The 72,089-nt window shown below is 37.0% G+C and overlaps 1 protein-coding gene across 1 annotated transcript; it reads left to right on the top strand.

Annotated features, from left to right (window-relative positions):
* Nucleotides 1-18,650: 18,650 nt before the first annotated feature.
* Nucleotides 18,651-58,920, top strand: TET2 (tet methylcytosine dioxygenase 2). The gene is made up of 9 exons (XM_052642158.1): nt 18,651-22,056; nt 23,673-23,763; nt 25,161-25,254; nt 25,880-26,088; nt 38,465-38,615; nt 40,473-40,562; nt 51,813-51,950; nt 54,664-55,018; nt 57,018-58,920. The coding sequence occupies exons 1-9, from the start codon at nt 18,651-18,653 to the stop codon at nt 58,511-58,513; spliced, it is 6,030 nt and encodes a 2,009-aa protein (XP_052498118.1). The 3' UTR covers nt 58,514-58,920.
* Nucleotides 58,921-72,089: the final 13,169 nt, after the last annotated feature.

Genomic DNA, 72,089 nt, shown 5'->3' with positions numbered 1-72,089 from the left:
AACTCTGTGATGCACCTCTAAGTTAGGTATAAGTTTCCTGAGAGCACTATGACAGTCATCGTTGTGATTCTCATGGTATCTAGCATCGTACTCAGCTCACATGCTTAATAAATGGTAAACTGAACTACAGATTTGAAAGTGTATGTCAGAAAATATACCATGAAAGTTTATCATGTATAATAATATAGATATAATGCTTGCTTTTACAGAAAATGCCACATGAGACTTTTTAATAAAAATCAAATATTCTTCAAGTAAGTAGCATTTAAACTGAAAAGAATGGGTTATTTCAGTTTCTTTCTGTAGTAACACCTTATGATCACTTAGCAGATCATGAAATATATGTTCAAGAAAATTAATGAAAAGAGCTTTTTAAACCTTGTGAGTCTTGACTTATATTTATTACCCAGAAGCTGAATTATTATTCTGCATATTATAATTTCAATTATTTAAAGCTTAAATTAGCTTGGAGGTATTTAAAATCTTTGATTGGTAACTCTGTGGCAGTCTTCCAAAGTTGGAAATGTCAGAGTGGGTTCTGAGGAAAGATTTAGAGTTTTGAAAGTATTATGAATGAAAAAGCAGAAAGGAATACAGCATTTCCCCAGTATTGCTTCAATAATGCCATTTTAAGCATCATCTCAAAGCATTAATGATAGTTAAGATGAGATCAGTCAGTTTTCTTTTTTTTTCTTGGCTGCAATGATTTCACCATCTCTTCAAGCTGCCTCTTGCCACAAAGAGAACATTTAAACGTGGGAATTTGCCTTGAATTGTAAGAAACTGAAAGGGGACCAGAATGCCAACTCAGTTCTGGGATTATACCCCATAACCTCTTTCAGCAGTTGTAGAATTTTTATGCAGTACCATAAATGGGTGGCCTGAGGAACATTTTAACTGTAAGTCAGTACCTTTGAATAGAAAAGTTTGACAATTTAGAGTTCTGTTTTCTCCATGTGTGACTAAAGAAATTTTCCCATTAGGAGACATACCATAGTTTCCTTCTACCTGTTGTTTTCCCCTCAAATAAAATTAATTTTGCTTCAGAGTATTTTATGATCTGTCCATAGGGTCACAAAAGAGTTGGACACAACTCAGCAACTAAAACAAAAAACAAAATTTTATGATCTTATTGCTCACCATGGGTTTAGAAGACTGTGTAAAACATTTCCACACTTTGAATACTGGAGTTAGTGGGCTTGGAGTTTGGTTAGAATTTCTTGGGGAGATGAAAGAGGACAAGTAGAGTAGAAATAAATATTTTTAAAGCCAAAGACTAATAATGCAAATGAGTGTTTGTTTCCAATATGTTTATTTCTCTATAATTCTTTGCAACAGGTAAGGGAAAGGAAAGTTGAAAGGAAATACTGTTTTGAATTTTAATAAAGTTTTTTCGTGGAAATGTTGGTACTTCTGCTTCCTACATTTCTGTAACCTTTATAAATTAATCTGGGATGTTCTTTTTCTTCATCTTAATTCAGTGACGGTACCATTTTATAAGATGACAGTTAAAGTCTGAGTGTGTATACCCACTGAGAGATGGAAAGAAAGGGGTGCAAGGGAAAGCTACAACTTTTAGAGAGCTGGTGATATTTTAAATGTACATTATTTCAGATTTATGTTGCATATAAGTGCATGCTATGTCCATCTCTTTGCAACCCTATGGATAGTAGCCTGCCAAGCTCCTCAGTCCACAGGATTCTCCATGAAAGAATACTGGAGAAGGTTGCCATGTGGATTCTTTACCACTAGTGCCAAAGGAAGCCATATGTTGCATATACCATATTCAAATATAACTGAAGTGTAAATATGACAATTTGATAAAAGACAGAAAAATGTATGACATTGTCTATTGTATTTTTTTCTCTAGAAAATTCTGTTTTCTATGAAAATGCCATGAACTTGTGTTATTCACTGATTTATTAATTTGAAATGATTTTCAAACAAAAGCTGATTCATTTTTAGTGAGTTTAGTTATAGTCATGATAACAGATGTAGCTATGTTTGTTGTGCAAATCACTAGCCAAATCAACCTCTAACGCATCCTTTGGTGTGACCTGTGAATCTGTCAGTTCAGTTCAGCTCAGTTCAGTTCAGTCACTCAGTAGTGTCCAGCTCTTTGCGACTCCATGAACCGCAGCACACCAGGCCTCCCTGTCCATCACCAACTCCTGGAGTCCACCCAGACCCATGTCCATTGAGTCGGTGATGCCATCCAGCCATCGCATCCTCTGTCGTCCCCTTCTCCTCCTGCCCTCAGTCCTTCCCAGCTATCCCCCAAATAATGCTGTCGTTGTATGGAAATTACTTTGTAGGTAATTAAGTCTTATTATGAATATTCAGATGATATTAATATTCAGATGATATTTTTAACACAGACATAGTCAAAGTATATTTTTAGTTTTTCTCAGTATTTAGATTTAGTGAGTTTATAATCCTTTTTTTTCCTTTTTCTTATCCTTTCCACATATGCTCTGAAGATTTACATTAGCGCAATGCTACATTAAAAGAACAGTCACCCAGATTACACCCTGAGAGCCGCCTTTCTCTTAATTTTAATGGCATAATTTAAATGGTCTATTTAGCTCACACACAGAAAATTAGCGATTTCTGAGTACTAGAGCAAAGTAAGATAGTTTCACGAGTTAAATTGCTGCTGGGAATCTGAATTTCCTGTTTGTCTTCATTTATTTTTAAAATTATGCTTCAGGGTTGTTTTATATTCAATATTATTGCTAAAGACTGTACTCTAATATATGGTAGGTTTAAAAGCATTTAGAGAGAAAAAGAGTTTTGTGGTTATGTTATCAAAAGTTTAATTGTTCACTTCAAGGTTGAAGAAATTTCTGATAGGAGAATTTTTTTTCCCTAAATATACAAGTATATTGGCACTTTCGATGTTTAGAAAATATTCATAAAAAGCTAGATTTTCTATTCCTGTTCTATTCAACATTATCCTTAATTGGATTCCTTATATTACTGTAGTTCCTCAGCCATAATCTGATTTTATTTCTATTATTTATACTTAGTGCATAAAAAGTTACTTTGTGTGAGTTCTTGTGCTTCCATTACATTTTTATGTGATCTGGTCTTGGACAATTAGGAGTGGCTTTCTTGATGTGGCAGGTGGTAACACAGACATCACAAAGACTATAAGATTTCATCTTAAAACCAAGTATTCATTTGTCTCTTTAAATATCTATATATAATGTAAATCAGTTTTTACATTAATTAAATGACTCTACTCTTAAAATTACCAAGAAAGATTTGGTACCGTTAATTGAAGAATTTTGAATCACTGTTTCAAAACATTTTGGTTTGAGATTTTGTAGCCATTTCTAAATATTTTCATCAGGGCAGAAGAGATTTTGAGCTAAAGGCAAAAGCCTTTTCTAAGGAAGAGTTTAAGTATTAGAACGGTAATGTAACTGGAAATTAGGGAGAATAGTTTTTACATGTTTAATTTGAAGTTAAAGCAAGGCACATGTGATGTCTTTGGCTCTCAAAGATGAACTCAGAGCTCTTTACACCTAAGTTATGGATATGAATTTATATTTTCCTAGACCACAAGTTCAAGATCCATGTACATATTTAAAACTGCATAAAGTCATCATGTACATCTGAATTAGGATTTTTTAGTGTGTGCTATTTCGTGGGATGTTGGTTTTGCAGGGTATTCTGTAAACTATGATTCTGCACTGAAGCTGTGTCTAGGAAATGCCACGTATGCATGGACTTTTTTGGGATCCCACCATCATATTAAAGGCTTTGAGGACTTTCATTAAAGGAAGATTTAAATTTATTCATAACCCAGTTTTCCTTATTATCTCTCAGCCTCGTCCTTCCTTTTAAAAAACGTGTATTAATAACCAATAGAACTAGTACTTTATAGATCACATGATGTGACCTTGTTCCTATAGTGTGGCTGTCTATTTGTGTTCTTGCAACTTACATACAGACTAATCTCCAGTGTATTTAGCAATGCACTTAAAAAGAGACTTGCTAGAGATGTCAAGAATGTATCATTTGGGGATGGACACCATTGCCCAGAATCTGCTCCTTAATTTGAAAATCCAGAAACCCAATTTTATCTTTCTCTCAGAGTTGATTGGATTGAAAGTGATTTGTTTTAATCAAATGCACATGAAGTTGGTGTTTAAATAAACATATATTTCTCAATTCATAATCAGAAATTCACACTTCTAAATATGATATACGTATGTGCCTTGTCCAGAGTACTTGCATTCAGGGTGCCCGGTGTTTCTTGGATCTGGAGAACCTAAGGAATATTTTCTTATCTAGATCTCAGTGAAGAAAGCACTCTTCCTCACCTGTAGGAAAATTTGCTCACCTAGTGACTGTACTCATACTGGCCAATCCAGAGTTTCTCTTCCCAGGACAGTATATGGAGTGCTTATATAACCATAAGGAGCACCAAACCTGCTTCTCTGCCGGGAACTGACCACCTCCATCTAGCCACATTTTGGCTCAGAGGTTGACAGGTCTATGTTTCATATCTATATCTGCCCTGTATCAGCTATGCCAAGCTTCTTTACTCTTTTAGCTTCTATTTACTTATTATTAAATGAAGTGAAAAGTATACTTTCCAGGCTGAGAGTAGTCTTTGTGATGACTTATTTCACTGAGACCCCAGTAGTTGTTGCTGCTAAGTCGCTTCAGTCGTGTCCGACTCTGTGCGACCCCCTAGACGGCAGCCCACCAGGCTCCTCTGTCCCTGGGATTCTCCAGGCAAGAACTCTGGAGTGGGTTGCCATTTCCTCTCCAGTCCATGAAAGTGAAAAGTGAAAGTGAAGTCGCTCAGTCGTGTCCGACTCTGAGCGACCCCATGGACTGCAGCCTACCAGGCTCCTCTGTCCATGGGATTTTCCAGGCAAGAATACTGGAGTGGGGTGCCATTGCCTTCTCCACAGTAGTTGTTAATCGTAGCCAATTTTAAAGAATCATATCATTTTAGCACTCAGAAAGATCTTAGACATAATCCTGTTCATTTCCCTCTGATTATGATTGAGGTTTTTTGTTTTTGTTTTCAATTGTGACGTGTAGATGTTATGACTTGCTCAAAAATCTATATCCGGGACTAGATCTGAAGAGCTGGTCTTGTATATATATGTCTTATCCCACCAATTTTGTAATTAAAAATTTTTAATGATAGATATTTAATGCTTCTTCTGGATCCCTTAAGATTGTATATCCAGAGTAAGAGCCTTTCTGAGGGAAAAAAATGTATAGCCATTTTATTTCTATTTTGATACTAGTTAAAATAAACACTATCATTTGGGGCAATATGAAGTATTTATCAGATCTTATGACAGAACGCAGAAGATCAAAAAAGATGAGAGTAACCTTCATAACTTATGGGAACATGTTTCTGATGAACACATGGTTATATACTCTTGTCAAGTAAAATCAAATAGTTGACGTTTCCCATTTTCTTAATGCTTTGTCCACTAGAAAATCTCTTTTACTTCCTTTCTTCTGGAAGGACAAAATTTATTTTATATTATGAAATAGTATTAGTTTGAATATGAATATATCATTCTATTTTTTCATTTTTATGCCTCTGAATGATTAACCCTGTCAGAAATTATATAGAGTTCTTTTATTTTACCAGAAACTGTTTTGTTAGATTTATGTGACAGTTTTATTGGAAACATACTCCAGGATATAAAAATAAAAGCATTTTCCCCTATAGTTTACCTGCAAACATACCATGATATTGTCCCGCTATCCCCCACCCCACTGTCCCTATGGTGTCTTCTTTGCTAGACTCTATACTTTTGACAGCATCCTATCTTGGTCTTTGAAAGTCAGCCCTATTCATCTTAAAACTCCCAAGTCAAGCCTAATTCAGTACTCTTCCTCTCCCAGCAGAGTCTTTATCTGTGGCTCCAACACGTGGAGAGTCTGACTCTGGAATATCTCTGCCCCCACCTCCTCTATTTTAAACACCAGCAGGAGGAAGTTAGGCAAGGCTAAGGAAGGACGGAGAAAACTTAGGGTCCCTTATTCGCCTGCAGGACAGGCTGCAGGACTTTGAATGGTGCTCTTTTGGTGGTGGACATTGACTAACTACTGGGTGTCCTCTGTGGGGCGGGCGTTCAAGCACTGGCTCTCTGGGCACCCATGGCTCTTGAGAGGGGCCCACAGGGGCTCTTCCTACGCGGCTCCCCGACCAGGAAGCCTGTCCTCTGTCCCTTCTGTCACTACATCCAGTTCAGCTTTGCCTACAGCAAGTCCACGCTACACCCTCTCTGTGCCAGGGTGCTTGTCCACGGGACAGATCTTCAGATAGTGTGTCAGTGAGGTCAAGCCCAAAGAACGACGGTTTTTGTAATACATTTTTTTTTTAATTGAAAATGTCAGACATTGGATAGAGAGTATTCCAATAAGTGTATCCCAGTGTCCTAGTGAAAATAAGCCACTCACAATTAGCTGTTCTAATGATGAAAATGGACTGAAGCTGAAAAATCTAACTTTTATCATTTATGAGAAACGATGCTTGTGACACATGGCATTTGTAATTATGTTTGATCATCTTTTCCCCCAACACATATTAATTTGGTGAGAGTGAGAGACCAGGAATAAGTCCAAATTCAAGAAACAATCCCAGGATTAACACATATGTGGATAATTGAAAACTGACAAAAGAGCATGCCCATCTCACCGGCTGGGAAACCAGTTGACTCGAGTTGTAAACTGTAAGCAGATTTGTTTCTAAACTGTCAGGTGTCTGCACATTTTACATGCAGACTTCTGTCTCCAGGCCTCTTCTCCAATCTTCATTGACATTTCTCCTCTCTCCGCCCTCAAATCGTCTGTTATTCAATTGTTGTCTATACTGTTATTTTTAAGATAAGAAACACATTTTAAAACTTGCAATATTGAAATTATATAGTTTCTACTGAGGATTATGAAAACCGGGACAAGTCCTCTCTATAAGCATGGGTAACACACCACAGGAGCAAAGCAAAGTGCTTGTTGTGTGCGTAGCTACTTGTATCATTAATACACTTCTGGAAATGTAGGCATTTTCTCTGAGATTCTGACACATTTGTGTGTTTGCTGGGTTTTTTCCCCCAAAATTATGGGAAGTATATCTTAAGATATTTCTTAATATTAAAATTGAAAGTTCTTATTAGATGAGACATTGAAAAGTCAGTTTTGAAGTAAAAATATTCATTCACTTTATAGTCTCCATATTTAATGCATATATAAGGCATTATGTTCCAAGCTTAACATGTGATTTGGAGACACAGTCTGCTGTTGAAAGTAGGTTTTGCATAGATTGACTGTTTTTCTTAAAAATTTTAGCTTCAATATTAAATTAATGAAAAATAACTTTTAATTTCTTAAGTTATGCCCTATAAAATCACTCTGCTTACTTCCAGAATGGGACTTAGCAATACTAATATTATATAGTAAGAAAATAAGTCAACCTGAGTGGAGAGAATTTGATAGATGCAGAAGATAAGGATGGAAATCTGTCAGGATTTTAGAGCACTACCCATGGGGACCTTCAGTAGACCAAACCGAGGCCCATTGTCCTGCATGCATCTTGAAATAAATATGTCGACTCAAGTTATCTCCCATTTTGGTGGGAAGAATCTAAAATAGTTTTGGAGAATAGTGGCATCTTCACAGGAAGGGTAGTGAAATATATCATCTTTACTCAATGTTTTCCATGTTAGGAACTAATTAATTCCTAACACCTGAATTACAATAGGGGCTGAGCCTGTCAAGGAGGCAATAGAGACACACAGTAATCTCCTAAGGCTGATGCTGAGACACGGGTACTTGAATAGCTACAGTGCTTGAAAGTAACTAGTCTTAAGAATTTACTCCCTGCAATGTGCCTGTGTCAGTAAATAGGACTCATATGACGACGGCAGAGTATTTTACATACTTTCAATATTAGAACGTGAAGTCAAACATTTTTTATAGAAAAAAAGTATTGCCTTATCATATGGTAGCTATACATATCTATAAATTGACTTTTTTTGTCTCCTTGGAAAAAGCTGACATGAGATTTAAATGACTTTTTTTTCCCTTCTTTTCTTTTAGAGCAGTTAAAGCCACACCAACAAAATCAATAAACCAAAAAGTAAAAGCAAAAACAGAAAGCCCTCTTCACAAATTTTGAGCATCATCTACAGCTTTATGTGGTAAGAGATGCAGCTACCATTCTTGAATGATTCAGAGAGAGTCAAATGGTGCTGAGCTAAATTACAAGCCTAAATGCATACTGGTGAAATGAGATGCTGATCCATTTGCACACTAATGTGCTATTTTTAAGTCATGCATCATAGCATCTTCAAAGAGGCCTGTCATAATTATGATGGATTAGACTGCAGAGTCAGTCCTAGATGCAGTAATTGTTTCACAGATGCTGCCAATGTGACTTGAATTCATAATAAATTATTGTCAGAGAGGTGGGAGAAGGAGCAAAATCAAATACTAGAGGAAAGCCGCTGTTTTTGGTCTTAGGAAACCAAAAATGTTAGCTACTAGTCAAAAGGCTAGTATTTTCAACTGAGATAAACGGGCTTCATTAATGTGTACCTCTAACACTGACGATGAAGGTTGACATACTTGGAATTTTTACTTAAAGTTCTCAGTATCTTTCTCTTCCTCTCCCTTATAGCTTACAAAAAATTATCCTGGAGCATTAGCTGAAATCATGAAGTGGCCATAACATATTCTTGTACGTTTCTATTATCTGGTTATAACTTGATCTTAAGAATTTCCAAAATATTGGCTGTATTTATAACAGACAAAACTGTTCTTTTTGGTTCTTTAGAAGACCATACTTCATGGTGAACATTAGACTGTTACAATGGAGAAACATAAATAATATGACTGCTACTGCTGCTACTGCTACTACTGCTACTGCTATTGCTAAGTCCCTTCAGTTGTGTCCGACTCTGTGCGACCCCATAGACGGCAGCCCACCAGGCTCCCCCATCTCTGGGATTCTCTAGGCAAGAACACTGGAGTGGGTTGACATTTCCTTCTCCAATGCATGAAAGTGAAAAGTCAAAGTGAAGTCGCTCAGTCGTGTCTGACTCTTAGCAACCCCATGGACCACAGCCTACCAGGCTCCTCTGTCCATGGGATTTTCCAGGCAAGAGTACTGGAGTGGGGTGCCATTGCCTTCTCTAAATAATATGACTAGTAAAATCTAAATTATGACATTTTAAGCTATGATTTAATTAACACCCATTATGTAGGTAATTTCTGAAACTGCTTCTTTAGGCTTTGAATAAATTGCCAAAGCTGGTAGTGTGTGTACACAGTTTAAGCAATGAGTTACTTATTACATTTGTGCATGCTCAGTCATGTCTGACTCTTTGCGACCCCATGGACTGTAGCCCGCCAGGCTCCTCTGTCCATGGAATTCTCCAGGCAAGAATACTGGAATGGGTTGCCATGTCCTCCTCCAGGGGATCTTCCCGACCTAGGGAGCAACCCATGTTTCTTGCATCTCCTGCATTGTAAGCTGGATTCTTTACCACTGAGCCACCTGGGAAATTCATTATTACATTTTGATTAGCAAAGATAACTGTTAGAGCAGTTAAAGTAGATGAATATATGCCATGTCCTTTCCTAAGTTAAAGATTCAATAGCCAGAAGAGGTTCCATGTTATTTATTGAATATTGCTTTTTTTTTTAAGGCACTGAGTTTTTTTTTTACATAGTCCCTTCTGTATCTGATAACTACTGATGTATATTCTACTTAGAACACTAGTTCTTCTGCCTCAGTGATTTTGGTAGATCTGTTTGGTAAACATTCGTTGTCATCCTTTTAAAACTAACTTTGACTTAGTGGCACATGTATTTCTCTCTTATGGCAAGAGGGAATGGAGTTAAATTCATGAGAGAAATTGGGATTGATGGCATGCAGACCTTGACAGGTCAAAGTGTTTTCCCCTCTCCTGTACTCCTGTGGCAATTGAATACTCATATTGTGTTACCAAAACCACAGTCCAGGGCCGTACAGAACCTATGTCTCCATGGTGCTGCCAGTTTAGCCCCTGTGGGAGCAATTATTTTGATGCCTAACTTGAGCAAACTGCTCAATTTTTACATCTGTAAAATGACAGAGTGGAACTAGATTTTTTCTTATGCTCGGAAATGTTTTATACATTGTCATGACGGTCATCATCACATTTATCACTCATTTTGAATAATTAAAATTTTCTTAGCCTTGCAAAAGTTTAACATACTGTTCAGTAAGTCTATAGGCAAGAGTGCTTTGTCCATTGCTCTTCTGGAAATAAGGAAGACTACTGCAAATGAGGAAGACTACTTCTTTGGAAGGACTGATGCTAAAGCTGCAACTCCAATACTTTGGCCACCTGCTGCGAAGAGTTGACTCACTGGAAAAGACTCTGATGCTGGGAGGGATTGGGGACAGGAGGAGAAGGGGACGACAGAGGATGAGATGGCTGGATGGCATCACGGACTCGACGGACGTGAGTTTGAGTGAACTCCGGGAGTTGGTGATGGACAGGGAGGCCTGGCGTGCTGCGATTCACGGGGTCGCAAAGAGTCAGACACGACTGAGCGACTGAACTGAACTGCAAATACAATGGCACGTATTTGTTCTCAGGGAACTTTCATTCTATTTCCAAAACAAAGAAAGAAACAAACATGATTTGTTAATCTTTCAGTAGCTTTCGCAGCAGTGTGCCTAGAACCACCTCTTAACACTTTGCAAGGGCAGATTGTGAAATTTTCAGGAATTTTGTGAGCTGGCGGTTGATAGCTTGAAATTAGCCGTCATCTGTCAGAACATCTCTTGAGGAATATGTTAAAAGCTCACTATTCATTTTAAAATTGTGACTAAATGCTATAACATTAAGTGTTGACACCATGAAAAAAAATAACTGGGTAAGCTTAGCCAGTCTTCCTTTCTAGGTCTGCCAAAGGCTCTTCTGCCCATGTCCCTGCCGACAAACTTCCTAACAGTTTTAAGAAAAAATTAGTGCTTTAGTTTTGATTGGCCAATGTCCCTGTAGATGAGTCATTGTTGTTATTGTAGAAATTGAATCTTATTCTAAAACGAAAATTTTCTCTTCTGATTTTTATAGGTATACTTTTATTTGGCATTAACTATTTGACAATTGTATTTGGTATAAATTGTCATATACAAACATCCAAGAGCTGGTATTACTTTAAAAACATTTTAATATTGCTTCACAATGGATTAGTACTATACATCATATTAATTATATGCTCTCTAACATAGGATAAATGAAGGATATTCCATTTCAATCTCAATTATAAGGATTCAAAAATGTTTCGGCTATCAGTCATGTAGAAGAACAGATATGAATGAATAAAAACTCTATTTCTGTTTTTAGTCTCTGTGAGGCAAAAGGAATGCCACACAAAAATATCTCTCTAATACAAATTTACATTCATTTAAAAAAAAAATCCACTTAGTTTAATTGTGAAAAAAATTTCCCTTTCCCCTTGAATTGTAAAAATATTAACTCTATTTTCACAGCTTAGCAGATAAAAATTATCTTGGAAGTTTTTTTGTCTTACATACAAATTATTGACTTCTGTAAGCTTGAAAAAATTTTTTATATTTATATACACTGTAAAAATTACAGCAGGAAAGTTTTTATACAGGAGAGCTTTTATAAGCAGGAAAGTATTATACAATGATCAAAATGAACAGGTCTCATTTCTTTCTTCTCTCGTTACAAGATAAATAATATTCCAAAGTCAGTATAAAAGCACTCGGTGATTTTTAAGAGTGCTGTTGCAAGTAGGCTCCTGGATTGTGTAATATTCTGGGGTATATATGCAAAAAGTGTGGTCTAGGACAAAGTGAAGTCAAAGAAAATATTTCTTTTCTCCCTCTAAAATGGTACTTTTTTGGTTTAAATTGTCTGAATTAGATTCATAGACCAGTAACAAATAATTCTCAAATAAAAGTTATCCCTATCCAAAAATGAAAAGATAATATATAATTTTTCTGTCCTCCCTGAAAGAGTTAACCATGTAACTTTCTACATCTGATGGTTGTACTCAGTAAAGGAATTGCTGTCATAGACCGAATAGAATTCTAATACTAGGATTAAATTAGTGTTTAAAACTGGCTATTGTGTTTAAAACTCCATATTGAAATAAATTTCAAGTCACCTTCATTTCTTCTTAGAAGCTATTATTATGCTCATAAAAGATTTGCAAACTCCATCCATTGTAATTCTGTTCTTGACACTTTAAAGAATGTCCAAATTATGTGGTATGGATTGTAATAATGTATTACTTTATATATAAATATCTTTTTTTTTTTGGTCACAGCAAAAGACTTGTGGGATTTTTATTTCCCAACCAGGGATTGAATCCATGTCCTCTGCATTACAGAGAAGTCCCCACTTAATATATAAATATTTTTTATCTAAAAAGTAAGTAGGACAATATGTATTCAGAGACTGCAAATTTCATATAATATATAACAATATAATGTACGTGTAAATATATATGTAAATACATTTTGTTTGGTGTATGTGTTAATCGATTTTACAGTTGCCAGAAAAACACATTTTTTCCTAAAGTATTTGGAAAAATAATTGACCTAATTCTATAAAGAATTATCTAGCTTATATCTGTGCTTCTTAATTTCTTTTAACTGAAGTATAGTTATTTTACAGTGTTTTGTTAGTATCAAGTGTACAGCAAAGTGATTCAGTCATATGCATACACATGCTGGCCCACACACATATATTATTTTTTGGATACTTTTCCATTATAGGTTATTATAGGCTAATGAGTAGAGTTCCTTGTACTATACTTTAGGTCCTTATCATTTACCTATTTTATATATAGTAGTACACATATCCAAATCTCCTAATTTATCTCCCCCACTGTATCCTTCCACTGCTACCCCCTACTATTGCCTTTGGTAACCATAAGTTTATTTTCTATGTCTGTGAGCCTATTTCTTTTTTTGTGAACAAGTTGATTTGTATCAGTTTTTAGATTCCACATGTAAGTAATATTAATATGATATTTGTCTCTGTCTGACTTACTTAGCATGATAATCTCTAGGCCCATCCATGTTGCTGCAGATGGTATTCTTTCATTCTTTTTAATGGCTGAGTACTATCCCATTATATATTCAATACATACACCTCTTCTTTTATTTATTTTTGGCCCTGCTGGGTCTTCATTGCTACACGTGGGCTTTTCTCAAGTTGCAGTGAGTAGGGGCCACTCTTCACAGATTTCTCATTGTGGTAGCGTCTCCTCTTGTGGAGCACCAGCTCTAAGATAGGCTCAATAGTTGTGTCTCCCAGGCTCTAGAGCACAAGCTGAATGGTTTTGGCTCACAGGCTTCGTTGCTCTGTGGCCTGTGGGATCTTCCTGGAGCAGGGATCAAGCCCATGTCTCCTGCACTGGCAGACAGATTCCTTACCACTGAGCCACCAGGGAAGCTCGTCCCATATCTTCCTTATCCATTTATCTGTTGATGGACATTTAGGTCACTCCCACATCTTGCCTATTGTAAATAGTGCTGCTGTGAAAACTGGTATGCATATATATATACAGTTTTAAATTAGAGTTTTCTCTAATATATGCCCAGGAGTGGGCTTGCTGGATCATATGGTAGCTCTATTTTTAGCTTTTTAAGGAAACTCCACAGCAGCTGTGCCAGTTTATAGTCCCACCAACAGTGTATGAGGGTTCCCTTTTCTCCATACCCTCTCTAGCATTTGTTATTAGTAGACTTTCTGATGATGGCCCTTCTGACTGGTGTGAGGTGATAATTCATTGTAGTTTTAATTCTTATTTCTCTAATAATTAAGAATATTGGGAATCTTTTCATGTATCTGTTGGCCATCTGTATGTCTTCTTTGGAGAAATATCTATTTAGGTCTTCTGCCCATCTTTTGATTGGATTGTTTGGGTTTTGTTTTTTTTTTAATATAAAGGTGTATGAGCTGTGTGTACATTTTTAAAATTAAGCCCTTATTGGTAGCATTATCTGCAAATTTTTTCCCCATCATTCTCAGGCTGTGGACTGAGGAAGTCTTTAGGCAGCCTTTCTGCTGATGGGTGGGGCTGCGTTCCCATCCAGTTTGTTATTTGGCCTGAGGCACCCCGCCACTGGAGCCCAAGGCTATTGAATGGGGCGAGGTCTTGGTGCCAAAACATCAGCCTCCTGGAAAGCTCACACAGATGAATGTTCCCCAGTATATTCACCACCATTCCCCAGGAGGTCCTGCAAGACCAGCAGGTAGGTCTGGCCCAGGCTTCTGTCGAATTGCTGCTTTGGCCCTGGGTTCTGGTGCGCATGAGATTTTGTGTGTGCTCTTTAAGAGCCTCTGTTTCCCCCAATCCTGGGGAGCTCCTACAGTCAAGCCCTACTGACCTTCAAAATCAAATGCTCTGGAGGGCTCCTCTTCCTGGTGCTGGATGGAACTCTCACTTCTGTGGGAGAACCTCTGTGATATGATTATTCTCCAGTTTGTGGGTTGTTCACTTGAGGGGTATGGGATTTGATTATATTGGGAGTTCACCACTAGGCTGGTTGTGGTTCCGTCTGTATGTCTTTAACTGTAGGAAGTGTTTTCTGGTAGGTTTGTCTTTTTCAAGGATGGTTGCTCTGTAGATTGTTGTGATTTTGGTGTGCTCATTAAGCTCCTTCTAATTTGCCATCTTGGCTGCTCTCATATGCTTCTTAATTTTTGAAAAATGGTAATGCCCTCATTTTGGAGAAACCTCCAAAGACTACAAATCAATATTAATGATTCTGAAAGCTAAAGGTTATTTTTTATTAAAGATTATATCAATGATTACAAGTATCAGTTTAGCTCAGAGCTACCCAATAGAAATGAAACCTAAGCCACATTTGAAATTGAAAATTTTCTAGTACTCACAGTAAAACAAGTAAAAAGAAACAAATGAAATTCAGTGATCTGTTTTTACTTATTATATCCAATATAGCATTGTTTCAGCATGAAATAAGAATTGACTTATTTTATATTTTTTTGGCCCACACGAAGTTCTTTGAAATACAATGTGTATTTATACTTACAGAACTACTCAACTTGGACTAAACAGGTTTCAAAGGCCCAATGGCCGTTTGTGACTAGTGACTATGCACACCTAGGCCATCTCTTAATATTTGAAAGGAAGTAGGTCCAGCAGAAATCAAGATATCACTTTGTTCTGTTGTTTTACTTTGTCCATTGTGAATTATGACCTTTTAAGTTTTATTTATTTATATGCATGCCTAAATGTTATAAAATGACACATTTAAAGGCAATCTCCCTCTCAGTGCTGTTTTCCAGCCTCTCCGTTCCTTTTCCTGGAAGCAAAGTATTTAAACCAGAGCTCATTTTATTTTTATCCTTGTAAATGTACAGGTTGTGGCATTCTTATACATACTGTCCTGCAGCTTTCTTTATTTCATTCAATTACTTGGAAATACTTTATCGAAAATGTAGGTTGTTTCCAAACTTTTGCTCGTGCAAAAAGTTGTGCATACATCATTTAACACATATATATGAGTATATTTGTTAGAAAAGGTTTTAAAACTGAAGAATCAAAGGAAGTTTTTACAGAATTCTGTAGCTATTGCTAAATCCCCTCTATGTTATTTGTACTAGTTTTGACTCATTTTTTCTGTTTGATGGTTGATTTGTTTTCCTCTGTCAATTTGTATGAGTCTTACATGTCAAGAAAAGTATTATGTGACTTTTGACTTTGCTTAGGGGCTTATGTTTGCATGCATACACTTTACTGAACTTCCTCATCTTTCATGGCTTTAGATTTTGTATCACAAAGAACTTTTCCAGTCATTAGATGATGCTTTTAAGTTTTGTAAGACTGTTGTTAAATTTTTCAGTGATTTGTTTTCCATATTCAGATGTTAAATCTATCTAGAATGCATTTTGGTATAAGAGATAAGGAATCAATCCAACTTCATAATTTTTTCAGAATACTATCCTATCGACCTAATATTACCTCATACAATATTTCTATGCATGTTTGAATCTATTTCTTTATATTCTATTCCATTGGTCTTATAAACACTCTGTTATCTATTGATGTGCAAGTACAAGCTGTTCTAAGTAGAGCTTTTGTTGCTCTTTAATATCTTTCAATTTGGCCACTGCCCTGCTCAGGCTGCATCACAGTTCTCTTTCACATTATCCCTGGATATCCAATTTGTTTATTTTTCCACATTAACTGTAGAGTCTGGCTTCTTAATTCCTCAAAACATTCTGCTAGTATTTTTATGAAAATATATTAAATGAATTGGTTGATTTGACCACTGTGTAAGAAGATATATTACCTTTCTACTTGTTTTGTGTTTGTGTTTGTAGATCCCTCAGTCTTGTTTTAACGTTTTATTCAGATAGGTCTTTCACATCTCTTTTTAAGTGTATTCTTAGTGTTTAAAAAAAGCTTACAGTTTTTTATTTCACCAAAGCTTCTGACTAGTTGTTGCTATTAGGTACCAATGTGGTTGATTTTTTTTTTTTTTTTTTATCCTTTGTAACAGTTTTTCAGTTAATTCTCTTGGTTGGCCAGTGTACAATCTTATTCTCTGCAAATGGTAACTTTAGTGTTGCTTTCCAATATTTATTTCTTCCTCTGTTTCATTTGTCCTGGTTAGTAAGCAGTGGCTATTTTAATAGACCTTTTTTATAGCCCAAAGGGAAAATAGTCTTGATTTCTTTTTCTGCTTACATCCTTAAAATAAATTTAATGAGAAAAACTGTGGGAAAATAAAGCATGACTCCATAATAAATGGGGCAGCATTCACTTTATATAATGGATTATTTTTTATTTTTAGTGCCCATTTCATCCTGCTTTCCCTACTATTTGGACTTTGAAATGTCCATCAATATTGGTCTCAAAAATGTTTGAATGAATGACTGAATAAAAAAATGAACTCAAGGTGAATAAAGTTATATCAGTCTAAGTGAAACTGATTAGATGTTTACTCTATAGTAAGCACAAAAATAAACAGAGCAGGATATTTTTAAAGAATTCACAGTCCATTAATAGAGACCAAGCAAGATACAATTGCATGTGATGTATTCAGCAGTAGACTATTTATAAGGTAAAGAAGAAGAATAGAAATGGGAGTGATTAATTTTTCTGGAAAATCAGGAGGGAATCCCTAGAGAAGGTGATCTGATACAGTTTTAGCTGGATACAGAAGTCACTGGGCATGATAAGAGGACTAGGAAGGCATTCTAGGAGATAAAACAACAGTGTGGAGGTCTGAAACAGCTTACAGTGTTTGGGTATTTATAAGCTGTTGTTATGGTTGGAGTATAATCTGTGGGAGCAAGTAGGAGGACAGAAGAATGGAAACTTGCATATGAAAAACAATGTCTATTAGGCAGGAATTCGCAGAAGAAGGAAGCAGCCGGATCCTATAGAGGAAAATACAGAATCACTTAGAATGGGCATATAAATTTACTTTCACCCCTATACGCCATCCCCTGGAATGTTAACACTGCAGGGACCGTGCCTTGTCTTCCAGGTGTGTTTGGGTAAAGAGTTTGAGAACTGCTGATGCATGCAATAAGAGTTAGTAAAGTGTGCGGGCTTCCCTGATAGCTCAGTTGGTAAAGAATCTCCCTGTAATACAGGAGACCCAGGTTCGATCCCTGGGTTGGGAAGATCTCCTGAAGAAGGAAATGGTAACCCACTCCATTATTCTTGCCTGGGCAATCCCATGGACAGAGGAGCCTGGCGGGCTATAGTCCATGGGGTTGCAGGACTCGGACACAACTTAGAAACCAAACCACCACCAAAGTGTGTGAAGAACGGTATGACACCAGATTTGCATTTTAGAACATTCCCTCTGATAGCAGTTTGAAGGATCCTTGCAAGACTGGGAAGAGGACAGCTGGGTTCAGGAGAAAAATCTTTAAAAAAACTACTGCAGTAGATAGTGAAGCAATCTAGTCATGTCCGACTCTGCGACCCCATGGACTGTAGCCCACCAGGCTCCTCCCTCCATGGGATTCTCCAGGCAAGAGTACTGGAGTGGGTTGCCATTTCCTTCTCCAGGGGATCTTCCTGACCCGGGGATCAAACCCAGGTCTCCCACATTCCAGGTAGACACTTTAACCTCTGAGCCACCAGGGAAGCCCCATAAGATAATGTAGATCTGGCCACTAAATGCCAGTGAAGATAATTCAAGGAATACGCAGGAAATGGAGTTGACAGAACTTGGCAAGCGATTGGATATCTAAGGTGCTAGAGGAGAAAGAAAAGAGGTAGTCTTCCTCTGTTTTGGACAAGAAAAATTATTAGGGAAGGAAGTTGATAATATTTACTAATATAGTATGAACTTCTCACATTAGCTGGTGATTCTGATCTTTGTTTTTGGTGAACATAAATATTTGAGGGTTGCTGGGAAGACAAGAATAAGCATATCCTGAGTAGCTCTTGACTGTCACTCTGAGACATGAAAAGGAATATCACAGTTTGCTATGTCTAGGAATAGCAATATTATTAAGGCCACAGTTTTTCTGTAAGGTGTACTGTTAGTGTTAGATATATTTTAATGTACTTTAATTTTTGTTTCTGTGCTCTTTAGAATTCATTCAGAGGGCAGCCTTTTGGATGGCCCCGAAGCAAGCCTGATGGAACAGGACAGAACCCACCATGTTGAGGGCAACAGACTAAGTCCATTCCTGATACCATCTCCGTCTCCCATTTGCCAGACAGAACCTCTGGCAAGAAAGCTCCAGAATGGAAGCCCATTAACCGAGAGACCTTATCTGGAAGTGAATGGAGACAGCAAGTGGCAGTCTTTCAAAAGTTATTATGGAATACCCCACATGAAAGGAAGCCAGAAGAGTCGCGTGAGTCCGGATTTCATACAGGAAGGTAGAGGGTATTCCAGATGTCTGCAGAATGGCGGGATAAAACGCACAGTTAGTGAACCTTCTCTTTCTGGGCTCCATCAGAACAAGAAACTGAAACCAGACCAAAAGGCTAATGGAGAAAGAAAGAGCTTCGGGGAAAGCCAAGAAGGAAATCCAGACAAACGCAGCAGTCAACCAAATGTCTCCCATGTGAGTGGTAGGAGGGAATCTGTGAGCTCTGCGGCCCAAGAAGATGAAGTGAAAGATTTCACCAGTTTTCCAACACACAATGGCGGTGGGTCTGAAAACCCAGAGCTTCAGATTCTGAATGAACAGGAGGGGAAAAGTGCTAACTACCACGACAAGAACATTGTATTACTTCTCAAGAACAAGGCCGTGCTCATGCCTAATGGTGCTACAGTTTCTGCCTCTTCCATGGAAAACACACACGGTGAACTCCTGGAAAAAACACTGTCTCAATATTATCCAGATTGTGTTTCCATCGCGGTGCAGAAAACCACATCTCACATACATGCCATTAACAGTCAGGCTACTAATGAGTTGTCCTGTGAGGTCACTCACCCAGCGCATACCTCAGGGCAGATCAGTTTCCCACAGACCTCGAACTCTGAGCTGCCTCCAGAGCCAGCCGCAGCGGCGACTGAGAGCTGTGAGGCAGATGGTGCCAGTAAACCAGCTGCAACGCTCGGGGCCTGCCCCTTTCAGAAACCAGAACAGCAGAAGCCCGCTTTTGAGATATGCCCATCTCCAGCAGAAAGCAGTAACATCCAAGGAACTGCAAAGCTAGGCTCTGGTGAAGAATTCTGCTTGGGTCCCAGTGGCAATTTGCAGTCTCCCGGCGGCAGCTCTGAACGGTATTTAAAGCAAAACGAAATGAATGGTGCTTGCTTCAAGCAAAGCTCAGTGTTCACTAAGGATTCCTTTTCTGCCACTACCACGCCACCACCATCACAATTGCTTCTTTCTCCCCCTCCTCCTCTTCCACAGGTTCCTCAGCTTCCTTCTCTAGGAAACAGCACTCTGAATGATGGGGTTTTGAAAGAACTCCATCACTACCCCAACCAAAGTGACCCAACTCTTTTAAGGGAAGTTAAAATAGAGGGTCAACGTGAGGCACCACCACCCCAGAGTCCCACTCCCTCCGCCCATGTATCCAACCCCTCTCTGATGCTTCCAGTAAGGCCTCAGAATAATTGTGTTAACAAGAATGACAGTCGGACTCCGGGGACAATGACTATTCCATTGGGTTCAGAGAAAACCAGACAACTTTCAGAACATCTCAAGCCTAACCCACCGACTCTTCGTAGCGGTGGAGATCCACAGGATCACTGCCAGCATTTGATGGGGCACAAACAGCAAGAGATTCTCAAGAGTCAAGACAAGGAACAAACACGTGACCGCATGCTCCCAACACAGCGCTATCTGAAACCAGGATGGATTGAATTGAAGGCCCCTCACTATCATCCAGCAGAATCCCATCTAAAATGTAATGAGACAACCCTGCGGTCAATTCTTCAGTATCAGCCCAACCCCTCCCATCAAATGACCTCCAAACAATACACTGGAAATTCCAACATGCCTGGGGGGCTCCCAGGGCAGGCTTATATCCAGAAAATAATGCAGCCGGAGCAGGGGCCACCAAGGTACCAAGTTGAGATGAATCAAGTGCAGTCTCAAGGTACAGTGGACCAGCATCTCCAGCTCCAAAATCCCTCACTCCAGGCACACTTCTCCAAAGTGGAGCCTTCACCGGACACTCACAGGCAGTCACTGTGTGCCCCGAGATGTCATTTCCAACAGAGACCAGATCCCCAAACTGAGAAGCTCATGCCCCCAACAATAAGACAGCACTTGAATCAACAGACTTCAGAGACTGAACCCTTCTCAAATTCACACCTTTTACAGCATAAGGCTCATAAGCAGGCAGCACAAACACAACTACCCCAGAATTCACATCTCTCTCAAAACCACCAACAGCAGCAAAAATTACAGCTGAAGAATAAAGAACAAATGCCCCAGACCTTTTCTTATCTCCAGGGCAACAGTGATGAGCCAAGAGAAGGAACATTCTTTAGCCAGGTTAAAGTAGAAGAATGCTTTCCTGGTGAAGATCAATATTCAAAATCAAGTGAGTTCCAGACTCATAATCCCAAAATGGGACTGGAGCAAGTACAGAATATAAACAGTATAAATTCCCCCTATGGTCAGATCTTGAAGTCAAATGCAAGCAAAGTACAGATTTCTGGTTCAAACCATATACAACTGGTTCCAGACAATAAAGAACAGACTGTAAATTCTGAACTGTTGGCAGGAAACAAGACCCCAAATGTGCATCACATGCAATATTTTCCAAATAATGTGACCCCTAAGCAAGATATTCTTCACAGGTGCTTTCAACAACAGGAACAAAAGCCTCAACAGGCTTCAGTTCTGCAGGGATATAAAAGTAGGAACCAAGATGTGTCTGGTCAACAAGCTGCACAACTCGCTCAGCAAAGGTACTTGATGCAAAACCAAGCAAATGCGTTCCCTGTACCCGATCAGACAGGAACTCACGTTCAGACCCCACCTCAGAAGGACATTCAAAAGCACGCTGCTCTGAGGTGGCACCTCTTACAGAAGCAAGAACAGCAGCAAACAAAACTCCAAGCCGAGTCTTGCCGCAGTCAGATGCAAAGGCCGATTAAGGTCGAGCCTGGATCCAAACCCCATGCCTGTATGCGCCCCCTGTCAGCACAGCCAGAAAATAAAATGTGGAAAAAGATACCCAAGCAAGAGATTCCACCTCCCAGCTGTGACAGTGCGCAGCCGCGAAGCATCCTTGAGACCATGGAGCAGCATCTGAATCAATTTCAGGTCAAATCATTATTTGACCATAAGGCTCTTAATCTCAAATCACAGAAGCAAGTAAAAGTTGAAATGTCAGGGCCAGTCACGGTTTTAACTAGACAAACCACTGCTGCAGAACTTGAGAGCCACACCCCAGCTTTAGAGCAGCAAGCAACGCCTTCCTCAGAAAAGACACCAACCAAAAGAACAGCTGGTTCTGTTCTCAATAATTTTTTAGAGTCACCTTCCAAATTACTAGATACGCCTATAAAAAATTTATTTGATACACCTGTCAAGACTCAGTATGATTTCCCATCATGCAGATGTGTAGGTAAGTGCCAGAAATGTACTGAGACACATGGTATTTATCCAGAATTAGCAAATTTGTCTTCAGATATGGGATTTTTCTTTCTTTTTTTAAAAATCTTGAGTCTGGCAGCAATTTGTGAAGGCTCATAAAAACCTGAAGCTTACATTTCTTGTCTTTAAATTACAGATGCTTGTGCTGTGCAAGAGGGAACTTCATTTACACTCAATTTTTCAAAAAAAAAAAAATTAAAATGATTGTGCATGCTCATTTGTCCCTACCTTCAAACCCTTTAAAATATAAAGGTATCTGTTTTAGACTAATAAATCTATTTAACTCTTTGTGTATCAACTCCTGGAGAGATACTCAAGCTATAAAATCATCTCATTAAAATGGCCAAGTAACTGCCATATGGAAATTGATGTAGGAGCTTTTAATATTTTTTTTAATTCAAGGTTGAATGTATTAGTAGTCTTACAAGGTTAACTTCCAGTTAAGGGGGAAATGATCATCCTTCTGCCTCAGTGAGTTGGGGGAAATTATAATGCTGAAGTTCTAAATACTCATAAAGTTGCCCTTTCTCTGTGTATTCATTTGAAACATTGTGTGATTTATATTTATTTTGATAATATTTTCTCTTTAAAATTTCATCTATTTGATAGAAAATATGGTATTTCCCTTTCTTTTTTTTTTTTTTAAAAAAGAGCTTCTTTTTGTTAAAATTCAAGATGCTTGATAGGTGTGTTGTTGGATACAGTAGAAGACATTTGTAAAAACCAGTGTTAAACTACTGTGGTTAATAGTCCACCACACCATGTTATTCTTCTCACAATGGGACACCCCACATTTTATAGGAGGATGGAGGGAGGATCCATACTGCCCCTTGGCGTGTGGTTAATATTATTGCCTCATGGGGCTAACGTGCCACACATGTCATAAACAACACTGGGTAAGTTATCCTTATCTTCACGCCTTGCTCCTATCACACTAACCCTTTTTTCCCTCACTTGTCATCTTTGACGGTATGCAAGAGCCTCTTCCTTTTTTCTGATCCTCTCTCCAAGTTTTCTCTCATCATAAGTTGTTCTAAAGTACGTACAGACATGGATCTGGATTCAGTGTTCTTATTTTTAAAACAGAGTGATTGAATGTTATGGGGAAAGAAGAGGAGAAAAAGGTATCTTGATAATAAACTGAACAAGGTCCTGGGGGGTGAGATAGGACAGGCGATTTTATTTTTAATCTTTTAACATCCAAATAGCAGGCAGGCTTCTAGTAAGCTATAATTTTTTTGTTCAGTTTAAAAAATTGGATTGTAGTTGATATTACATATAATATATTCTAATTCCCTCACTATTTTCTTTGTTTAGTTCCACTTACTTGGTTTAAAATAGCTCCTTATCCCATATCTGAAATGTATTTAATATATTTTTATCTGACAGGCAGAATGTACATATACTTAATTATTTCGCACATTTTTTTTAATAGATTAGTCCGTCAATTCATTTTAAAGGAAAAAAAAATGTTTAAAGTCACATTTAGGGCCCTTACTGTACAGTTGGGGGATAAGCTTTGTGGATATAGCCTTTATATTTAGTATAATTGAGGTCTAAAATAATAATCTTCTATTATCTCAACAGAGCAAATTATTGAAAAAGATGAAGGTCCTTTTTATACCCATCTAGGAGCAGGTCCTAATGTGGCAGCTATTAGAGAAATCATGGAAGAAAGGTAATTAACACAAAGGCACAGGGCAGATGAACGGTTATCCTTTTGTATATGTCAGAATTTTTCCAGCTTTCACATACAAAGCAGTAAACAATTGTAAACTGAGTAATTATTAGTAAGCTTAGCTATTCCAGGGTTGCCAACGCTACACACTGTGCTATTCACCAGAGAGTCACAATATTTGACAGGACTAATAGTCTGCAAGCTGGCACAGGCTGCCCACTTTGAGATGGATGCCAGAAAACCCAGGCATGGACAAGAACCAGCCAGCCAGCCAGCCTGCCAGGCATAAAGGTGCTGGCGCAGGCTGCAAAGAGAGGCCCCGCTCTGGTTTTCCCACTTGATGATAAAGTGTCAGAAAGAGGGGAAAGGTGGTATAAGAAAGGAACCATTGAGTTCAGTTCACCTCGAGTTGTAAACGAGTAGCTATCTCTAAGGAAATTGTCCACTGGTATGAGCAGAAAGCAAGAATGATATACTGAATAGAAATAGAACAGATTCTATTTATAGCTACATTTATGTTTAACTGTTAGTCATAAGTATGCAAGTATTTACCTGAATCTACATGGTTACTCCTGCATGTAGAAGATTCTGAGATAATCAGTGCAGAGAGAGACGTTCATATAGGTGTCAACAGCGCTGAGCTGCTGTTATGCTGGGGTGCCTTTTCTTTAAGAGGTAGGCAGTTTTATCATTAAAATACATTAGGAAGCATTCTGGGCAGCAAGGACATATTCTGTATCATTGTTGCCCCAATTCTAAATCATTTATTTCTAAATTAGCATATAGAAATTCACTAAATAATCATCTCATAGCCTGGCAAAAATAGTGAATTTTCCTAAGTGCCCTCTTTTATTAGCAAGTAGTAAGTAGTGTCTTGGTCATAAGGGAAAGTATAATCTGTTTCTAGAATTATTCCATAGTTTCAAAATTGCTGGATACTAGTTATTTGACAGCCTTTTAAACAACGTGAGAGAGATTCTTAGAGGAATAGATTCTAACTAAAATCTATTAAGATTCCCCAAGTTTTAAAATAGTTAAATTCAGCAAAGGACAAATCAAATAGTATATATCTTGAAAGACTAAATTTAATAAACTTGGAAAAGTTTTGTGCTTTGTGAAATTATGTATAAAAATAAGTTTCCCCATTATTTTTACCCAACATATAATTTCAAAACAGTTCATTACAATTATCAATATATTTTGATACTAAAGAGATACAAGGCTTAAAGTCTGTTATCCAGTTTCCTTGGCTTAGTTCTGGGTTTTTTTGATAAACTATTCATTTCTCAGGATGTGATCATAGAATAAAATCATGCTCAAATGTTCAGTATTTTGGTTGCCTCTCAGATTCATTTGCTAATTCTATGTGTGTGTGTGTTTCTGTGGATTTCTTTAAGGTTTGGACAGAAGGGTAAAGCTATTAGGATTGAAAGAGTCATCTATACTGGTAAAGAAGGCAAAAGTTCTCAGGGATGTCCTATTGCCAAATGGGTAAGTGTGACTTGACAAGGCCTTTGATCCTCAGTCATGGGCGTTTTAATTCATTCACCTAACCCTGAGAATTGGGTTGCCCAGATCAGACAGTCGTTTATGCCAGTTGAAAGGAATATAGCTTACATTTATCATTTTGTCATCTCTTAAGAAAAAGGCAGTTTAAAACCATGTACAAACTGTACTTAATTGAAAGAACTTAATGGCGAGGAGGAGGTCTGTTCAGGTGCCTACTAGAAGTATAATTCTTCCCTGCATGTGAGGTCCTAATCCTTTAAAAATCTGCAGTTAATCTTTATCTTGTCATTTTTGAAGCCCTGGAACTTAAAAGTCTTGCCCCTGTAGCTCTGGCTTTAATGCAGGGAGCATTGCCTGCAGTGTCCTGGGGAGGGGCTGCTACACACTGCCTGCATTTGCATCTCTCCTGGTTCTGACCCCAGGGTAAGCCCCAGCGTCATAGATGGGCAACAAAAGGCAGGTGGCATGTGATGATAGATGTCAACCTAATTGTGACCAGATGTGAGAAAATATACAGACATCAATCAATGCTCTCCTCTGCTGCAAGTGACCCTTGTTTTGTTTTGGTTGGGGTGGGGGTGTTGGGGTGGAATGGTGACCCGAACAGGTGGTTCGCAGAAGCTGCAGCGAGGAGAAGCTACTGTGCTTGGTGCGGGAGCGAGCTGGCCACACCTGTGAGGCTGCAGTGATCGTGATTCTCATCCTGGTGTGGGAAGGCATCCCAGTCTCTCTGGCCGACAAGCTGTACTCGGAGCTCACCGAGACGTTAAGGAAGTATGGCATGCTCACCAACCGGCGCTGCGCCCTGAACGAAGAGTAAGTGCCTCTGGGGGGGCCTCTCTTTCTCCGCTGCTAAAAAAGGCTGACCATTGGCTTGAGGGTAAAGAGTCGAACTTGCGTTTTCATGTTTATAAAATAGGGCTCAAAATGCCCACTTCACAAACCTGCGATAGGATCTTGTATTTGCTAACATGGATACTTTGAGGAAGGTGCACTCAGTAATATTTTGTACCTTTGGACAGTGTAGCTATGAGTTAGAAGCAGATTGCTGGAAGTCTGTGTATATCCACAAACTGGACCATACTATAAACTTGAAAATATTTGTGTGTCCACTCGCTGCAGGCTCGCTCTTTTTGTGTGCTTGGCCATCGTGTTAGTATTGATAACAGGAAAATTCACAGTGCTGCACTGAAATCCTATGTAACTATTTTAGTCACAGTTTAATTTTGCACTTCTTTTAGTCTCCTTTCTCCTGTGTCCACCAAATTACAAAATAGTTTACTGAGCTTATGGAAATATTGTCTGTTCATTGCAGTAACCCACTGCTAACCAAATTTGTAATTTCATTGACTGTTACTCTAACTGGTATGGTTTAAGTATATGTTAACATAGGTTCTCCCTCTGGGACATTGGTAGAGGGGGTTCTAAATCAACTATTAATAATCTATCAAAGTTACTGTTTCAATATGAAAATGTGGCTTGGTTTTCTATGATAGTTATGATCCAAAAATTTCATGGTGTGTACCTTATGGCCATAAACCCACTTTCACAAATGATAGATTGGAGGATCCAAGTTGTTGATTCATAAGACATGACTCAAACTTATAGTTGACTGCTTTGAAGTGAAGTGAAGTGAAAGTCGCTCAGTCATGTCCAACTCTTTGCAACTGCATGTCCATGAAATTCGCCAGGCCAGGATACTGGAACTGCTTGCCTCTCACTTCTCCAGGGGATCTTCCCAACATAGGGATCGAACCTAGGTCTCCCACATTGCAGGCGAGTTGAACCACAAGGGAAGCCCAAGAATACTAGAGTATATCCCTTCTCCAGCAGATCTTCCCAACCCAGGAATCAAACCGGGGTCTCCTTCATTGCTTTAGGTGTAAAGTAATATTCTATTTATCCTAACATCTCATGTTTCATCTTTTAAAAAAAAATTGATTTAGGTGCCTTTAATCAGAAAGAAGATGAACATTAAGACATCTTGAGCTGGTGTTGGTAATAACATTTTTCTCAGGAATTCAGTGACACTGCCTTGTGTTTGTAAAGCAGACCTCCTCTTAGACTTGGTGGCTGGAACTTCTAAACCACCAAAGATCTTGTGAAAATGACAGTTCTGTTTACATTTCTTAAAGTTTCTTGCAAACTATATTTCACATCCTTTGAAATTGATTTAATTTTTATAATACCTGTTATTTTTCCCATGAAGGCTTTTCTTTGATTCCTATAAATGCCATTGTGTCTGAAACAGAATTTATTTCTATATGTCAGATTTTATATTAAAACTTTGCTAAATTACATTATTTTGCATTTGAAAATGATGAATGTTGATGGGGCTGGGGTCTAAGAAAAAACTGTAATTTGTCTCACTGGTCTAAATAAGAGGCAAGTACAAAACTATTAAAAGATGTGCTACAAATATTAAGACATTTTAAAGGCCAGTCTGTATACTTTTGCTTAACTTGGTCTGGAATTTCAAAGTAAAAATGAGGAGTTATTTAGATGGTATTTTGGCTTTGGGCTACTCATACTTACAGCAGTCCCCCCCAAAAACAAAAAATATGCTTGAAGTACATGATTCAAATAGACACTTAACCAATGGCATACCATATATCACTCAGATACAGCTTATGAAGTTTCTCCTACCCTATAAAATTTTATTTCATATCTGGCAAAAGTTAAAATTATTATTTGCCAAATATGAAGAATATTTATTTTCATGGTATGAGATTTTATTTTTATTGCAGCTTGTTTATTGTTTCTCTATCCTTAGGCCTTGAAAAACTCCTGGTAACAGGGTCAGAGGGCTTCCCTGGTGGCTCAGCAGGAAAAGAATCTGCCTGCAATGCAGGAGACATGGGTTTTATCCCTGGGTCGGGAATATCCCCTGGAGGAGGAAATAGCAACCCACTCCAGTATTCTTGCCTGGAGAATCCTATGGACAGAGGAGCCTGGTGGGCTATGGTCCATGGGGTCACGAAGAGTCAGACATGACTGAAATTACTAAACAACAACAATGAAGGATAATCTCAAATTGGGGCTGCTGACTCTTTTTAATGTTCAAAGCTATGTGACTCTCATCACTGAATTGTTATAAATCCCAGTGCGAGCGTGCACCGTAACCACCCACTGTGAGTCCAGAAACAACTCTGAGAGCATCTTCCAGTGGGAAAATCAGAATGAATTTTTACATTTCCTTTGAGCCAAGCCATTTGTTCCTCCTTTAAAGATCTCCCTTTGAGATGTCCATTTTATGGACTAAGCCTAACCAGTATTTTTTTGGCAAGTAGGAGTTGTGGGACTGCTATCTGTCATTATAAGAAAGTCAAAGCCAGAACTGTCTCTGCCATGCTAGGTGATATTAAACTTTTAAAGAAACTGTATATTATTAAAAAAATTTCCAATATACATAAATGGAGAGTACAGGATAATGAATCCCCAGGAACTCATCACACAGCCTCAATATTTATCAACATTTTGCCAATACTATTACATATATCCTCCTTGCCACACTTTCTAACCCCACCCCTGCCACTGTTTTAAAGCAAAACAGATGTCATATCATCTCAGCTACATTCACTCTGATGTATAGCGCTAACAGATAAGGACTTTTTGTTTTAAACAAAACCTAGTCACAGTAGCATTATCCTTCATTTCAAAATTGAGTGGTTCTTGAATATCATTTAATGTTCAGACCACATTTAAAATTCCCTAACTGGATCCTATTTCCAATATACACAGAGAGTGAAAAAACACTGAAAAAAAGAAAGTCTGTATCTTGCATTTGACTGAGACTTTTCAATAGGCCCTAGTTCAAGCCTATCATCTAACATAATTATTGATAAAACTTCCTTTTATTTTCAAAAGTGTCCCAGTTTGTAAGATAAAGTATATGATTCACAAGCTTCTTGTGAATAGTTTCCCCTCTTTTTAAGGAATTTGTTAGACTGTATGATTTTGATTTGCTTTGTAAAATTTCCCACACTCTGGATTTGACTGTGCACACTTGCTTAACTTGTTCCTCTGCCACTAATATCATTTAGACACTGGTAGTTAGAGACTTAAATATGTATATATACATGTACTTTAGCAGAATGCTTCATAAGTGGTCATGAAATAATCTTACTTCTTTAGACCCATCATGAGAGACATAATATCTGCTTTGTTCCATTTATAGTGATATTATCAGTGTTCATTTCAGAAGTTTTTGGCTTGATCCACCCATCATAAAGTTTCCTAGAAAACTTTCACTTAACGGCTTAGCACATCCATCGATGATTATTACCTGTTTGTATTAGTTTGCAAATTGAAATGTTTCTTATTTTTTAATGTTGTACCAATTTATTTGTTGTATACATTTAAATTATTTTGCTAGTTTTCTACTCTTGCATAAGTTTGAATAGCTGATCTAGTTTCTAGCTTACATTTCTTTTCTTTTTTACAGTTAGAAGTCCAAAGAGGTTGAAGCATTTTAAAAATATGTTGCATAGGCAAATATTTTTACTACAATTTCTCTGATTTGTTATTTAACAATTAGCCAAATTTTGAGTCATGTTGAAATGAGGCTACAGTGTGAAAATTCTAACTGTAATTGAAAGGCCTCTGTCGAAAGAAATGTGCGTTTTTAGTATCCACTTCATGTAGGAAATCACCTTGAAGTCACTTGGTTATGTAGTGACCTTTTAAAATTTAGATATAATTCACACACTATAAAATTCACCCTTTTAGTATACAATACAGTACATTAGTGTATTCATGAAGTTGTGCAACATTTTCGTCATGCCCAAATATAAACCTCATAGCCACTGGTTAGTCACTTTCCATTCTTCTCTCCCCTAAATGACGACTACTGATCAACTTTCTGTCTCTATAAATTTGCCTCCTCTGGGCATTTCATATTAATAGAATCATACAATATTTAACCTGTCTGTCTGGCCTTTTCCACTTAGCATAACGTGTGGTCTTTAAATTTTGTTTTTAATTTTTAGCAGAGTACAGTTGGTTTACAATGTTGTCTTAGTTTCAGGTGTCCAGCATAGTGATTCACTTGTACATATGTTCACTCTTTTTCAGATTCTTCTCCCATATAGATCATTGCAGGATACTGAGCAGTTTCCTGTGCTTTGCTGGTCTTCTGTATATAGTAGTGTGTGTATGTTAATCCCAAGCTTCTTTGTTTTGTAAATCATTTTTAAAAATTAGATTCCGCATGACTGATATCATGTGATATTTGGCTTTCTCTGACTGACTTCACTTAGTATGATAATCTCCAGGTCCATCCATGTTGCTGCAGATGGCATTATTTCATTCTTTTCTATAGCCAAGTGATACTCCATTGTGTATATACTTATAAATAGATATATATATATATATATATATCTCACATTCATTCTTCTGTCGATGGACAGTTAGGTTGCTTCCATGTTTTGGCTATTGTAAATAGTGTTGCAGTAAACATCGGGGTGCATATATCTTTTCAAATTCTAGTTTTCTCCAGATACATGCCCAGGAATGGGATTGCTGGATCATATGGTAGTTCCATTTTTAGTTTTTTAAGGAACTTCCATACTATTCTGTCTAATGGCTGTACCAATTTACATTTCCCACAAACAGTATAGAAGCGTTCCCTTTTCTCCACACCCTCTCCAGCATTTACTGTTTATAGATTTTTTGATAATGGCCATTGTGACTGGTGTAAGGTTATTGCTCATTGTTGTTTTGACTTGCATTTCTCTAATAATTAGCGATGTTGAGCATCTTTCATGTGCTTTTTGGCCATCTGTATGTCTTTGGAGAAATGTCTATTTAGATCTTCTGCCCATTTGATTTTTTTAAAATATAGAACTACATGAACTGTTTGTATATTAGAAATTAATCCCTTGTCAGTCACTTTTTTTTGCAAATATTTTCTCCCATTCTGTGGGTTATCTTTTCATTTTGTTTATGGTTTCCTTTGCTGTACAGAAGATTTTAAGTTTAATTAGGTCGCATTTGTTTTTTTGTTTTTATTTTCACTAGGAGATGGATCAAAAAAGGCTATTGCTGCAAAATTTTTGTTAAAGAGTATTCTGCCTGTATTTTCCTCTAAGAGTTTTCAGTGTTCAGCTTTACATTTAGGTCTTTAATCCATTTCAAAGTTTATTTTTGTGTATGTTTTCAGAGAGTGTTCTAATTTCATTCTTTTACATGTGGCCGTCCAGTTTTCCCAGCCCCACTTATTGAAGAGACTGTCTTTTCTCCATTGTATATTCTTGCCTCCTTAGCCATAGATTAATTGAGCATAGATGTGTGGCTTTATTTCTGTTCCATTGATCTGTCAATATATTTCTGTTTTTGCACCAGTACCAAACTGTTTTGATAACTGTGACTTTATAGAATAGTCTGAAGTCAGGGAGCCTGATTCCTCCAGTTTTATTTTTCTTTCTCAGGATTGCTTTGGCTATTCAGGGTCTTTTGTGTATCCATACAAATTAAATATTTTTTTATTTTAGTTCTGTGAAAAATGCCACTGGCAATTTGATAGGGATTGCTTTGAATCTGTATATTGCCTTGGGTAGTATAGTCATTTTGATAATATTGATTCTTCTAATCCAAGAACATATCTTGGAACATGTCTTGGTATATCTTTCCATCTTTGTCATCTTTGCTTTCTTTCGTCAGTGTCTGATAGTTTTCGGAGTACAGGTCTTTTGGCTCCTTAGGTAGGATTTTATTCTTATATCTTATAATGTTTTAAAGGTTTGACTTTGTCATCACAGTAATCAGTACTTTATTTCTTTTTTATGACTGAATAATATTCCATTGTGTATATATACTACATTTTCTCTATTTATCAGTTCATAGACATTTTGGTTATTTCTACTTTTTGGCTGCTAAAAATATCTGTGTACATGTTTTTGTATAGACATATATTTTCACTTCTCTTGGGTATATACCTAGGAATGGCATTGACAGTCTTTGGTAATGCTGTTTAACTTTCTGAGGAACTGCCAGACTTTTCCAAAACAGCTGCACCACTCTTCATGCTTAGCAAAAAAATAGAGGTTCTTATGGTTCTGCATTTTAATCAAAAGTATTTATTGTCTGCCTTTTTCATTATAACCTTTTCAGTGGGTATAATGTGTATCTCATGGTTTTGATTTGCATTTCTCTATGAGTAATGATGGGGCTGCTCTGTGGCTCAGATGGTAAAGTGTCTGCCTGCAATGCAGGAGACCCGGGTTCGATTCCTGGGTTGGGAAGATCCCCTGGAGAAGGAAATGGTAATCCACTCCAGCACTCTTGCCTGGAAAATCCCATGGATGGAGGAGCCTGATAGGCTACAGCCATGGGGTCACAAAGAGTCGGACACGACTGAGCGACTTCACTTCACGTCACATGAGTAATGATGTTAGTCGTTTTTTCATTTGCTATTGGCTATTCCTCTCTATCTTCTTTGATGAAATCTTTACTTAAATATTTGCTCAATTTTTAATTGTTCTGGATACTAGAACTCATCAGATATATGGTTTGCAGATATTTTCTCATTCTGTAGGTTATCTCTTCATTTGATGATATCCTTGAAGCACAGTTTTTTATTTTGATGAAATCAATTTGTCTTTTTAAATTAATTGCTTGTACTTTTAGTGTCATATCTAAGAAATCATTGTATAATCCAAGGTCTTGAAGATTTACACCAGTGTTTTCTTCCCAGGGTATTATAGTTCTAGCTCTTACATTTGAGTCTTTTGATCACTGTTGAGTCATCATGTGAGATAAGAAGTCAACTTCATTCTTTTGCATGTGACTATCCAGTTGTGTCAGCACCATTTGTTGAAGAGACTGTGTTTTCCATATTGAATTTCTTGTCATTCCTGTTGAAAATTAATTGACAAAGATGTATGGGTCATTTCAGGACTTTCCTATTTCATTAATTTACATACCTGTCCTTATACTAATAGTTCATGGCATTGACTGCCGTAGTTGTCATGATAAGTTTTGAAATTCAGTGTGTAAGTCTCTGTTTTCCTTTTATAGGATGGTTTTGGCTATTTTGTGTCCTTTTCAGGTCTCTATGAATTTTAGGATCAACTTATTAATCTCCCCATCTGGGATTTTGACAGAGGTTCTATTGATATCTTAACAATATTACATCTTACAGTATGTCCTTACATTTATTTAGGTTTTTAATTTTTTTCAATGATGTTTTATAGTTTGCAGTGTACAAGTACTACACTTCTTTTGTCAAATTCCTAAATAATTTATTATTTTTGATACTATTTAAGTGGAATTATTTTGATTTCATTTCTGAATTGTTCATTGCTAGTATACACTTACATGATTGGTTTTTATATATTAACCTTGTATCCTGCAAACTTATTAAACTAGTTGATTAGTATTAATTTTTTTTTAGTGGATTCCTTAGGATTTATACATACAAAAATCTTGTCATCTACAAATAGAGATAATTTCTTCATTGCCAATCTGAGTGTCTTTACTTTTTTTTTTTTTAACACTTTTGCATTATTTCCCTGGCTAGAACATATAGTAGATTGTGAACAGAACTGGCAAAAGCAAACATCTATGTTTTATCCCTGATTTTAAGGGGAAAACTTTTAGTTTTTCACTATTTAGTATGATGTTAAATGTAGGGTTTTTGTAAATGTTCTTTGTCAGATTGAGGAAGATTTTTTTCTGTTCTTAGGTTGAACATTTTTATCATAAAAGGATGTTGGACTTTTCTCAGATGCTTTTTCTGAATTTCATTTTGTTAATGTAGTATTTAATATTGATTGTTTTTTTTTTGTACACTGGACCAACACTGCATTTCTGGGATAGTTATTACTTGGCTATAGTGTATACTTTTTGTGTATGTTGTTGGATTCTGTTTGCTGGTGTTTTATTGAGGATTTTTTCATCTATATTCATAAGATATTGGTCTATAGTTTTCTTTTGATGTCTTTGTTTTATGGTTTCAGGGTAATACTAGATTCCTAGGATGCATTGGGAAGGGTTCTCTCATATTATTTGGAAGAATTTGTAAAGGATTGGGGCTAGTTCTTTAAATGTAACAGGAAAATCATGTACTCCTGGGTTTATCCTTGCGGGCAGTTTTTTGATTATTGATTCAGTCTTTTTGTTATAGATATATTCAGATTTCTATTTCATCAGTTTCAGTAGTTTGTGCTTCCTGGAACTTTCGTCCATTTCATCTATGTTATCTAATTTGTTAATAGATCATTTTTATAGTATTCTCTTATAATGCTTTTAATAAGGTCATTGGTAATATCCTCTTTTTGATTTCTAATTTTAGTAATTTGGGTCTTCTCTCTTTTTCTTGGTCAGTCTAGCTAGTTTTGTCTACCAAGACCTCAGACAGCTACAGTGTTCAGCAACTGCCTCTGACTATTGTCAACAAATACCTCCAGTGGGGAAAAGGTTGTATACAATAGGTGAGCTCCAGGTCAGATCAAATAAAGAAAGCCTTGTTGGTGAGGTCTTCTAGAGAGCTACCAAATGGGTAAAATAGTGACATTTCTCCAAGAGTAGGGCTTTGGAGGATATCCAGCCTAATTCTGGAGTAACAATTCTAATGTGACAGTATTGTTACTTTAGGTATATTCAGTGTGAAGATATAGAAAATTTTTTTAGAAAGAGAAATTTTGAACTTTTTAACCCATGAATTCATACTATTTCCTATTCATAGGATTACAGGATCTTTACTTATCTTTAGACTTCTTTCATCTTACACTGAAATTCTTAATTGAAGTTAACAATGATTTCTTCATGTCAGAACATATATAAGTAACTTCAAAATAATATCGTTACTACAAATAAGACTGTTGTTGTCCAGTGAGGTCAAGAGAACAATACATAAATGAAAGATGCAACCATCCACTTGTCCGCATGTATCCAGAGTAAATGAAGTCATTATCTCAGAAGTATCTGCTCTCCAATTGCAGTGTTGTTTACTATAACCAAGGTGTGGAGACAACCTAAGACTCCATTAATGGATAAATGGATAAAGATGTGGTTTGTGTACACACACACAGGAATATTATTCAGCTTTTAAAAAAGGAAATCCTGTCATTTTTGAAACGTGGATGAACTTGGAGGGTATTATACTGACTGAAATAAGCCATATGGAAAAAGACAAATACTAATGGTATCAATTATCCATGGAGTCAAAAACAAACAAATAAAAATCAAACTCATTAAAACAGAGTAGCATAGTGGTTGTGAGAGGTTATGGCTTGAAGGAAATAGGGAGAGATTGGTAAAGTATATATGTATATAATCATCTTTCATTATAAAATAAGATCTGAGGCTCTAATGTATAACATGGTAACTATGGTTGATAACACCTTATGATATAATTGAAATTTGCTAAAAGGGTCATACTTAAATGTTCTTTGCAAGAAAAAAAAAAGATAAATTTGTGAGACAGATGTCTTAACTAACTTCATGGGAAAATCTTTCATAATATATGCTTATATCAAATCATCACATTGTATACTTTAAATATTTACAATTTCATTTTTCAATTATACCTCAGTACAGCAAGGAAAAAAATACCTATTAATACAGTTTTCCTTCTGGCTTGTTTTATCTTGTTTTAAATTTTTTATTTCTTTGCTTGGTCGCCTTTTTATTGCCCTTAGGATATAGCTGACTTGGTCTGTAAAGCCACAGTACTATATTTTAGCCAAAAACTAGAAGGCACTCAAAGGCCCATCTGTGTTGGAATGGTTAATTTGTGGCATATTTATACAACTGAAAACTGTATGCATGTAAATATGGTAAAACTACATGTAACAATACAGTTGTAACATCCAAAAAATGTTGAAGAAAAGACACAGATAAGCTTATACTAAATAATTGCATGTACCTGTGTATGTTATATATGTATGTGTATAATATACATACACACATTTCTATTCTTATACTACAGGATAATATAGCATACTACATGTAGTGTCAGTTCAGTTCAGTCTCTCAGTTGTGTCTGACTCTTTGCGACCCCATGGGCTGCAGCACTCCAGGCTTTCCTGTCCATCACCAACTCCCAGAGCTTACTCAAAGTCATGTCCATCGAGTCAGTGATGCCATCCAACCATCTCATCCTCTGTCATCCCCCTCTCCTCCCACCTTCAATCTTTACCAGCATCAGGTCTTTTCAAATGAATCAGTTCTTCGAATCAGGTGGCCAAAGTACTGGAGTTTCTGCTTCAGCATCAGTCCTTCCAATGAATATTCAGGACTGATTTCTTTTAGAATGGACTGGTTGACTCTCCTTGCAGTCCAAGGGACTCTCAAGAGTCTTCTCCAACACATAGTTCAAAAGCATCAATTCTTCAACGCTCAGGTTTCTTTACAGTCCAACTCTCACATCCATGTATGACTACTGGAAAAACCATAGCTTTGACTAGATGGACCTTTGTTGATGAAGTAATGTCTCTGCTTCTTAATATGCTATCTAGGTTGGTCGTAGCTTTTCTTCCACAGAGCAAGCGTCTTTTAATATCATGGCTGCAGTCACTATCTGCAGTGATTTTGGAGCCCCCAAAAATAATGTCTGTCACTCTTTCCATTGTTTCCCCATCTATTTGCCATGAAATGATGAGACCGAATGCTATGATCTTAGTTTTCTGAATGTTGAGTTTTAAGCCAACTTTTTCACTCTTCCTCTTTCACGTTTATCAAGAGGCTCTTTAGCTCTTCACTTTCTGCCATAAGGGTGGTGTCATCTGCATATCTGAGGTTATTGAAAATCCTCCCAACAGTCTTGATTCCAGCTTGTGCTTCATCCAGCCTGGCATTTCACATGATGTGCTCTTCATATAAGTTGAATAAGCAGGGTGACAGTATACGGTCTTGATGTTCTCCTTTCCCGATTTGGAACCAGTCTGTTGTTTCATGGTCAGTTCTAACTGTTGCTTCTTGACCTGCGTACAGATTTCTCAGGAGGTAGGTAAGGTGGTCTGGTATTCCCATTTCTTTCAGAATTTTTTACAGTTTGTTGTGATCCACACAGTCAAAGGCTTTGCCATAGTCAGTAAAGCAGAAGTAGATGTTTTTCTGGAACTCTCTTGCTTTTTCGATGCTCTAACGGATGTTGGCAATTTGATCTCTGGTTCCTCTGCCTTTTCTTTACATGTAGTATAAAAATAGTCAAAACTATGTATATGTGTTTGTGTGTGTGTATATATAAATGTATGTGTGATCTATACTATACATAGAAGGAAAATGGGCAAAACTATATATATACACACACACATACTTTTTCACTTTTATATCACTTTCACATACATATACACATGCATACACACTAAATTCAGTAGGTTTACAGTATCTACTGTATAAAGAGCTTCCTTAGTGGCTCAGTTGGTAGAGAATCCCCTGGCAGTGCAGGAGATCTGGGTTTAATCCCTGGGTCGGGAAGATCCCCTGGGGAAGGGAGTGGCAACTCTCTCCAGTATTTTTGCCTGGAGAATTCCATGGGAAGAGGATACTGGCAGGCTGCAGTCCATGGAATCACAAAGATTTAGACACAATTGAGTGACTAAGCACAATGGACATAATAGTGTATATATAGTATAAAGGGTTTCCCTCGTGCTTCAGTGGTAAAGAATTTGCCTGCCAATGCAGGAGACTCAGATTCGATCCCTGCATCAGGAAGATCCCCTGGAGAAAGAAATGGCAACCTACTCCAGTATTCTTACCTGGAGAATCTCATGGACAGAGGAGCCTGGCAGGCTACAGTCCATGGAATCGCAACAAGTCGGACATGCCTGAGTGTATGGGCCCAGGCAGAGGCACACATACAGTGTAAAGATAGGCAAAACTCATCTCTTGTGATAGAAGTTACTGTTAGGAGGACAGTGCCTGAAAGGATGGGGTTTTGAAGGTGCAAGTGGATGTTTTGTTTCTTAGTTTAAGTGCCACATGGGTATGTTTCATTTGTGAGTGATTGCAAGCTATAAAATCATGTGTACTTTTCTCCAGTTTATACTGCAATAAAATGTTTGTTTAAATGGTCTTTTTGAGTCAGTTGAAATAGTTATTTTCTCATTTGATTGTGGCACAGCTGAATATAAAGTTAGAGTTTTGAAATTAATTTGCACCCATTTTGGAATGTAGATACCCAGAATATGAGATTGATGGCCCAGTCAGTGCTACCCATAGTCCTGAACTTGGTTCTTTGCTTTCTCAGGAGAACCTGTGCCTGTCAGGGGCTGGACCCAGACACCTGTGGTGCCTCCTTTTCTTTTGGTTGTTCATGGAGCATGTACTACAATGGATGTAAGTTTGCCAGAAGCAAGATCCCAAGAAAATTTAAGCTGCTTGGGGATGACCCAAAAGAGGTTTGTTTACTTCCTGATGTATAATCTGTTTATTTTTCATGGAGAATTGGTGAACACAGATGAAATGAATAATACGATATACTCTGCTAAACTCTCATTAGCAGAGAGAATTTCATCTCAAAGATGGATCAATAAAATTTTGGCTAAACTGTAGACACACATAATAATATTTTATAAAATTATGCATGATAACAACCATGTGATACCAAAGTAATAGGGTTTGAGCAACACAAACTCTTTATGCTTATGTCTTTTTATTCTTTGTCTTTTATATTAATTTGAGTTTTACACAGCTGTCATTTCCATATTAAAATTATTAATACTTGACTTTTAAAACTTTCATCTTTTAAACCTGAATTATAGAAGCCATGTTTGTGACGGCCACATTCATAAAAGACCATTTCTATTCACCTTTTCAGCCCATGAGATGTGATGATTTAATGTTACTATGATAAGTGCATTCAAGTAACTAAAACATACTTAGATTTTAATATAAAAGTGTAGTTGAAATAAATGAACTCTGATTTCTCATTGACATCACTGGGTTTGTCCTTTCTCTGGACTATCAATTTCTCAAAATATAACTTGTAAACTGGTATGAAATTTAACAACTTTTGGGTAGCTTGTGTTCTAGGGGATGTTAACTGAATAATTGGAAAACCTCAGTATGTTTAGTGTTCAAATATGATAAAATTTTTAGTGAATCTGTACACAGTATAGTTTTCTTTCAAATTTTAGATGCAATTGAAATAGATATCTATACTATTGATGTAATAATTTTTACATGTCCCTCTAATTGAAAAATGTGTTATCCCTATTATTTGTAATTATAATGGTAATCGGAAATTTTAAAAAGTGCCAAAGCTCTTCAAGTCACGATAAATTTTTTCATAGAATCATAATATTTTAATAAGCTGTATTAATGTGTTAGATGTCCTCTTTTCATAAAGAAAAACATCCAACTCTTTAATAAACCTAATGAATAGCAAATTTGCATGCTGCCTTCCACTTTAATTTTTCACGGAGAGCTTTTTCACCACTACTTCATAAATATTTATTCCTGTGTTTCATGTAAACCAAATCCAAGGGATGGCTAGTAACATCCTCTGTCTATCAGATAGGAGGGCTTCAGTAAGAAATCTCCTCACCTTCTGAAATACAAACGTTTTTCTGCCAGCTGGTTAAATCTCCCAAGGTTTTTAGAGAAATATCAATGTGAAATGAGAACATCTAGGTATGAATGGAACAATGGACTATTATCACCTAGCATTTAAAAAAGCATATTCTTTGTGGGGGGGGAGGGAATGTAACTAAACATTTTTCCTCTTTTAAACTTTACAAAATTTTTCACATATACCACATTATAGTTTGTGGAGTTTTATTCATATTTGAATCACCTAGTGATTTTTAGTTCTATGGAGATATCATTTCAAATTTTGAAATGCTATTTTTATAACCATTTAAAAATATAAAGATTGGAAATAGGTTAAACCAAACAAATCCCTCATCTTCCTTGGCCACTAACTGGAGGGAGTAGAGAATGTGACCTTTTAAATGGCCTCATTCTCCTAATCTACTACTAGTATAGACATATATTAATAAAATGCATGCAAAGTATAAGATTGATTAATCTTATTAAAATAACAAAGTGGTACACATTTAACAACACAAACAAAAACAGGTTATAAATGGTCTACGCTTTTCACTCAGTGTGTTAAGATGGCAGTTATTTAATAAGAGGTACTATATATAGTGATTTGGATCTAAGATGTAGGGGGAAAAATCTAATTAATCACCTTTCATATATAGATAGAATGGATTTGGAATTTAATATGCAGAATTGTTCATTTTATACAGGAAGAGAAACTGGAGTCGCATTTACAAAACCTGTCCACTCTTATGGCACCAACGTACAAGAAACTTGCACCTGATGCATACAATAATCAGGTGAGTTTAAGCAATGATTGACAGTTATTGAGATGCTTTACTTACTCATTATTGATGACCTACCTGTCTTTCCAGAAATAGTTTTGAAGCAATGTTTTTCTTTTATCTAACTTTTTTCTCTTCTGAATTGTTGAAGCCACTGTAATGTTCTGTTTTTGATAAATGAAAATTATACCGTCCAAAAGAGCATATTTCTGGTCTTTTAATCTGTAAAGATAATGAGTTTTTAAGGCTCACAAGCTGTTTTACTTACTAATCTTGTTCTCATATGGATAATTTTATCTCTATAGACAGGCTATAGTGGTTAATTAAATTATATGATTCAAACTATAGTTCCAACCACCTGTTAGCCACCTGTTAACTGTTTTCATAGCAAGTCTATACATATAAAGCTATGCGTGTACCACTTTGTAAGTGTATATACATGTGATGAGATATATTAGATTTTGCTAGTTTCCCCCTATTTTCTAAGTGTGTGCCAGGTTGTGCCTATATGGAAGGCTTGGTGGTTTGTTTAGAGATGCTCATGAAGGAGGTGAAAGACCATGAAGTCTACACAGTTTCAATAAACTCCTTCTTTAGAGGAGAAATGTAAAATGCCAACTACAGAAAAAAAGGATAACAGCTGGGATAGAGGTATGCACACATTTCTGAAGGAAAAAAAGCTTCTCCCTGAGTAGAGGAAAGCTGTAAGGTCATAAATGGCCTTGGAGACTATACAAAGATCTTTGAACTTTAAAATCTTATAGACAAGAGGCCTATCACTGGGGTGTGTTCTAAGTGTATATTGGGGAAAATGAGAGTGAAGCAGTTTAACTCTATAAGGTTGAAAGTGAGTGTTAGTTGCTCAGCTGTGTCTAACTCTTTGCACCCCCATAGACTGTAGCCCACCAGGCTCCTCTGTCCATGGGATTCCCCAGGCAAGAATACTGGAGTGGGTTGCCATGACCTCCTCCAGGGGATCTACCTGACCCAGGGATCAAGCCTGTCTCCCACATTTCCAGCAGATTTTTTACTGTCTGAGCCACCAGGGAAGTGGTGAGAGTGAAGTGTTTTAACTCTATATGGCTACTCAAGCCAAATAAATGAAATATAGCTTAGATTAGTGGAAGATTAGAGAAGTAAACTATTACAGCCATTGGGCAAGACATGTTAAGGTCCTAATTTAACAAAATAGCAGTGATAAAATGAAATAAATATATGAAATATTTGAGGTGGAACTCATAGTGACAAAGTGGATTTGAAGATGAGCAAAAGAGAATTTGAGGATCCACCAAATATCTGGCTTAGGTGGTTATTAATTAGTATTAGGAATCAGTGAAGAAAATTAAGTTTGGAGGACATAAGAAGATAAATGTCGTTTTGGACATGTTAGATCTGACATATTTCTAGGATAATTAGAAAAACAATCAGAAAAAAAATCCAAGTTAGCACTGTGGGAGTTACCAAAATGTAGGAAGTAGTTAGTAGTAAATACAATTTGTCAGAGTGGAGATTATAAAGATGGAAAGGGGTTAATGATTTTGACATTTAACCATTTAGGGGTGAGTGGAGGAAGAGAAACCACTGAAGAAAGGGCTGGGGGGGGGGTAGGAACAATGGAATAGGAGAGGTTAAAGATTTAAGAGGAAGAGGAAGACTGATGGACGGGGGAAAGCTGGCGGTGATGAGAAGGTATTCAGAGTATGCAGCGGGGATATATGGAAGTGTGAAGGGCAACACTTTTGCAAACATTGTTATTTGCAATACTTAACAATGTTAAAGACTCTAAGGGGACTAGATTGGTCTACACAGCAGAGACAGGGGACCAATTCTAATTAACAATTTAGCTATTCTTTAACATGTGGACGTCACCATTTTCCTCAAACCCCAATTCACTTTTTTTTTTAAGTAGCAAAGAGGGCAACTTTAATGATTGTCTCTTTATAAGTTGTTTTATGTCACACCTCGGACACGACTGAAGCGACTTAGCAGCAGCAGCAGCATGTCACACCTAGACTTTTAGAGATGTATATATGACTGTTTTAAATGCGGTTAATAACAGTGGGGTTAATATTGTTATTTTACAACCTTACTTGTTTTAATCAGTGTCACAGGAAAGTATAAGGAATGGCTTGATACTGTTGTAAAACAGCTCTGGGTAAGCAACACAATAAATCAAGCTATAAAAAGACAATGAATTGAGTCTATATTGCTAGATTTCAAGTTTGGCCATTTTCTATTAAATGAATTTTTTATAGGGGTTATTAATCAAATGGATTTAACTGAGGAATGGGACAGAACAACAAGCATTGATGTTCACCTTACTCCTTTGATTCTTACTATAGACTGTATCATACAAACACGATTATCTAAGCATCTATATTCTCCTCTGTTTGTGTTTGGAGTATTTTATGCATTTCCTAAACCTGGAATATCTAAAATACGAAGGAGCCTCAGATTTTTAAGATATAACAACGTGATTATGATTATATATAGTCCCTTAGATGTGTTTGAGTATTTGTATATGAGCAAATGTGTAGATGTACTACGGGCTTCCCTGGTAGCTCAGTGGTAAAGAATCTGCTTGCCAATGCAGGAGACCCAGGTTTGATCCCTGGGTCAGGAAGATCCCCTGGAGAACTGGCAACCCACTCCAGCATTCTTGCTTGGGAAATGCCATGGACAAAGGAGCCTAATCAGTTGGCATAAAGTTTTGGTTAAGCACGACCAATAATGTCTAGAGATCTACTGTATAATTGTACCTATAATCAACAAATTTAAATTTAAACATTTTCTAAAATTGTAGCTCTCATGTTGTGTTCTTACCACCATAAAATACATATATACATTCATACATTAAAAAATAGATGTAATATCTATGTAAACTAAATCATCTAATGGCTAAGAATGAATAAGATGTTTTTTTAAAATTTCATGGTAGGTACTATTGGAAATATTTATCCATATGTCTTCACGTGGTTTAGAGATCTGAAAAACAACCATGTGATTGTTTCCTACAGAATATGTAAAACATAAAAGTTATGGATGCTGCCAATGTCTGTCATTTGGTCTTTGCCTCCTTTTCCCCAATTGAATATAATACCTTTATTTCTCACATATGCATGTTTTTCCTTGCTTTAGTCCTGGATTTCATAAAGTCTTATTGCCAAAGTTAAGCTTCATTGGGTCTTCACAGCATTTCTTCTGTCAGCTCCATGATATAAGACTATATTTTCTTAATTTAAATACACCTTCATATCTGCCAATAGATTTGTATTTCGCTGTCTTTTCTATGATTATCTTACCACTAAAGTTTAGGCCTGAATTAGCGGGCTTAAATCTTAAAATCATGGGCTTTCATCAGGTGTGGAGATGACATTTTAGACCAAGAGAACTTTCTATGACAGTGGAAATATTTCCTGTCTAGACTGTTTAGAATGGTAGTTACTAGCTACATGTGGTTACTGAATACGTGATATGTGGATAGTGCAATTGATTTAATGAAATTCCCATTTTAATTAATTCAGATTTAAATTGCCACATGTGGCTGCTAGCCAGCAAATTGAACAGCACAGCTTTACACCATCAGAAAGTCATCCACTTAGAATTGTCTTCCAGACAGATTAATTTCCAGTAATTCATTTACAGACTCCTGCATGGTGTTTCTTATAAGATGGCATAAGTCTAAAAACCAACTAGATTTTGTATCATTTTTATTCAAGGAACAGAATAAAGCTAACTAGACCACAGCATGGACTAAATAGTCACAAACCACTGTTTGTGGTTTGTGAAATAGAGTGGTCATTTACCTTTAGCCAGTCTCTCAAAAATGCTGTATAAGCCTAATAGTAAATAAATATTCAAACCATCACAAACTTTATCATGTTATGACTTCAGCTTCTAGCCATGGTGGATTAACAGAAACTGATTTACTTTCTCACATTTTAAAAAAAGAAAAAATACACAAAACAGTAGTTTTTAGATATAAGACAATAAGAAACTCAAGGTACTAACAGTAGAGAGAAGGGAATTTTAAAAGGTAAACTACAATTACCCCAACTCACTTCCTAAAGAGCACATTAGGCTTCAGGCAGGAAAGAGGAACCTACACAGATGCCATGGTTTTCTCTGTGTTAGGATACGAAGTTCAGAATTTGGTAAAAGTGCTGGAATTCACAATTCAGAGTCCCAAAGAGGAGAATGTTTCATTGAGAAGAGCTCCAGAGATCTGTAGAGTCTTCAGCTGTATACTGAATGTTGCATGCACATGAAGAGATTACCAGGGCCATGGAAAGAATCATCCAAAGGGGCAAAACAATCCTTTGATTTTATACAGGACTTGGAATAGTTATTGTTAATACCATCCAGAAGGAAAAGATACCCTAACATGAAAGATATTAAGTATTTAGAATTTGCTGGCCTTGGTAACAGAAGTAGATTAGGCTGTTCTGGTTCCATCTAATAATGTTTAAAAGCAAGACTTGAAAGGATCAAACTGATTCCAACAAACTTAATGGGGTTGGGGGGGTGGTTTTCCCAGATGGCACAGTGGCAAAGAAACCATCTGCCAATGCAGGAGATGCAAGAGATGTGGGTTTGACCCCTGGGTCAGGAAGATCCCCTGGAGGAGGAAATGGCAACCCACTCCAGTATTCTTGCCTGGGAAATTCCATGGACTGGCAGGCTATAGTCCATGGGGTCAAAAAGAGTCAGACACAACTGAGTACACACATATAACAGCATCTCAGAACAAAAAAAAATTTTTAGATAGAATTAATAGTGTATAGTAACTCGTCAAAAATTACCAGGTATACAAAGAAATTAGAAAACATGATCCATAATTGGGGGCAGGGGGCAGGGATAGGGAGCAATCAACAGAAATAGTTCCAGAAATGATATATGATAAGAATATATTGACAAGGACATTAAAATTGCTAATATTTCATTTGCTTAAGACAATAGAGGAAACTATGAGCATGACTTTAGAAACGGCTAAGAAGAAGCACAAGGTGGAATCAAGATTGCCAGGAAAAATATCAATAACCTCAGATATGCGGATGACACCACCCTTATGGCAGAAAGTGAAGAGGAACTAAAAAGCCTCTTGATGAAAGAGGAGAGTGAAAAAGTTGGCTTAAAGCTCAACATTCAGAAAAGGAAGATCATGGCATCTGGTCCCATCACTTCATGGGAAATAGATGGGGAAACAGTGGAAACAGTGTCAGACTTTATTTTTGGGGGCTCCAAAATCACTCTAGATGGTGACTGCAGCCATGAAATTAAAAGATGCTTACTCCTTGGAAGAAAAGTTATGACCAACCTAGATAGAATATTCAAAAGCAGAGACATTACTTTGCCAACAAAGGTCCCTAGTCAAGGCTATGGTTTTTCCAGTGGTCATGTATGGATGTGAGAGTTGGACTGTGAAGAAAGCTGAGCGCTGAAGAATTGATGCTTTTGAACTGTGGTATTGGAGAAGACTCTTGAGAGTCCCTTGGACTGCAAGGAGATCCAACCAGTCCATTCTACAGGAGATCAGTCCTGGGTATTCTTTGGAAGGAATAATGCTAAAGCTGAAACTCCAATATTTTGGCCACCTCATGCAAAGAGTTGACTCATTGGAAAAGACTCTGATGCTGGGAGGGATTGGAGGCAGGAGGAGAAGGGACGACAGAGGATGAGATGGCTGGATGGCATCACTGACTTGATGGACGTGAGTCTGAGTGAACTCCAGGAGTTGGTGATGGACAGGGAGGCCTGGCATGCTGCGATTCACGGGGCCGCAAAGAGTCGGACACGACTGAGTGACTGAACTGAACTGAAGAAGACATCAGACCCATACTGAACTTCTAGAGATGAAAAACATATATGTGAATAAAAAATAGAGTAGATGGAATTAACAGCAGATTAGTGAGCCTGAATATGTGGTGATAGAAATGTCCCAATGTGAAAGAGGAAAAGCGAAATTGAAAAATAAAATGAATTGATCAAATGCCTATGGCACAGTATTATTACCCTAATATATATGTAATTAGAATCCCAGAAAGAGGACAGAGAATATTTTAAAATATAATGGCCATGTACTCACACAATAAACCCATTGATCCTAGAAGAAGCTCAGCAAGCCCCAAATAGAGGTTGTGTGTGTGAGGGGGGGAGATTAACAAAGAATGCTACATAAAGTCACATTAAAATCAATAACATGAAGAGCAGATGGAGGAGGGGAAAGAAAAGATATTATTTATAGAGAAAAAATGATCATAGACATAGAAAAATGCAAGAAAAAAAGATAGGAGAAACATCTTTAAAGTACTGGGGAAAAAAAATAAAACTATCAACCTTGAAATTGGTAAAGACTCTAAAAACTGAAGGCAAAATAAAAATTTTTTTTCAGACCTACCAAAGCTGAAACAATTTGCCACCAGCAGACTAACACTGCAGAGATGTTCAAGGAAGCCCTCTGATAGAAAGAAACTAGAGAGAAATCTGGATTGACAAAAAGGAATGAAGACATCATAAATAGTGGATATTTAAGAAAACTTCTTCCCCTTATTTAAAATTTTTTCTTTAAAAGATAATTTGCTGTTTTAAAATATATTTAAAATGTAGTTTAAGGCTCATAACATGTAAAAGTGCAGAAACTGGGGAATTGGAAGTATATGGTTGTAAGATTCTTATATATGGAATAATATAATACTATATGGATAAATTATTACACTACACTATAAACTTTAAAATAAGCAGCCACTAAAAAAAGTGCATAGTCCCCCAGTAAAGAAATGAGAATAGAATCCCAAAGCATTTTTAAAAATATGGAACCAAAGATAAAACAAATATAAAACAAATAGCATATGGTATATTTAATCCCAGCAATATTAAAAAAGCACATCAAAAGTAAATTTTTTTACCACTCCCAACTTAAAAGGTAGAGCTTGTGATATTGAATAATCACACTGATGTAAAACAATTATGATTTTAAAAAGCAGGAACCAAGAAATATTGTACTAATGTCAACCAAAAGCTGGAGTGATATTAATAGCAAGGTAGATTTCATGCCATAGAATATTATCAAGATCATTTCATAGTGATAAAAAGGTCAAGTTAGCAAGAGAACATAATCCTAACTATGCATATAATAAATAGCTTCAAATTATATTAAACAAAAACTGATAGAACTAAGAAATCTCCAACCGCAATCAATTTTCAGTATATCTTTCTCAATGACTATTAGAACAAGTGGACAGAAAATTAATAAGGAAACAGAAGACGTGAACAGCACTTTTAACCAAATTGATGTTATTGACATGTATAAAACTCCCCACACAATGACAGAGTTAACATTAATTTCAAGTGTACAAGGATGATTTACCAAGATAATTGTTTGGTGATCCAGAATATTAACTATCAGTAAATTTAAAAGTCACAAAGTATGTTCTCTGACCCTACAAAGTAGAAATCACAAATCTCAACAAAGAAACTATTTCAAACTGAATGAAAATGAAGATGTGGCATTTAAATTTGTGGGATGCAACTATGAAGCCTTGCTTAAAGAAAGATTTATAGCATCGAACAGTTATATCAGAAGAGTATAAAGCCTCAAATCAGTGATCTTCTACCCCCGAAACTTGGAGAAAAGGAGCACTCTTAGCCTTCTAAGAAACAGAAGGAAAGAAAAGCAGAAGTTAAGAACAGAAATCAATAAGATAGAATGCACAAAACAAAATATATCAGTGAAGCCAAAAACTATTTCTTTAAGTCAGTTTAATCAAGAAAAAAATAGAAGGTACAAATTGTCAATATCAAGAATTAGAGATGAGAAATTACTGTAGATCCTACAAATTAATAATAGAAAACATTATCAAAACTTTATGAAAATAGAATCAATGACTTAGATGAACAAAGTCCTTAAAAGGCGCAAATTACCAAAGCTTACTAAAGAAAAAATAAATAGGACATGGAAGAAACCTAGATGTCCATTGACAGATGAATGGATAAGAAAGTTGTGGTACATATATACAATGGAATATTACTCAGCCATAAAAATGAACACATTTGAGTCAGTTCTAGTGAGGTGGATGAACCTAGAGCCTATTACACAGAGTGAAGTAAGTCATATACATTACCATATGTAAAATAGATAGCTAATGGGAAGTTGCTGTATAACACAAGGAGCTCAACGCAGTACTCTGTGACAATGTAGAGGGCTAGGATGGGTGTGGGGTTGGGGAAGGGTGGGGATATATGTATATTTATGACTGATTCACATTGTTGTATGGCAGAAGCCAACACAATATTCTAAAGCAATTATCCTCCAATTAAAAATAAATTTTAAGAAAGAAAATAAATACCACAAATACTTCTGTGTCTATTAAAGAAATTATAAGTGAAAACTTTCTCAAAAAGAAAACTCCAAACCCAAATGATTTCCCTTACAAATTTCACCCGTTATTTAAGAAAGAGATAATCATGGAAATTCTTCTAGAAAATAGCCAAGAAGTAAATACTTCCCAATTCCTTCTATGAGACTGGAAATATCCTGATACTAAAATCAGACAAGGACATTAAAGAAAAAATAAAATCCAATGATCTTCATGAATATTAATATGAAAGTTCTTAACAAAATTTCATGCAAATACATCCAATACTAGTGTAAAAGGAATAATACATCATGATCAAATGGAGTTTATTTCAGGAACAAACGTTCATTTAACAGTCAAAGATCAATCAATGTGATTCACTGTATTAACCAACATATTGGGGGAAACAATATCTCAACAGAGAAAAGGCATTTGACAAGATTTAACATCCATAGAAGGAAAATTTCTCAGCCTAATAAAGGGCATAGATGAAAAACCTAAAGCTAACATGAGTAATGGTGAAAGACTGAAAGCTTTCCCCTAACAACAACTAAAGTGCTTAGTGTTTTTACGGCATGGCAGCAAGTTAAAGAAGTATTTCACTCCTTGACTTGTTCAAGGTGGAACTGTAATTTGCTTTACTCTATTTTGTGACATGAAACTTCTTCATGTTATTTTGTGATAAAAAGTGAGTGTTTGCTCAGTTCTGTCTGACACTTTGCAACCCCATGGACTATAGCCCACCAGGTTCCTCTATCTATGGAATTCTCCAGGTAAGAATGCTGGAGTGGGTTGCCATTTCCTACTCCAGGGCATCTTCCTGACCCAGAGATTGAACCTGGGTTGATCTGCATTGATCGACTCTGCGTTGGAGTCAGATTCTTTACCATCTGAGCCACCCATCCATTTTGTGTTGGGATCATGCCTGTTATCTAAGGTTGACCTTTGACATCTGTGAAAAATCAATAAATGGAAAGCTAAAATTAAAAAAAATTAACAAAAAAATTACTCAGCATAGGAAAAGGATGGCCATTCTTACCACTTCTAGTTAACATCTTTCTTTTAACTTCTCAACTAGGTTTTACTGTTTGTTGACAATGTTCTCTGTGCCACATTTATAAACATAAGTTTAATATACAGTTATACAGTAATAAACAAATACATAATTCTTTATCAAATGGATGTTTGCTTAATAAAATTCAAGACAGGCTTTCCATTTTCATCTTGGCAGCAAGCTTTTTGTGGCATCCTAATTTTTTAAATTGAGGTATAGTTGATTTACCACAGGAGTTTCACATGTACAACACAGATATTCACAACTATTAAAGATTATACTTCATTTATAATTATTGTAAATTTTCAGCTATGTTCCTTGTGCTGTATAAATATCCTTATAGCTTATTCTATTTAACATCTAACTGGAAATTTTAGACAGTACAGAAGGCAAGGATACAGATTGAATATGAAGAAATAAAATTGTCCTTATTTGCAGACAACATGTGTATCTACATGGAAAATTCCAAAGAATCTACCAAAAAACCTCCTAGAACTAATAAATGGTTTACAACAGTTTGCAAAATATAAAAATTAATTATATTTTCTATATACTAGCAATAAACAATTAAAAATTGAAATGAAAACCAGTAGCATCAAAAATGAAATCCATAGATACATATTTGGCAGAACTGTATAAGACCTATGCACTGAAAACTACAAAACACTGCGGAGAGAAATTATAGAAGACCTAAATAACTGGAAAGATATGCAGTGTTCATAGATCATAAGACTAAATATTATTTGTCAGTTTTTCCCAAATTAATCAATGGATTCAGTACATGACCTACCAATATCTTACCAGGTGTTCTGAAGGAATTGTCAAGGTGACTCTAAAATATATAGAGAGAAGTGTAAAGAATCCATAGTAGTCAAACAGTTTTTTAAAGACCAAAATTTGAATATTTTACTCCAGGATTTTAAGATTTACTACAAAACTACATATACTAGTAATCAAAACAGTTAGTTATTGGCCTACACACACACCAGTACACTATTACATAACAAAAGATCAGAACAGATAGTCTGGAAATAGATTCAACATGTATGGTCAAGTGATTTTCAATAAAGACAATTCAGTGGGATAAGTATATAAACTTTTTTTAACCACTGGTGTTTGAACAGTTGAATATCCATATGGAAAAAAAATTCTTTGACTATTCTCACACCCTATATAGAAATTAACTCAAAATGGATCCATTTGTATAAAATTCTAGAAAATGCAAACTAATCTCTAGTGACAAAGCCGATCAGTAGTTTGTGCTTGAGAAGAAAGTCATGCAGCTCAGCTGGTAAAGAATCCGCCTGCAATGTGGGAGACCCCAGTCTAACCCCTGGATTGGGAAGATCCCCTGGAGAAGGGAAAGGCTACCCACTCCAGCATTTTGGCCTGGAGAATTCCATGGACTGTATACTCCATGGGGTCGCAAAGAGTCAGACATGACTGAGCAACTTTCACTTACTTACTTACTGGAGAACAAAGTAGGAGGCGTGAAAGTAAAGAGGCATGAGGAAGCTTTGGGGAATGATGGATATGCACATTATTTTGTTTGTGGCAATGGTTTCACATATATTTAGTGTACTGTTTGATATATATATATATCAAACAGTACACTAAACAGCATATATTTAAAGTATAAGTCAATTATATCTCAACACTGTAAAATAAAAACTTTACTATGTCAAAGCATTTGCCCCATTTCGCCTCATTCCATTGTGTTTTGGGATATAAAATATAATACTAAGGAATTTTTTGACCTGCTCAGTATACCCGTCTTAAACTTTTTTGTCAGATGTGTGCCTAACAATTTCAGATGCCTAAGTCCTTCCCACTCATAGACGCACTTCTATTTTTCAGATTGAATATGAACACAGAGCACCAGAGTGCCGTCTGGGTCTGAAGGAAGGCCGTCCATTCTCAGGGGTCACCGCATGTTTGGACTTCTGTGCTCATGCCCACAGAGACTTGCAGAACATGCAGAACGGCAGCACACTGGTAGGTGGAGCTGAGGACAGGCTAGCGGCATGTGCTACTGAAGAGGAGAGGACGGAAGCTAGCAGCATTTAATGAGATGTCATTGTAGCGACCAGTGTCTTCATGAATGATTGCTGTTGCAAGTGACCTTATTTGGCATAACTAGTACTCGTATAACAGGTTGGCATATCAGTGGGAAACTGTTGAGAAGTATGTAAAAATCATGAAAATTCTTGGTGCTAATCTAAACTGGTGACTAAACATTGCTAGCTATAATTGGATAGCTTTCAGAATTTAGTATCAACTATCTGGTAAGTTACAATCAGTTCAGCAAAAAGTCATACACAAGCCAAGATACCAGTCTAACTTACATAGAGAAGATGTATGAAAAATGTGTCGCCATTGTCACAGTAACTACTATAAAAGGTTCAAAGTCCAAAACCACTATTGTAGCTACATATTACAGTCAGTGAAATGAATTGCCCTCAACTGGAAACTTTGCTAAGGGGAGAAAAATGGATCCATCTTAGGATGGAGCAGTGTGTTCTATACCAATAAAACTCAGGGTGTGCCCTTGCACCTAGAGGGATGATGACCCAGGATGGAGATAAAGAATGAAAAAGCGCAAGTACAGAAACTATAAATTAATCAACCTAATGAGTCATCAGTTCGTGAGGTTCTGATGGCAAGTATACTGGAGTGGTTTGCCATTCCCTCCTCCAGAATGCCAAAGAATTGATGCCTTCAAACTGTGCTGCTGGAGAAGACTCCTGAAAGTCCCCTGGACAGCAAGGAGAGCAAACCAGGCAGTCTTAAATCAACACTGAGTACTCGTTGGCAGGACTGATGCTGAAGCTGAAGCTCCAGTATTTTGGTCATCTGATGCGAACAGCCGACTCATTGGAAAAGTCCCTGATGCTGAGAAAGATTGAGGGCAGGAGAAGCGGGCATCAGAGGATGAGATGGCTGGGTGGCATCACCAGTGCAATGGACATGAACTTGAGCAAACTTCAGGAGATGGTGAGGGACAGGGACACGTGGTCTGCTGCAGTCCATGGGGTCGCAAAGAATCGGACATGACTGACTGGGCAACTGAACAACAACGAGTCATCAACATAGATATAAGTGTTAACTGAGGAAGATGAGACCTAACGTGGAAAATATAAGCCAGGCACTATAGTTCTATTACAGAGGAGAAAAGAATTCATAGAGGTAGTAGGCAGTAGAAGTAATTTGAGGAAGCTGGTGTGAAATTTTTGTTGAAAAGCAGAGAAGGTATTGATTAATACCTATAATTTAGAGCAGGGGTTGGACACTTTTTCTGTTAAAAAGCTTTGCAGGCCACATAGGATCTCTGTAATGTTCTTTGGGTCCCTCCCAATAAAAAGTTCTTTAAAAATGAAAAAAAAAAATCTTAATTCACTGACCATACAAAAAACAGGCTGCGAGGCAACCCAAGTTTGCTAACTTCTGATCAAGGAGAACAAACATGAGGCTTATCATCTACAATATCTTATATCATCGCTAATCAGGTATTGAACATCTGCTCATTTGGAGGCTCTGCTAGATTCTGGGGATTAGGGGAAATAAATGATAGATGGAGCTATAGTTGGTCCTGAAGATAATCAGATTCCTCTTCAGCAAGGAAATGGAAAGCAGGCAGAGGAAGAAAAAGTTTTCAAGTGGAGAGGAATTTACCTCTGATAGACTGCAATTTCTATGCAGTTAGATGGAAAGCTGCACAAGACAAGTAGAAGTGAGTAGGAATAAATTGTGGGAAAAGGTGACAGATGCTCAGAGACAAGGATTTGGGATGACTTCTGTGTACCATTTTAATACCATCACACATTAAACTTATTTACAAACGTAAATCTAACCATCACATTCCTTTCAAGCATATCTCTCAATGATTTTTATGTTACCTTGGATTTTAAATAACTGTGGTCACATTTTCTCTGTTAATTAAAAGCACTCAATACTCAAAGCTAGTATTTCAAAACCAACAAACAGTCTTTCAAAGCCACTGTGATTGTGGCCAACCAAAGAAAAAAAAAGTACCATCAAGTTATCAGAGCAGCAGAAGTAGCTTTTTTCCTTTTTAGAAAAGAAATGAGAAAGAAGAGAAACAATAAGTTAGATTTCACAGAGTATAGAGGAGAGAAAAGAAAGGTGGAAACAGCATTAAGTTACATATGAATCAAATCTTCAGGTCTACATTATTGAGATTTCACCTTGGTATCTGGTGCAAATTTCCTAAACACAGTTAAGGAGAGTTAGGTGTGAAGAAAGATGTGAAATTTCTTTGTGCACAAAAGTATGAAATGAGGCAAATGTGATATTACCAAAAACAGAGGAAGTCGTTTTGGTGGAGGAAACTTGTTTCTTTTTTGAAGAGGCTTCACCTCTAGCACATCTATTTTGTAAGTGTGAAAAGTGGAAGATTGCTACACTTTGGGTACGGTACAGTTTCTTCCCTTAGAAATGTCTGTGAGGAACAGGGTCTCTACAGGTAACAATTCCTGATAGATTAAAAAAAAAAAAAAATGAACTTATTTATCTTGATGTACCATTTTGATGCAGTCTTCATTAATAACAGACAAACATGGTTTTATGATAACAAACCAATCTGGCCCAGTAGGCCAGTGCCATGAATCTAAATACTGAGGAGAAACTCACACACATCAGCTTTCATTTGGACTGAAACTGAAGCTGTGCTCTCTTACTTCCCTGCCAGGTATGCACCCTCACTAGAGAAGACAATCGAGAAATTGGAGGAAAACCTGAGGATGAGCAGCTCCACGTTCTGCCTCTCTACAGAGTCTCTGATGTTGATGAATTTGGCAGTGTAGAAGCTCAGGAGGAGAAAAAACGAAACGGCGCCATTCAGGTACTGAGTTCTTTTCGGCGGAAGGTCAGGATGTTAGCAGAGCCAGTCAAGACGGGCCGACAGAGGAAACTAGAAGCCAAGAAAGCTGCAGCTGAAAAGCTTTCCTCTTTGGAGAACAGCACAAATAAGAGTGAAAAAGAAAAGTCAGCCTCATCTCGTCCGAAACAGACTGAAAATGCAAGCCAGGCTAAACAGCTGCCAGGTAAATCTAATGTGAAGCAGCGTAGATTCATGTGTTAGATGACACATTTTAAAAGTGAACATTGTTGATTTTGGAAGATTAAGTTCAGCCATGGTCTTCATTCTGTACCAGAATTTTCTCTAAGGGAGCAAGGCCCAGGCTTTGTTCTTGGAGCTGTAATGAGATGTTGCACCATTAGCCCCGGTTTGAGGAAGAAGTTTGGATTTTATTTTCTAATAAATGGCAGAGTTTTATGGTAAGTGACGTGGTGAAATTAGAGTTATTAGCAATGACTGGCAAGCCAAACTGGAGGTGGAGCAACTAATAGTTTGGAGACGGATGCAGTCAACTGAGAGGGAGATAATAAGAGCTTGAACTTTGGTGTAGTGAAGATGATAGAAGCAAATTCTTCCAAAATGATTATCAATACATAAGTGACAAACCATTAGAATGAAGGAGAAAAAATAGTTAAGGATGACTCTAAAGTTGTAAGCCCAGATAATAGTACTATTTATTGAGATATGGAAGGGGAAGGGCAGGAGAATAAGATACTTTTCCTTAGCCAGGTTGAGTCTGAGGTATGCAAGGGGGCTCCACATATAGTTCTTATAAAACTTTTATCCATCAAAATAGATCACATCTATAGTTATAGCAATAGAGCATTATTTATCAATACTAATAGTAGTGAATGTTCTTTCTAAAGCTTCTCGTTTTATGACTATAGTTAATACTCTAAAAAATAAAATCATACAACATGTTGTCCATATCCAAATTTAAGAGATGGTATTGACCTAGCCATAAACAAAAGAAAAATGTATATCTTTTGCGTTAGTATCCTGCTTTCCTTGGAACCACCCATCTCTGCTGCACTAAGTCAGATCTCCCTACTGATTGATTTGTCTCTGAATCTCAGAGATAAAACTAAGTAATTTAGAATCATATGTCAAAGATGTTTAATAAATATTTGTTGATACGTTGATTTACACTAAGTAAATCCTATCCACTCCCTGATAGCTCCTTTAAGTTAGCTGTATAGTATAATCAGGAAGAACTTTGCATCTAGTTCCTTCTAACTGGCCTCTGCAGTAGTCATTTCAGTTTTCAGAACTGCCATTGCAGCTCCATTTATCTGTTTTGATCTCATATTACTTTTTTTTTTTTTTTCGCTTAAGTGAAGTCATGAAACAGAAGTGTGACTTTTACCAGTTTCACATACAAAGCTAAAAGTTTCTTTAAAGTTCTATCTATAACTGTGAATTTCCTTCCTGGAAAGCATGCTAATGAAATAGAGTTTGCCAATTGTATAAAGTGTTTTGGATATTTAAATGAATGCTTTTTTCTCTTTTTCCCTCATAGCATTGCTAAATCTTCCATAACAAATTTTCTTGCTCCTTTACCCATTTAACATTGTTTGCCAGGCAATGGAGACATAAAGTGAAATGAGACAGGATGCTTTCCCTCAAGGAACTGCTTTACAGTGAGGTGAAGAAAGAACTGAAAATGGATAATTCCAGTATCCATTATATATAATTCCAGTATCCAGTATATTATGACTGTTGCTTTATCTGACTTATGTTTGCAGTGACTCTGACCACGAATTACAAAAGCACTAGAAGCTGGCTTTAGAGAAGGCTTCCTTGAGGAAGGGATGACTGCGTCAAGAAGGCCAGGGAGATGGGGAGGACGGACAGGGCACTTCAGTAGACAGTGTGGCGTGATCAAAAGCACAGAAGCTCCAGAGCACGTGGTGCCCTCAGTGGAATGGCTTTTGGATGTTTGATTACATTTCCCACCATTCACCCAGTTGTACTATATGGATTCTGCCATTTTATTTCTAACGCTTTAGACACAGAAAACTGCGAGACAGTGATTAGAGAGCTCTGATGTTACTCTCGTCCTTGTTTGACGGGTCTTGCATAATTCTAGTCCTGGTTCTCACTTGCATGTAAACATCCTCACTGGCCTTCATAAAATGATAATCGAGCATATTTGTCCCTGCTCTCTCTTATCCTGTCCACAGAACTTCTGCGACTTTCAGGACCAGTCATGCAGCCGTCCCAGCAGCCCCAGTCCCAACCCCAACTGCAGAAACAACTTCCACAGCCACAGAAGCAGCCGCCACAGCTGCAGCAACCTCAGCAGCAGCCCCTGCAACAGCAGCCACGTCACCCCTTAACTAATAACTCTCAGTCAGAGTCGGTCAGCTCTTACTCTTCATCTGGATCCACCAATCTGTACATGAGACGGCCCAATGCAATGAGCCCTTATCCAGGCTCTTCGCACACTTCAGATATTTATGGAGGGGCCAACCCTGTGAACCTCTATTCCACCTCATCCCAAGCTGCAGGTTCCTATTTGAATTCTTCTAATCCCATGAGCCCCTACCCTGGGCTTTTGAATCAGAGTAACCAGTATCCATCATATCAATGCAATGGAAATGTATCAATGGACAACTGCTCCCAATATCTGGGCTCCTATTCTCCCCAGCCTCAGCCCATGGATCTCTATAGGTATCCAAACCAAGACCCTCTGTCTAAGCTAAATCTGCCACCCATCCACACACTTTACCAGCCAAGGTTCGGAAACAGCCAGAGTTTTACTTCTAAATACTTAGGTTACGGAAACCAAAATATGCAAGGAGATGCCTTCAGCAGTTGTACTATCAGACCAAACGTACACCATGTAGGGACATTCCCTCCTTATTCCACGCATGAGATGGATGGCCACTTCATGGGAGCCACCTCTAGATTACCACCCAATTTGAGCAGTTCAAACATAGACTATAAAAATGGTGAGCATCACCCAGCTTCTCATTTAATCCATAACTACAGTGCAGCTCCGAGCATGTTCAACAGTTCCCTTCATGCTCTGCATCTCCAAAACAAGGAGAACCACATGCTCTCCCACACAGCCAATGGCTTATCTAAGGTGCTTCCGGGTCTTCACCCTGAGAGGACTACTTCTGTGCAGGAAGGCTTGCACAAAGTACACGAGGCTGGCAGTCAGGAAAAGCAGCCTTCGGCCGCCGAGGACAATGATGAGGTCTGGTCTGACAGCGAGCAGAGCTTCCTGGATCCTGACATCGGAGGAGTGGCTGTGGCTCCAACTCATGGGTCAATTCTCATCGAGTGTGCAAAGCGCGAGCTGCACGCCACAACCCCTTTAAAGAATCCCAACAGGAATCACCCCACCAGGATCTCGCTTGTCTTTTACCAGCACAAGAGCATGAATGAGCCAAAACACGGCTTGGCGCTCTGGGAAGCCAAAATGGCCGAGAAAGCCCGTGAGAAAGAGGAAGAAGGTGAAAAGCATGGCCCGGACTATGTGCCTCAGAAAACCCACGGCAAAAAGGTGAAACGGGAGCCCACTGAGCCGCATGAACCTTCTGAACCCACTTACCTGCGCTTCATCAAGTCCCTTGCTGAAAGGACCATGACCGTGACCACAGACTCCCCAGTAACTACATCCCCATATGCCTTCACTAGGGTCACGGGGCCTTACAACAGATACATGTGACGGCGCCCCTTGAGTTGGTTACCTCATTTGAAAAGACCACAACCAACTTGTCCGTTAGTGTAGTTCTCATGACGTGGGCAGTGGTGAAAGGACACAGTAATCCTGACAAATGTGGTGGGAGGAACCTCGGCTCACCAGCAAAACAAGAGGTCATCTTACCATAGCACTTAATTTCCACTGACTCCTGAGTGGTCACAGATGGAATCTAGGCAAAAGACCAAAGCATTCTATGCAAAAAGAAGATGGAGAAGGAAGTGTTCCACGATTTACATTTTTAAACACTGGTTCTATTACTGGAGGAGACGATATGTAAATGTGATTCCCTACCCCTTACAACTCTGCACATCTGTGACCACTTTTAATAATACCAAGTTTGCATAGTCATGGAACACAAATCAAGTACTGTAGTATTACAGGGGCAGGAATCTTAAAATACCATCTGGTGCTGAATATACAATGTACTGAAATACTGGAATTATGGCTTTTAAACATGCAGTTTTTACTGTAATCTTAATATTAACTTTTATTTATCGAAATAGCTACAGGAAGCATGAATAGACAGCAAAACACTGAATTAGTTTGGATGTTCTAAGAAATGGTGCTAAGAAAATGGTGTCTTTAACAGTTGAAAATTTAATGCCTTTATATCATCAAGATGCTATCAGTGTACTCCAGTGCCCTTGAATAATGGGGGTACCTTTTCATTCAAGTTTTTAATCATAATTACCTATTCTTACACAAGCTTAGTTTTTAAAATGTGGACATTTTAAAGGCCTCTGGATTTTGCTCATCCATTGAAGTCCTTGTAGGACAATAAACATATATGTACATATATATATATACACATATGTATATGTGTACAAACATGTATATCTATAAATATTTTAAATGGTGTTTTAGAAGCACTTTGTCTACCTAAGCTTTGACAACTTGAACAATGCTAAGGTACTGAGATGTTTAAAAAAAAAAGAAAAAAACGTTTACTTTCATTTTAAAATGAAAAGTTGATTTTTTTAAGGAAAGCTTTTAAAATATTTTTGCTTTTAGCCATGCATCTGCTGATGAGCAATGTATCCATTTTTATTACAGCCAGTTACATCCAAAACGGGGCTTACTGGATTCAAGGGAATACATTAGTCTACAAAACACATGTTTTCTGGTGCTCATCTTACATGCTATACTGTAAAACAGTTTTATACAAAATTGTATGACAAGTTCATTGCTCAAATATGTAGAGTTTTAAGAATTTTCTATTAACTGCAGGTAATAAATAAAAGCATGCTACAGACTCAACAAAGCTAGTTCACTTAAGCCAATGCTATTTTATGGATCTGTATGGTTCCCTTTGGCGAACCAAATGGCAGTCTGCCTTTGTGTTGATAATTGTACATTTTAATGTTGTCATTTCTTAGCTTAAGTGTCCTCTTTACCAGAAAGATTGAGCAGACTGATGACTGCGTAAGATGAATAAACAGGGTTAGTTCCATGTGAATCTATTAATTAAAAAAAATTTTAAAACAGGCAGCTGGTTTGCTGTGGTGGTTTTAAATCATTAATTTGTATAAAGAAATGAAAGAGATGTATAGTAAGTAAATTAAATTGTAAACAAACTTTTTTAACGCAATGCTTTAGTATTTTAGTACTGTAAAAAGAAATTAAAATATATACATATATATATAAATATATATATATAGATTTGAAACAGAATTCACATCATGATGGTGCTACTCAACCTGCTACAAATATATCATAATGTGAGCTAAGAATTCATTAAAGGTTTGAGTGATGTTCCTACTTGTCATATACCTCAACACTAGTTTGGCAATAGGATATTGAACTGAGAGTGAAAGCTTATAGCATTGTGTACCATCATTTTTTTCCAAGGCTTTTTTTTTTTTAGTTAAAAAAAAAAAAAACATACCTTTTTCCAATACTTGATTTCTTAGCAAGTATAACTTGAACTTCAACCTTTTTGTTCTAAAAATTCAGGGATATTTCAGCTCATGTTCTCCTTATGCCAACACGTCACCTGTGTTCATGTAAAATTGTTGTAGGTTAATAAATATATTCTTTTTCAGGGATTTAACCCTTTTATTTTGAATCCCTCCTATTTTACTTGTCTATGTCCTGATGTAACTAAAACTAATCTTGTAAATCTGTTGGCTGTTTTTATTGTAAAGAAAAGCATTTTAAGAGTTTGGAAAATCTTTTGACTGTTTCAAGCAGAAAAAAATTACATGAAAATAGAATGCACTGAGTTGATAAAGGGAAAATTGTTAAGTCAGGAGTTTGGCAAGTGGCTGTTGGCTAGAGTCTTTAACTCTCTAAATAAACGATGTTTTGACCCTATAATCAATACAGGTACAGATCCACAGGACTTTTCTACACAAGCAAACACTTAGGGGGATGGTGTGCAATCAACTGTACAATTATGTCTTAGTCTGTGTACATTTTTGCTTACTAACATTTCAAATAAACTCAATCATTGGAGGCCTTTGAGTTTTATTGGTCAAATCTTAATGGACTTTTCTTTAAAAAATTTTTTTTCTCTAGTTTTTGGCTGTGACCAGTTTACAAGCATTTCAAGAACGTTTGCTTTATATATGTCAAACTGCATGATTTGAATGTTTTGCATATGCCAGGTATCTAACCCCAAACATTTGGTTACTACATGCACATTTGTTGGTTTTGAGTCAACCATCCCTAGATGAGTGATGATTTGGTTTCTGTACCAATCCACTGTCATTTGTCAAACTGCTGGCCAACAGCAGGAAGTCTAGTTTGGGGAGTTGAGGAGAGGCTAGGTAGGAAGGAGAAGAAATTAAGTGGCATATTGTAAATATCAGATCTATAATTGTAAATATCAAACCTGCCTCAGAATGAATGGAAAGCAGATCTCCAATTTGCTTATATAGGAATATCAGGTTGACTATATAGCCATACTTGAAAATGCTTCTGAGTGGTGTCAACTTTACTTGAATGAATTTTTCATCCTGATTGACGCACAGTGGTGTACAGTTCACTTCTAAAGCTAGTGGTTAATTTGTGTAGGAAACTTCTGCAGTCTGACACTAAGATAATGAGTTCTGTGTGCATTTTTCTACGCTTTTTTTAAAAACTTATTTTCATGAGATGTTTGGTTTGTCTATAAAAATCTGAGGATGGTTATAAATACTGTAAGTATTGTAATGTTATGAATGCAGGTTATTTGAAAGCGTTTATTATTATATCATTCCTGATAACGCTATGTGAGTGTTTTTAATAAAATTTATATTTATTTAATGCACTCTAAGTATTGTCTTGTTGTTGAAGTTTCTGTTCACTTCCTGAATTACTGCCACCTCAGTGGGGCTGGAAAACAGTTGCTTTTTAAAGATACTTTTTAGATGGTTATTCTTAATTGTAAACTATATCTAAGGTAGCATCCAAATAATTAAGGCCAAAATATTTCTCTGATTGAATAGCTATTCAGCTGACTTTTTTTTCAAGCTTACTTTTTAACCTACTCACTTTTCACGTGTAGCCAGTGTCAGGATGGAGTGACAGCTCTTCTGAGGACCTCAGCTGACCATCCCTCCTTGTGTACAGTCTCAGCACCATTAGTGACAGCAGGGACCCCAGAGTTGAGTTCACATTGCTTAAGTCTAAGGCCAGCCCTTTTCTCAGATCCTCATTTTCCTCTTCCTGTCCACTCTTAATGGAAAATTCCTCTCCCTGCCTATGAGAAAGGCAGGCAGTGTTAGGAAGGGGAGTGGGAAGAGGTGGTCTGAGAAGCACCAGACAAACGCATATCTACATCCACCCCACGTGGCTCCAGGAAGCTGGAAGCTAGGTTGCCCTCCTCTCGATCCCTTCCCTGTCATGTGAACCGCTCCTCACACAGCCCCTGTGCACTCCTGCTGAACACTTTATAGAAACGCAAGATAGAAAACAGAGTTACACGTTCTAATTACCTTGAGTCTTCCAACTACCGTCCCTACCCCTTCTGAAACTGGTAGAGAAATCATTTACATCATGCATGAAGTAAGGGAATTCTTTCTCATATTTTTCTCTCTGTCAAATAGTCATTCTTGAACCCAGAAAATGACTGCCTTTTAATAACCTTTGAACTCATTGCCTGGGTGATTCCTCTAGCATTCTACTCAAAGCCAGGGTGGGAAGAAGCAATGTCACCGTTAAAAAGCAGTAATGTGGGTTTTGTTTTTGTTTTTAATTTCAACCCTCTGGAGATGTTGTCAGTTCTCGTTTCACAATCCATCCTCTGGCTTAACCTTGGGAACTTCTAGCTCTTCAGGTTTGTTAGTATGCACTGTTCCAGGCAAGGGCAATTTAAGATTCTGTGAGTGCAAAAGCTTTTCCTGCCAGGGGCCTTCCTGATCTCACTGGCCAGGCAGAGGCTGATGCCAATTCCCCATAAATGAAGGTGTGGGCCACTTTGCTGCTTCCGAGCCTGCAGGTGGACTGGAATCAGGGAGACAGCTGATAATGACAGACAAGCCAGCATCAAAAGCTTTCCTGGCCACTTGCCTCCTCTGGAAATAACTGCCAAGAATGAACGTTTTCATGCAAGCAGGCATGCGTACAGCTGCCGTGTCACACATACCCTTTGCTCCTTTCCTTGGTCTCTAGTTGCTCTAGCATAAAACCCTCCTGCTTTGGGTGATTCGAGCTTCTATTCCTTTCCATCAGCTGTGTAAGAACCAAATTCGGTGAGAAAAGACCTTATTCATCCCAGCAGCTACTGCTCAAGCTGCAGAGAATGTTTAATTGGTTTTGTGGGTTTAAAGGCCACCTGAAGGCGAGTGTCCAGCATCTTTCTTAAATCAATGCAGTGGGAGAGTGCTGGCCACAGGAAGACACTTGCTAACTAATTTCAGTCTCAGGCTTCGCAGTAAGGGGTGGGGCACTTCCTCCCTGCCTCCCTCCCGTGAGAAACACACTCTCTAGTTAGAGTGGCGAGAAAATGTTCACAAAAGATGCCCAGCAGAGAATTAGCAGTAATTATAGATTATTTCAGTTTTGCCAGCACTCTTCAGTTTCGAAGAACAAAGATACTTTTGTTCCCATATTCTTGAGGCCACCTGCCTGCATTTCCCTCTCTTACAAAGCAATTTCTCACAAATATCTTTGCTCCCTCTTGAAACATTTCCCTCTTGAAAGGAGCCACTCTTTCCCTTGCATGTATGCTGCACAAATATGCTTTCTTTGGGGGCTTCCTTTTATGCAATTTCAAAAGAATTTCTCGACTCAAATTGACATTTTACTCTCTAATCAATTCTTAATTCAAACTGAAATGAGATTTCTCCTTAGGTGTTGAGTAAAATAGCAGTTACACAGAGATACTCCACTTCTTCCCTACCCCCACAAGAATGAATTCGGATGATTTAAATTCACGGATAGGCGTATTCACTGAGCACTTGCCTTATATTCCTTGCACAGAAGAGTCCCATTAATAGAAATCTGGGTGGTGGTGCTTGAAACTTGAGATGCCCCTAGTAGCCTAACACCTCTCTAACAAGCAGCTCTTGACTGAGCTTTAAGGAACATGCTGAAGCACCAGCAGCAGTATAGCAGAAAGCATCAGGTTTTGGATGCAGACAAGCACTTTTACTGGTTAAGCCTCATCTGTAAAAGTCAGTAAAATAGTGCATTCCTCACAGGGATATGGTAAGGATTAATAAGAATCTAAAACTTTAAGTACAAACTAGAATAAACGGTTATTTTTACAAAGTGTTTCCTTTCCCTCCCTTCCCTTTGCTTCATGCTAGCCGTTGCATCCCACTGATCACACCCCAGTGCTCATCCAACTGACTCCTCACCACAGGACCTGGCATTCCCTCACCCTTGACCAAACAGGTTTGTGTAACAGCATATGAGCTCTTGATCATGAAGCACCAATAGAACCTCAAAGCTAGAGAGAAGATAGTGACAAAAACAAGGAAATAATTCTCTGTCATATACTCTTATTGAGCCTCAAACTGATTTTCAGATAAGTAAATCATCCCAGAAAAGAAAGTAAAAGTGATAGTCCGTCAGTCGGGTCTGACTCTGCGATCCCATGGACTGTAGCCCACCAGGCTCCTCTATCCATGGAGATTTTCCAGCCAGCTGTTGCCATTCCCTTCTCCAGGGGATATTCCTGCCCCAGGGATGAAACCCAGGTCTTCTGCATTGTAGACAGATTCTTTACCATCTGAGCCATCAGGGTATAGTAAATAATCCCCTGGTGACTGGGTAAAAATTCCAGTAATTGGAATGACATCACAGTTTCTAAGATACTAAATACACACCAAAGTCCAATAAAAAGCTCAAACAATTTGAGTTAAAATCAGAAGGAAAAAAAAAATCAACCAGAGCATAAAATAAATGACTGAGGAAATTTATTTGTATTTCCTTTCCTTATAATATCACCTACTAACAGGTATATATTTCATGAAATTAATGTCTATAATATCCATGTTTCAAATATGTGTATTTGAATAAAATATTTTAAGGGAAAATATATTAAAATGAAAGAGTTATGTTTTAAATATTATGTACCACTGAATAAATTTTCATTTTTATATTCCCTAGATGATGACTTACAATAAAGAACTATAACTTTGGGTTCAAATCCTGGCTCTGCATTACTAGTGTGCAACCTTGGGCTATGCGCTAATCTGTCCTCCATTTTTCTCAATTTACACATCCCAAAAATGAAAATAATAATAACTATGCCACAAGGTTGTTGTGAGGAATAAATGAGTTCATTTAAAGTACATCAAATGCACTAAAAAAAAAAAAATCACATGTTAATTAGTTGAGCTAAAGCTATATTTTCCTAACATAGTGGTTTTATTTTATGCATTTTCAAGTCATTAATGAGAAAAAGGAAGTACATTTTAACTTACAAAATCAGGGATAAGCAGATTTGAATTAGATCTTAGAGATCACCTTTTCCACCACCCTGCTTTTAAATAATCATTCATTCATTCACCCATCCATTAAGAAATAATTTAAACCTTCATTCTTAAAGCTGGTTTCAAGTGCATTTCTAGGAGTTAGGCATCCAGCAATGAGCAAAACCAATATGTCTCTATCTTTTGGAGCCTATATTCTAGTTAGGAAAGAGAGACACAGAATAAAGTATTAATAGATAAGTGCAGGAGGAAAAAGTAAAAAAGTGAAAGTGAAAAAGTTGGCTTAAAGCTCAACATTCAGAAAACTAAGATCATGGCATCTGGTCCCATGACTTCATGGGAAATAATGGGGAAACAATGGAAACAGTGGCAGACTTTTTTGGGGGGGGCCTCCAAAATCACTGCAGATGGTAATTGCAGCCATGAAATTAAAAGACGCTTACTCCTTGGAAGGAAAGTTATGACCAACCTAGATAGAATATTCAAAAGCAGAGACATTACTTTGCCAACAAAGGTCCGTCTAGTCAAGGCTATGGTTTTTCCAGTGGTCATGTATGGATGTGACAGTTGGACTGTGAAGAAAGCTGAGCGCCGAAAAATTGATGCTTTTGAACTGTGGTGTTGGAGAAGACTCTTGAGAGTCCCTTGGACTGCAAGGAGATCCAACCTGGGTGTCCATTCTAAAGGAGATCAGTCCTGGGTGTTCTTTGGAAGGAATGATGCTAAAGCTGAAACTCCAATATTTTGGCCACCTCATGTGAAGAATTGACTTATTGGAAAAGACTCTGATGCTGGGAGGGATTGGGGGCAGGAGGAGAAGGGGACGACAGAGGATGAAATGGCTGGATGGCATCACTGACTTGATGGACGTGAGTCTGAGTGAACTCCGGGAGTTGGTGATGGACAGGGAGGCCTGGCGTGCTGCAATTCATGGGGTTGCAAAGAGTCAGACACGACTGAGCGACTGAACTGAGCTGAACTGAACTGAAAAAGTAAGGCAAGTTAAGGGGAAAGGGAGCACTGACTATTGGGAGGAATGCTGGATTTTCTAAATAATCAGTAGTCAGCCAAGGAGGTTTTACTGACAGTATTTGAAGATGAAAGTCATGTGGATATTTGAGAAAGAGTATATAAGCAGAGAGAAAAGCAGGAGAAAACTCTAAAGTTGGAAAACTCAGAAAAGCTGTGGCCAGACCAGAATAAGCTATGAAGAGAGTGGTAAGGATAAAGTCAGATGGTGGCCTTCACTCTAAAACAATGAGTGAACAGCCTAAGTTTACTATACAAGGAACTAGAAAAAAAGAACAAATTAAGCCCAAAGTTAGCAGAAGCAAGGCAATAACATAGATCAGAGCAGAAATTAATGAAATAGAGACCATAAAAAACAATCAAAAAGATCATTAAAATTAAGAGCTGATTTTATTTTTTTTTTTGAAAAGATAAAGAAAATTTATGAACTTTTAGTCAGACAAACTTTGAAAAACTGGAAGAGGACAAGGACTCAGAATCACAAAAAAACAGGAGAAATTAAAACTGATAGCCCAGAGATACAAAATATCATGATAGACCATTAAAAAAAAGTTACATGCCCAAAACTGGATAATGTAGACCTGGATAAATTCCCAGAAACAGAAAACTTCTAGAAAGACTGAATCATAAAGAAACAGAATATGAAAGATCAATAGTGAGTTAGGAGATTGAATCAGCATTCAAGTAGGTCAACAAACAAAAGTCCAGGACCAGACTACTTCCCTGGTGAATTCTACCAAATATTTAAAGAAGAACAACACCCACTTCATCAATGGACAGTTCATACAGGCAAAAAAATCAATAAGGAAAAGTAGCTTTAAATAATATATTTCACCCAAACAATACCTATAGAACATTCCATCTAAAAAGAGCAGGGTACACCTTCTTAAGTGCATGTGGAACTTCCTCCAGGGTAGATCACACTCTAGGCCACAAACAAGTCTCAAAAAACTTAGGAAGGCTGGAATTATATCAAGCATCTTTTCCAACCACGATGTTATGTAAGCAGAATTGAAAATAGGAACACAACTTTATAAATCTATGGGACAAGGCTTTCCTGGTGGCTCAGTGGTAAAGAATATGTCTGCCAGGGCAGGAGACATGGGTTTAATCCCTGATCCAAGTAGACATCACATTGCATGGGGCAATTAAGCCCACTTGCCACAAATACTAAGCCTGTGCTCTAGATCCTAGGAGCTGCAACTACTGAAGCCTGCATGCCCGAGAGCCTGTGTTCTGCAAAGAGAAGTAACTGCAATGAGAAGCTCAGGAACCAAAACTACAGTGTAGCCCCCCTGAGCCACAACTAGAGAAAACCCCATGCAGTGATGAAGACCTACTACAGCCAAAAATAATTAAATAATAAACAAATAAATCCGTGGGACACAGCAAAAGTGGTTCTAAGAGGGAAGCTTATAGTGATACAGGCCTACGTCAAGAAACAAGTAAATCTCAAACAACCTATCTTTCCATATAAATAAATTAGAAAAAGAAAAGCAAATCAAGCCCAAATTCAGCAGAAGGAAAGAAATAAGGATCAGAGAGGAAATAAAGATTAAAAATTAAATCAATAGATCACTGAAATTGAGTTGTTTTTTAAAAAATTTTAACTTCAGCCAGACTCATCAAGAAAAAAAAGAGAGGGTCCAAATCAAATAAAGTTAGAAATGAATGAAGGGAAGTTATAACCTCTATCACAGAAATATAATCATATGAGAATACTATGAACAGTTATATGCCAATAAACTGAACAACCTAGAAGAAAGGGAAACAGTCTTAGAAACACTAAATCTTCCAAGAAAATCTGAATGATCATTTACTAGTAATAAAGTTGAATCAGTAATCAAAATCTCTCAATAAATAGGACAGATCTCTTCACAAGGGAATTCTATCATATGTTTAAAGAAGAGATCTTTCTTAAACTATTCCAAAAAAATTGAAGAGGAGGGGTTACTTCCAAACTCTTCTACAAGGCCAGCATTACTGTGATATGAAAACCAGACAAAGCAATAAAAAAAAAGAAGAAAAAGAATACTACATAACAAAATCCTTGATGAACATATATGCAAAAATCCTCAACAAAATATTAGCAAATCAAGTTCAACAATACATACAAAGGATCATATATCATGATTGAGTGGGATTTATTCAGGAATACCTGGATGATTTAATAACCAGAAATCAGTCAATGTGATATACCACATTAATGAAAGAAGTATGAGAATTACATGATAAATCTTCATAGATGCAGAAAAGCCTTTGGTAAAACTCAAGATCCATTGAAGATTAAAGATCTTATCAAAGTTGGTATAGATGGCACATGCCACAAAATAATAAAGGATATTTATGACAAACCCACAGCTAACATCATTTCACTGGTGAGAAAGACAAAGATGTCCACTCTTGTCACTTTTATTCATCAGTCTTCATAGCCCGAGTCACAGGAATAGACAAAGAAAGGAAAATAAAAAGCATCCAAACTGGAAAGGAAGAGGTAAACCTGTCACTATCTGGAGGTGACATGATAGGATATATTAAAAACAAACTGAAGATTCCGCCAAAAAGTCATTAGAATTAATAAGTGAATTCAATTCAGTGAAGTTGTAAGATACAATAATTACAGAAATCTGCCGAGCTTTTATCCGTTAATAATGAACTATCACAAACAGAAATCAAGAAAGTAATCCCACATGCAATAAAGTAAAAAAGAATAAAATGCCTAGGAATAAATTTAACTAAGAATGTGAATACTAAAGGACATTGATGAAGGAGATTGAAGACAATAGAAATACCCTATGTTCATGGATTGGAAGAATTAACATTGTTAAAATGTCCATGCTACCCAAAGCAATTTACAAATTTAATGCAATTTCCTATCAAATACTTATGATATTATTCACAGAACTAGAACAAATAATCCTAAGATTTGTATGGAACCAGAAAAGATCTTGACTAGCCAAAACAATCTTGAGAAAAAAGAACAAAGCTGGAAGTATCATACGCCCCAACTTCAGACTATATTGCAAAGCTACAATAATCAAAACAATAAGATACTGGCACAAAAACAAATATATAGATCAATGGAACAGAAGAGAACTCGGAAATAAGTCTATATTTATAAGGTCAACTAATCTATGATGAAGAGGCAAAATTGTACAATCTGGAAAAGAGAGTGTCTTCAATAACTGGTTTGGAGACAACCAGAGAATTTCATGTAAAAGAATGAAACTAGAACATTTTCTCACACCACACACAATAATAAACTCAAAATGTATTAATGACCTAAACCATAAACTCCTAAAAGAAAACAAATAGTAAGCTCTTTGACATTGGTCTTAGCAATATTTTTTGGATCTGTTTGCTCAAGGAAGGGAAACAAAAGCAAAAATAAGCAAATGGCTTTTGCAAAGCAAAGAAAACCATGAAAAAAATGAAAAGTCAACCTACTTTTTCCAAAATGTTGGGAGAAGATATCTGCAAACAATTTGATAAGGGGTTAATATCCAAAGTATTTAAATAACTCATAAAAGTTAATATCAAAAATAAAAGCAATAGAATTTAAAAATGGGCTGAGGACCTGAATAGGCATTTTCCCCAAAGAATACAGATACAGGCACACGAAAAGATGATCACCATCACTAATCATTAGAGAAATGCAAATCAAAACCATACTAAGATATCGCCTCACATCTGTCAAAATGACTATTACAGAAAGACAACAAGTGTTAGCAAGGATGTGGAGAAAACAGAGCCCTTGTGCACTGTTGGTAGGAATGTAATTTGCTGCAGTCACTATGGAAAAGAGTATGAAGAATCTTTTAAAAATTAAAAATAGAACTACAATATGATCCAGCAATTCCCTTCCTGGGTTTTTATCTGAAGAAAAAATACTAATTAAAAAAAATACAGACGCATATTTCTTGCAGCATTTTTTACAATAGCCAAACTATGGAAGCAACTCAAAGGCTCACTGATAGATAGATATACCCACCAACCCACCCACTTAAATACTCAGCCATAAAAAAATGAACCTAGAGCCTCTTATACAGAGTAAAATATGTCAAAAAGAGAGAAAAAAATAACACATATCAACACATATATATGGAATCTAGAAAAGGAATGGTGACATGGATGTAGAGAACAAATGTAGACACAGAAGGGCAAGGAGAGGATGAGATGAATTGAGAAAGTAGCATTAATATATATTTATACTTTCATATGTAAAATAGCTAGTGGGAAGTTGCTATATAACACAGAGAGCCCAGCCTGATGCTCTGTGATAACTTAGACTGGTCAGATGCAGGGAGGGGAGGGAGGTATAACAGGGAGGGGATATATATATAATTATGACTGATTCATGTTGCTGTATGGTAGAAATCAACACAACATTGTAAACCAATTTTCCTCCAATTAAAAAATAAATAGACTAATGAAATTTTGCCATTTTCAATGTGAATGGACCTAGAAGGTGTAATGCTTAGAAAAAATAAAAGAAAAATACTGTATGTTTTCACTTAAAAAATAAAACAAACAATTATAATGAAACAGAAACAGACTCACAGATACAGAGGATAAATTAGTGGTTACTAGAGAAGAGAAGGGTGGTGGAAGGGTCAAAACAGATGAAAGAGATTAAGAGATACAAACTACTAGGTATAAAACAAATGTTAGAGGATGTAATGTACATCACAGGGAATATAATAAATATTTAATAACTTTCTCTTGAATGTAACATATTAAAATATTGAATTAATATGTTGTACACCTGAAACTAATATTGTAAGTCAAATAGACTTAAATCAAAAAAAATTTTTTAATGAATTAACAACAATCCTTCTCAAACACTTTCAAAAAATTGATGCAGATAGGACACTTCCAAATTTATTTTACTAGGCTAGCATTACCTTGAAACCAAACAAGATAATGACACTACGAGAATTACTGGGCAATATCCTGATGTACATAGATGTAAAAACCCTTAACAAAATATTAACAGATCAAAGTCAACAATAAATTAAAATAATTATATAGAATGATTAGGTTGGATTTATTCTAGTGATGCAAAGATGGTTTAACACCTTCAAACTAAATTAATATGCTATTCCACATTAACAAAATAAACGGTTAAAATCACATGTTCATCTCAACAGACGCCAGGAAGACATTTGACAAAATTCAACATCCATTCTGATAAAAAACTGATTAAAAAAAAAAAAAAAAAAAACCTCTCAACAAAGTAGGTATAGAGGGAATGTACCTCAACTTAATAAAGGCAGTATATATAACAAAACACATACTCAATGATGAAAAGTTGAAAACTTTTCTTCTAAGATCAGAAACAAAACAAGGATGTCCACTCACCACCTTTTTCAACATAGTATTGGAAGCCCAAGCATTGGAAGCCCAAGTCAGAGCAATTAGGAAAGAAAAAGAATAATGAGTATCCAAATGGGAAAGAGGTTAAATAGTCACCATTTGCAGATGACAGTGTATTTTCTCTAGCAAACCCTAAAAGTGATACCAAAAGACCTTAGAATAAAAGAATTCAGTAAAGTTGCAGGATACAAAAAATCAACAGAAAAATCATTTGCATTGCTATTTACTGAGCTATTGGAAAGAGAAAAGAAGAAAAATATCTCATTTACATT

Source organism: Budorcas taxicolor, chromosome 6 (genome assembly GCF_023091745.1).
Source record: "Budorcas taxicolor isolate Tak-1 chromosome 6, Takin1.1, whole genome shotgun sequence".
NCBI lineage: Eukaryota > Metazoa > Chordata > Mammalia > Artiodactyla > Bovidae > Budorcas > Budorcas taxicolor.
Note: the sequence above shows the minus strand (reverse complement) of the source record. Positions and strands in the feature narration are given on the sequence as shown.

What these genes read in the sequence shown, in the direction of transcription:
- TET2 (XM_052642158.1), top strand. Translation starts at nt 18,651, where the DNA reads ATGGAACAGGACAGAACCCACCATGTTGAGGGCAACAGACTAAGTCCA. An exon ending in CGCTGCGCCCTGAACGAAGA is followed by an intron (nt 26,089 to 38,464) that starts GTAAGTGCCTCT and finishes TTGCTTTCTCAG; the next exon opens with GAGAACCTGTGCCTGTCAGG. An exon ending in TGCAGAACGGCAGCACACTG is followed by an intron (nt 51,951 to 54,663) that starts GTAGGTGGAGCT and finishes CTTCCCTGCCAG; the next exon opens with GTATGCACCCTCACTAGAGA.